Raw genomic sequence first — 72,089 nt, 5'->3', positions numbered from 1 at the left:
AACACCATCTACACCACTCCACTCTGCTCTACAACACTCTACGCCACTCCACTCAACACCCTTCCACTCTACTACTCTACTCCCTTCATGACACTCCACTCCACAACACTACGCTACTCCATTTTATTCCCCTCCATGCCAGTCAACTCTACTCTACACCACTCTACTCCACTTCATAAAACCCTACTCCACGACACTCCACTCTCCTTTACCCCACTAACTTTTAGCCATGCTGAAAAGCAGCTGCGTTGTACATGGCTAAAACATATTGACAAAGCTAATAGCTCCTGCGTAGTCGAGATCTATTGGCGTTGTCAGTGCTTGTTTATTTGTCGGAAGCAATAAGCATGAGCATAGGTAGCAAAGTGTGTTATGATGAATTCCCCAGACAGTATGATTTTGAGTACATTAACATCATATAGAAAAGGCTGAAGAAGGTCCTTTTGAGTTAAGTTAAGGATTAGTGGAAAACAGTTGAAAAATTCAAATTCCAGTAAAAGTGAAACATCACCACCTTTGTAGACGCTAGAGGTGGTTACTGTCAGAGAGCAGATATTCGTCAGATCTCTCCATAATTTGTCCTTGATTGCACACGGTCTTAAATGATCTACCCTCTTGAACAAATGAAGCCTGCTGTATCTTCACATCCATTATGTTTTGTAATTACTGCCATGCCCGTTATATGGAGTAAAGGCACTGTTCCTATTCGCTATACAGAGAGATTTCAGCTGGTCATTGTTTTTTTCCTCCCTGAACCCCCCTCGACCAGTGCATGTTTTACAATGTCAGGTGTGTTCAGCAAATGTCCACTAAGGGGAACTATTGAGCGGTGATGTCCTCCTCAACTGGATACTTGGCAAGTAGAATCCCATGTCCTGTTGTGAGCAAGAGCCACTTCTCCATATGGATGGATGTGTCTATATGTGGTACTTGAGGAACCGTGACCAGCAGACGGTACAAGGACAAGAAGTGCCAGGAAAGAGGAGTCTTCAGTTCCCATTGAAGGTGGAAGTGGAACAGTAGTTCCTATCCCTGGTCCTTACAGAAAAAGGCCTGCCCTCCTCTCTGCTCCTTCCTGCACTTTTTGCTGTCCAGGCTGATAAGGTCACCACTGCTGTCCTTCTGAATCTACCACTACCACAAAGATATTGACCTCACTCGCCCGGTTTGGTGGTGTGCTTGCCCTTACCACCTCAATGTATGACACCCTGCTCCACCCAAGCACCATATCCTACCAAGCAGGGCAGTGTCCGCCCTGCAAAGATTGAACACTGTTTTCGCTCGCCAAATCTGTAAGGGGTTCCCAGCCACATACAGTTGAATCTGTAAGGGGTTCCCAGCCACATTCGGTTGAATGTGTAAGGGCTTCCCAGCCACATTCGGTTGAATCTGTAAGGGCTTCCCAGCCACATTCGGTTGAATCTGTAAGGGGTTCTCAGCCACATTCGGTTGAATCCATTCGGTTGAATCTGTAAGGGCTTCCCAGCCACATTCGGTTGAATCTGTAAGGGGTTCTCAGCAACATTCGGTTGAATCTGTAAGGGCTTCCCAGCCACATTCGGTTGAATCTGTAAGGGGTTCTCAGCCACATTCGGTTGAATCTGTAAGGGGTTCTCAGCCACATTCGGTTGAATCTGTAAGGTTTCCAGCCACATTCAGTTGAAAAAAAAAAGCGGTTCTGTCGTTGAGCAAAGGGTCTACTGAAGAAATCAACCATTTATCACCCCCTTTATATGTAGGAGGGATTCACATTAAACTCAACTAGAAAATGAACTGTTTTATGCCCCCTCCAAGGCAGCGTCATGCACATGTTCATTACGTGTCATTTACATGGATTGTTCCTGTCGCCTGAAGCTTATGTATAAAGTGGTGTATTTCAGGCACTCATGCAGGAGATTGGCTCCAACGCAAGAAAGCTAGCAACAAAATTAGACATTTTCAAACACTTTTTGACCCTCAGGCCCACCAAAACATGCCTGATCTAAGATCTGTAGCCCCCAACTCGATTTTTTTCAGAAAAGGCTGGAAATGCTGTGTTTCGCCCCTCCTCCCCCGCTTCTCCCCCCTCGCTGTCTATTCTATTTGTAAAAACTGTTAACATTTTAGTAGAGCATCAGCCCGTTAAAGTACTCAATTAATATAAAAAAGCAGTGCAAAGGAAAATATTTAAATTGGCAAAAGTCCTTGGGAAATAACTGCATATAAGCCCCTCATTAGTCTGCCAAATGTAAACGTCAGATATCGTTTTGAAACCTTCCGTATCGTGCACTGTGAAATTACGATCAAACTCACCATGAAGACATCTCCCAAATTACTATGAAATGCGTCTAATTGTTGACGATTTCCTTCAGTTCCCAAATAAATCACGGCCAAAGCACCCGTGATCTTTCTCCCTGAGAGAACTGTAAACAGCACAAGGCCTTTTTAGGTCTCGGCTGGCGATAGCAGCGCGCATGCGCTGCTCTCGGCATTCGAGAGCTTCTTGGAATCAATACAGATTCCGAAGCTCTCGGAGGCAGAGTTGAAGCCCCGCCCATCTTTTTAATTGGATAGCGTCATCTTCCATGCAAAACGCTGGCTTCTGATTGTAAAGGAGGCTTCTTAGTCCCTCCTTGTTGCCGCCTTGTCTCCTTTTGGCCCCGCCCACCGGGATTGGATAGTTTACTGGCGGCGTGACACTCTCTCCTTCATTAGTCGGTACGCACTTTTTTCTTCACATTCGTCTTTGGCAATGTCAGCCGCGTGTTTATTTTCGCATCGCCCTTTCACTTAAAGTGAAAGCGCGATGCGAAAATAACCACGCAGCTGACTTTGCAGTACCGCGCTTGTTTTGAGTGTAGGACGAGGTCGAGTCACACTTTGGGATAGTATAGCACACTGATTGCTTTGTTGACAGTTTCGTAGCGCTGTACATAAAGCTGTTGCTCCCGCTGACCCTGCTCCTCCGCTTTCTTCCTGGTCTCCACCATATACATATATGCATGTCTCTAGGGCCTTGCTTTATTTGTTTGCAATTTTATATAGCGTGAACTCGACTCGAACGTATTGGAGTGCTTTACTTGACTTTCAGTTACATTAGACAAGGACGCATTTATTTTTCAGGCATAGGGACATTAAATGATTTCCTCAGATCAGGATGCAGAGAGTAGAACCTGCGACCACAGTTCCAAGGTAGACAGCGCTGGTCGTGACGCCACATCCCTCTCCAGTGCCTCTCTGGAGCAGCTATGACGTCAGGCCCATCCTTACCTCGCCCATCCCCAATTTTCATTGTGATGCAAACCCAGGTGAAAGAAACAACCATTTACGAGCCCAAAACTTGCAAAACTCAAAGCTGGGAGCCCCGTTGGTGTCCTCTTACAGCCCATGGAGGAGGGCGGGATGAGTGTAGGACGAGGTCGAGTCACACTTTGTGCTAGTATAGCCCACTGATTGCTTTGTTGACAGTCTCGTAGCGCTGTACATAAAGCTGTTGCTCCCGCTGACCCTGCTCCTCCCTGGTCTGCCAGTTCCACCATATACGTATATGCGTGTCTCGAGGTCCTTGCTTTATTTATTTGTAATTTTATATAGTGCAAACTCGACCAGAAGGTATTGGAGAGCTTTATGTGACTTTCAGTTGCATTGGACAAGGATGCATTTATTTTTCAGGCACAGGGAGATTAAATGATTTCCTCGGATCAGGACGCCGAGACTAGAACCTGCGACCACAGTTCAAAGGTAGACAACGCTGGCCGTGACGCCACATCCCTTTTCCCAGTGCCTCTCTGGAGCAGCTATGACGTCACTATACGTGTGACACCTTGAACTCGTTCTAATTTTAAGGCGACTGCGCTTTGCCTCCTGGGATATGTCGGTCCTGACTCGAAGTTATAACGCTCTTAGACACAAAAACTTTGAAACAGGCCTTCTCTGGGGCATCTCCCGAAACTACGGAAATTCCACCCCTCTCCCTCAGGAAACTGCTGTTGCTGATACTGTGACGGAAGCCTGGTTCCATAGTTTAAAAAATCTGCAGCTCTTTCCTATTCTGTTAAACTATTTTGCACTGTCCACACCGAATATATATATATATATATATATATATATATATATATATATATATATATATATATATATATATATATATATATATATACACACACATATATATATAGATATATATATATATATAGCAATTTCTGAACAGCGTCCCTGGTGTTCGCTGTAAAAACAAGCATTGAAAATGCAGTAGGTCTTTGATTAAGTTAAAGCCATTTGCTTTGCTAATGGTATTGTATAGCAAAGTAAATGGCTTTAACTTAATAAAAGGCGAGACCTATTGCATTTTCAATGCTTGTTTTCTCTGCAAAGTGCAGTCCAGGTTATTCAGGTGACAATAACAAACCCAGAGCCTCATCAACGTTCTTTGACGTCACACGTGACCCCATGCGCACTCATAGAAGGTTCGCTGAAAGGACATGGCAGTGGGGACTTGTGAAATACGCCATTTACAGGACACACAGCACGTTATTATGGAGGTTAATGGAGTGCATCATTTCACTGCCTGTAACCTGTTTAATTATTAGTTTGTGAGTTCTGTAAAGCGGCCTGTGCTACCTTTCTGACAGCGAGGTGACTTGCATGGGGCTTTGCTCCGCTGGCAGGAGGAAATCCATCTTCTGCGTAAGACCTCATTGCTGTTTTTTCCCACGCGTCATAAGGAAGGACACCCCGGGAGGAGTTCTATGCCTCCCTGGCCGCGCAGTATTTGTAGGGAACACTTCTCTCACCTTGGAGATGTGTTCAGGGTCTCTGTTCACTCATTGCTTTTCATCTCTCAACAGCCTTCGCCTTCCCCTGGGTGGAAGTGAAAGGACTGCTTCTGGGACCCCTATTAGCCTTGCCTATAGGCAGCTTTAGGTGTGTGTTGTTAAAGACATATTGTATGCAACACAATTATAGAACATAGAATGGATTTTGGGTCAGTTGCTTGCTCATGACTGAGTGGCTTTCTCTATCTAAGTCCTTGCCTCCCATTTGAGGGCTTTGTTCCACTATTCTTGTGTTTGTCACACCCCAAGAGCTTTTCTGTTTTTTGCCATGTTTCTGATTTGATGAGTGTATCCTTTCATTGCTGACATAGCACTTCGTTTTCATTTGTGTTCCTTTCATCCATTGTAGGTTATGTCTTTCCTCACCCACTACTCCTAACGCTCATTCACCCTCACATCCTTGAGCTCACTGTTCATGCTTTGCTGGCTCCCGTTTGTTGCTTCCTGCATCTCCTCTTCTGGCTTTGCTTTTTATTTCCATACATTTTTTTAATTGTAAAAATTGTTTGCAAGAGCTTGACATCGGCTAACTGTTTGCTTGCTCCTCCTTCCCCCCACGCTCATCCCCCTGCGCAAACCTTTTTTTTCAGTTTACATTTGAAGGTGGCAATGAGACATCTTGGAATGGTAAACTAAACGTTTAAAAAAAAAAATGTAAATGGCCGCTAACTCGACCCAACCCATGCACCTGTATGGCCATCTCACTTGTATTTTGAGAAAACACATTCCAAGATGGCACCCATTCATGTCCATGTGTGGTGTCGTGTTGGCAACATTTTGGATCTTTTTTTAATATTGGTTGGGCAATATGAACACAAAAAGCATTAGCAAAGCTAGTAGCCTGGCACTCACCTTTTAAAAGTGAGACCTTTTGGCTCCTGCGGTGCTTTTTTCCTCTGTAGTCATCAAATCTTAAGCAAGGGAAGGAAATGCTCATTTACTCCTCGGCTGCGCTTTGATGGATTAGTCTGCAGCTGCAAGGAGAGTTCTTTTTCTCAGTACCTTTAAAATCAATAAGCTTTCTTAGGCTGAATGGTCATTGGGAACTGAGCAGATCTCAGTCTGCATGTACATTTCCTCCTTGTCTTATCTCTGGGTGGGTCACCTCCAGGGCTCTAAGGGTTCAAATTCTAAGCATGTTATATTATTCACCTTTTTTGGTTGATTCTTCCCTTGATGTTTAGGTGAAAGTTTGATCCCCAAGCCCATTTACACCTGATGTCTCTCTTTGGTGGTCCATTCTTAGGTTTTGAATGGAACTCGCATGCTAATCCAACAACGCCGCTGGCTTGAGAGTAGGGTCTCCACTCCAGTTCCGTCTTCCCCTTTGTCTGAAGGGAGCATCTCTAGGGAAGAGCAGGAAGTCACACTCCAAGCAAACCTGGACCTCTCCTGCTCGGACCTCCTGTGTGGTTAAAAGAGGAGGTTAGCATCTATCCTTTCCATCTTGGACCGGGTTCAAGTTGGGGTCACACCTCTGGAAAACCCAGTGGTCCGTTGGGTCACTGTTCACTGACAGTGCACACAATACGGTCAGTGACAGATACTCTTAATTTACTCCTACGCATTACCTATCTTGTTTGTAATTAGCAGGACACTGAGGACATCTCAAAAAGTGTCTCTGGTGTGTGCCTTGAGTTCAACCTCTGTTTCCTTCCCTTTCTTTGCACACTAAGGGAATCCATCTGTAACGTGGAACACTGAGGGTCAGTCGTCCTCTGGCCAGTTCAGTATGGATGAATGGTCTCGAAGCTGAATACAGACTCGATCTCTGATAGTTGATCTGTCTCTCTCTGGAGCGGTCAGCTCTACGACTGTGAAGGGCAAGTCATTCCCTTTGCGCAGTTGAGCCCCTGGATTCAGTGGACAACCACGGTGCGCCCCCCGCACCCTCTCAGCCCTACCTTCTGTGATTCTCTAAAACACGGGCGCTATGTATCAATGACAGCACTCAAGTGATGGATATATTTGATCGTTTTTATTAATATATTTTATTCATATATGAAACTCCATTTGTAAACACCGAAAGCACTCAGGAACACTACTCTACTATAAAGCAAGAAAAAAGAAATAAAATGAAAAACCAGCAATATGAAATTTTTGTTGGATGTCATAAGGAAAAATATGCTCGAGTGAACATCTAACACTCTCCAGTTTACTGCCGCGCAGGCTTTTTACCGACTCGGCTGGCATCTTCATGCAAGAACTACTCAGAAGAGACTGTAGAGCAACAAAAGTTTGAAGTTTTTAAACTTTTCAAAGATGGACTCCGACAGGCAGCGGTAGCGGTTGCGAACTCGGTTCATTCTAACTAAGAATGCCCCATTAATATATAGAACACAGTGAGGATGTCACAAGATACTTCGCTGCTAAACATTGCAGGTTCATAAATGTGCCTCCCTAATCCAAGGCAGGATTGCTTTTGTTTTTAAATTCTTGTCTGGCATCTAGTTGTAAGATGATTTCCTCACTTATTATTTGGATTTATTTCCAATTCCCTACTCTCACCCACCTCCCCAAAACATAATTTCAACAAGCAATCTTATTTTCATATGTTTTAAAATTGGCAGGTCAGTGTCTAGATTCGGTCGTCGTCCCTCCCCCCCTCCCGTACCTAATGGCTGCCGCTGCGGGGGAGCAAGAGTAAGACCTCTGACCCTTGGTCGAAAGCATACTCTCTCCCCAGCAGCTCCGCGCATACCTCAACGCCCTTAAGCCTCGAGCCTCCCCCTGGGAGGTGTTCGAGACCCCTGCCTGCAAGTGCGCCTCCGTGTTCCTTTGCTTGTTGCCCCTGCCTGACTCCACCCCTTGGGGGCTCGTAAATTCTGGTATTGTCGTGTCGTGTAATTTTTCATTCCTGGTATTGTCTTATATTTTTTCATTCCTGCTACTGTCTTGTATTCTTTCATTTCCATACACTTGTGTGCCCATTTAGGGCCGTTTTCCCCACTTCCATCTCCCGCCGCTGCTGCCCCTGTGGCCCCGCCCCCCTGCCCGCTCCCTCCTCCCAGCTGCTCGTTCCTTCCCTACTTAATGGCGGCCGCTGCGCGGTCGTGCCGAAGGCGCATCTAAGGCAAGCCAGTCTGCGCCCGTCCGCGACCCAACTGCGGCCAGCGCCAGGAACCCTGGATCTACGACCCTCCAATCGCTACGACTCCGCCGCCCTCCTCACATTCAACCCCGGAAGACCCACAGACTGCCAACATGCCTCACCGAACAAAACCCACGGCCAGTTCTCCTGCCTCCGCTGCCGTGGACTTTCGACACCGACCCGACTCTCAACGCCACCAAAGCCAGTACCGAAGTCACCCTCAGATGCATCCTCCTCAACGTGCGCTCCGTACACACACACGCCATGGAAGTCTGGAACCTACTCAACTCTCTCTCCCCCGACATCGCCTTCTTCACCACCCGGGAGGAGGCCTCACCATTGCTCACAAGAACACCCTCCGCCTCACCACCTCCAGTGAAACCTTCCCCTCCGCTGAACACCTGCATTTCCAGATCCAGACCAGCCCGAAGACAACACTCCACGGAACACTCATCTACAGACCCCCCGGACACCCTTCGCCACGACCACCACGACTTCATCACACCCCATGCCATCGCATCAATGAACTACATACTCATTGGAGACCTCAACTTCCACCTCGACAACCCCAGCGACCCCAATTCCACCATCCTGCGGCTGCGTGACAACCTCGCCAACATCGGACTCAACCAACTCGCCACCACACCTACACACAGAGCAGGACACACCCTTGACCCCATCTTCGCTGCAGGCAACAGCGTTCACTTCAGCCACACAATGCAACACCATGGACGGGCCACCACTGCGTCCACTTCACCATCGACAAACCCAAGGCACCAAAACCAGCCCCTCGCCTGCCACGAAGAAACTGGAGAAAGGTCCCCGACGAGCAACTGAACTCCACCCTCTCCCGAGGCAACAACACCCATGCATCTGACGCAAACACCGCAGCCAGAGGACTCCACACGTGGATCTCCAACTGCACAGACGAGCTCGCCCAGCTATGCAACCCCGGCAAACAACGCCCCAGAAAAGCTGCCTGGTTCACCACCCATCTCCAAGAAGCCAGGCGCTCCTGCAGATGCCTGGAAAAGAACTGGAGGAACTCCAAGACAACCAATAACTACTCCACCTAGAAGGATGCCATGACGGACTACCACATCCTAATCAGAAAAACCGAAAGGAACTTCATCCACAACAAAATCCTCACCAACTCCACCATCTCCAAGGAACTCTTCGGTGTCATTCAGGAATTCACCAACCCACGCAGCGAAGCCACAGACATCACACCGTCCCAAGACCTCTGCGACAAGCTCGGAACCTACTTCCACCTCAAGATCAGAACTCTCTACGACAACTTCAGTGACCACCCACAAGACGCCTCAGCTAGCCCACCGCCTGCCCAAGAGATCAGCCAGCCCACCATCTCCAGCTGGACACGAATCACGACCGAGGACACCGCCGCGGCCATGAAAAGGCATCCACTCAGGAGCCCCCACCAACCCCTGCCCACCGCACATCTACCACAGAGCCGCAGGCACAATCGCACCCGAACTGCAACACACCATCAACACCACTTTCAAAACAGGCACCTTCCCAGACGACTGGAAACACGCAGAAGTCAGGCCACTGCTCAAGAAGCTCACGGCTGACCCCACCGACCTCAAAAACTACCGGCCCATCTCGCTCCTCCCCTTCGCAGCCAAAGTGGCAGAGAAAACAGTCAACAGGGAACTGACGCAATTCTTCGAAGAGCACGTCGTTCTTGACCTGTCCCAATCCGGATTCCGAACCAACCACAGCACCGAGACTGCCCTACTCGCTGCCACAGACGACATCCACACGCACCCTCCTGGACCAAGGCCACTCCGCAGCCCTCATCCTCCTCAACCTGTCTGCGGCCTTTGACACCGTCTCTCATCCCACACTGGTCGCCAGACTACACTACGCCGGCATACAAGGAACTGCCCTAGTCTGGATCCGGTCGTTCCTCACCGGAAGAAGCCAGAGGATCAGACTACTGCCTTTTCTCTCCGCCCCCACAGAAATCACCTGCGGAGTCCCAAAGGGGTCGTCTCTGAGCCCGACCCTCTTCAATATCTACATGGCCCCCTCGCAGACATTGTCCGACAACACAGCCTTAACATCGTATCCTACGCCGACAATACCCAGCTCATCCTCTCCCTCACCAAAGACCCCACCACCGCAAAACTCAACTTCCAGAGAGGAATGCAAGAAGTCGCAGTCTGGATGACCAACCCTTGCCTAAAACTCAACACCGAGAAGGCAGTAGTCCTCGTCCTTGGAACTACCCCTTCAGCATGGGACAACACCTGGTGGCCCACTGCTCTCGGAAGCCCTCCAACTCCCACAGACCACGCTAAAACCCTTGGCATCGTACTCGACTCATCCCTTGCCATGAACCGACAGGTCAACGCCGTCACCTCCAGCTGCTTCAATACCCTCCGCATCCTCCTCAAGACCTTCAAATGGATCCCCCCCCCGAATCGAGGAAAACAGTCACACATGCACTCATCACCAGCAGCCTGTACTTTGGCAACACACTCTACGCGAGCATCAACAAGTCCCTCCTCCGCAAACTCCAAACAATACAGAACACCGCAGCCAGACTCGTCCTCGGCATCCCCCGGCATGAACACAACAGCCAACACCTTCAGCGACTCCACTGGCTCCCCGTGGAGAAGAGAATCACCTTCAAAATCCTCACACAGGCATACAAATGCCTACACAACAATGGACCCAAATACCTCAATGACAGAATAAACTTCCATGTACCGAAAAGAAACCTGCGACCGTCCAACCTCGCTCTGGCGGAAGTCCCACGCTCCCACAGAGCCAGAGCAGGCGGAAGATCATTCTCTCACATCGCAGCCAAGACCTGGAACGAGCTACCAGCAGACATCAGACTCACCCCCTCCCTGAACACTTTCAGGAAAACTCTCAAGACCTGGCTCTTTGGCTGAACGGAGTTGTGCCCCCCCCAGCGCCTTGAGACCCTCACGGGTAAGTAGCGCGCTAATAATTCTCTTATTGATTGATTGAGTCATTGCTTGGACCTCTTTGATCGTCCCCTGGTTTTCCATGAGTCTGGCTTTAAGTTTTGGTGAGTTCATGTTTCTGTTGCTTAAAATGGCTTGCCTCAGATATTCATTCTCTCACCCTGACTGCAGTCTTGTAGCATCTTCTTGTGCTGGTGTCACCATGGATGTCCATTAGGGGTTGCAGTTGCTACTCTGCTTGGCCTCTTAGAAAAACAAAATCAAGTGATGGGTGGAATGCTTAATTTAATCCATCATTTTTCTCCCACTATGCCACTCCTGAAAGAGACCAGCCAAATGCAAATCCAACGTGGTCCTGCTACAATCGGAATAGTCCAGTCCAAGCAAACAGGCTGGGATCCCGCAACATAGGAGGAAGAACGTCAGTTTTTGGAGAATTAAGATATGCTGTCAGCGCAACAACATCTTTCACACTAAAGCAAGCTTGATGGTAATTCAGTCTTATGCAACGGACTTGCAGTCTGTGTTTTTAACAAGACTACACGAGTGCTTAATTAAGCTGGTGGTTTTCGATGCTCAGCACCGGCACTTAATCATCAACACCAGTGCTTTTCATGAGCATCAGTTAAGGACACATTCATTTATGGTAGGCACCGGGAAATTACTTGATTTGCCCAGAATCACAGGATGCTGAGCCAACGCCGAGACTCAAACCTGGTTCTCCAGCTCCAAAGTTACGGCTCTGGCCATTACGCCACATTTTCTCCCAACATGGTTAGTAGTTGCTTCTGTTTTAGGCAGCACTAACAGGAGAAATATGCTGGTGCAAGCTGCCTCTTGACGAGAGCCCCGTCATATTTTTTTTTACTAGTTAACCACTGGACCACACCCTATTACCACAATAAAATAGGTATGGGCAGTACATACAGGCGTACTTAGTCAGCAATGGATTGTGGCTTCAACACTATCGAGGTGACACAACCACTTCAAGAGCACCTCTGTCATCCATCTCGCCACATGGAAGTATGTGGCTGTGTCACTACACTAGGAGATGTAGGCACCGAAGGTAACCTTACCTTCTCTTAACTGGTGGCGTGACATCTGGTATGAAACATAGGTTGGTGCTTGATGACTGTCCATTGCCCAGTCACAGCCCTCTGTTCCTTCCATTCCTTTGTTACTGCTGGGAGCTCGGCCATCAGGGCCACAGATACAAGTCTACATATGGTCAGTCGCAGACTCGTGGTTGCCCCCATCTTGTGCTGTAGCACACTTCTAGATGAGTTCACACATTCATGCTCCTCTTCACAACCTTTTTGACACACTGTTCATCACATTCGTGTATCACTGTAATAATTGTATAGGAGCACTCTGGAAATAAACATGGGCCCTTCTGGCAACAATAAAATAATAATAATGGTAATGATAAATAGCCACAAAATGAAATGTCAGTCCTGCAGTGTTTTTGTTTTTGTACATAGTTTTATATAGCGCGAACTTGACCCGAATCGGGTATCAGAGCGCTTTACATAGCACCAGTGTTAATATCACATGCGCTGTACAAAGAGGGCTCTGCATGGTTGCTTTTTCTTTATATGAAGTTATCATGAGAGCCTCCAACAATTATCACTATTTGTTTTGAAGGTATTAATGAGGTCCCTTTTCTATCTACTGGAGCAAGTGTGACCCTCACTTACAAGAGACCACGGTGACCCCTTTATACTTTCTATGTCAGAACTGTCGAAACCATCCCTGATGAAATTATTATATCTACTAAGATTCTAAACCATGGTGGTAGTAGAGTCTGAGAAGCTGATCCAATTATCACATTCCTATTTAGGCTGGTGGTAGAGGAGACAGTAATAAAGCTATAAAACCAGAGTGACTTACCCCTACAACATTTTCATTTTTCATAGTTTCCCTTTACATATCCCAAATCACTAAAACCATCCTCGTCTACAGCATGCATTTCTATAAGAAGCCACAAACTGGGTAGGGCCACAGAAGGATTTTTCCTATTGCTAAATGGGGTCCCGATGATGAAGCATGCCACACTAGGAGAGCGGGGGTGCAAAATGTTGTCGAGTACAACTTTCCCAGCCAGTTTACAATGTGTTTCACTGACTACAATTACTTAACACTTAGGCATTCTGTTCTTTTTCATGAAGAAGCAAGCCTGGGACCCAAACCTGGGCATACACCTTGTACTTGCGGAGCCTAATTTAGCCAGCACATAAAGTAATGGATGGAATGCTTGAATTAACATCAGCTACCTTGGGTTGCATTCCATTCCACCATTTGTCTGTTGCATTAGAGACAAGGACCAGCACTATGTGAATCAGGCTTGCGCCTGACCCACGAGATGAAGAGGAATAGAAGCAACCCCAGACCGGTTTCAGCCTCGTTACACCACATCAGTAAGATGTAGCTTGTGGGACCCTCGTTCGGGCACCTCAGTAAAACCTGTGAACTGATCTGGAGGAAAGAAACTTACAAAGAGGAAAGTTGACCCGTGTCGACCCCAGAAGAGACAACAGTTATTCCCCGGTGAATAAATGATTTACTACACTGCTCTGTGGCTTTTCAAGGCTCTTTATACAATGCAGGGATTAGTTTCAAGTTCATGAACACAAAAATGATATACAGATGACATTGAGGCATCAAACAAATAGAGCAATGATGTTCTTTTTATTCCCTATCTCATTAAACACTGTAAAGCGCTCTGATACCTGCAAGGGTCATGTTCACGCTATATAAAACTCAATAAATAAATAGTGCGACTGTGTGCCCTGCTGCTGGTCGGGAAACGGTGGGTATTTCTCCAGGTCTTTCACTGTCCTTAAGTGCTCCTGTGAATTATTGATGGGTACAGAGTCACATTTGATAGCCTGCCATGCTCTGGTATTTCTCTGTCAACAAACAATCTGATTGAATTGACTAACTTGAAAAGTAACACAGACTAACTGGGCTTATCCTTCCAGTCATAGAGCAAGTCCAAAAAACATTGTATAAACAGTTTATCATTTTATGACAACTCAGCTGGACATTTTGTTTAAGATCATTAAGCGTGTGCCTCATGAGGTAGGGAGTTACAAGGGATGTGGCTCTTGATCCAAGCGAGTGCGGAAAGCAAGAGGTAGAAGGTACTCAAAAGGCACACAAGGCTGGAGTTTTATGTAATGTTAGTATTGGAGCCAGTAAATAAGAGACACATGAGACAATAGTGTTTGAAAGCCCAATGCTGGTGGAACAATCACTGCGTATCACTGCGCGTGGCACCCACGAGACGGCAGCGCTTAGAAGAACTTACCTTAGTGACGGTGAGTGAGGAGGCAGTGAGGCTTCAGTGCTTGGCAGTGCTGCTGAGTATGAAGCCACAAGACTGCAGCACTTAAAAGCACTTATGTCGCTATTAGTGACTGTGGAATTAATGCACCTACATGCTGAAAGATTGTAGTGCAGGGTCCGGGACATGAAGAAATGCCTCAAACACAGGGAATTGTCAGTCCGGAATCACAGTTGGTAGAATGAAGCAACCCTATACTACTAACCCCAGAATGCACTGATTTGTTAAGTGAAAGGCAAGTACTAGATATATGATGGACTGTTGACATTGGGTCACCTGCCACCTGGTCATTTTACTCCAAGTAACTGTTGAACAGACGTGGGCTGGGCTTGTTGTCAGTAAGCATAAAGTAATTGAGTTTGTAATATAACGAGAGGTAGAGGTATGCAGTAGTGGTTTGGTATAGGTTCCTATATTGTTTGTAGATCAGAATACAAGCATTTTAATTCTAAATCTATCTATCTATCTATCTATCTATCTATCTATCTATCTATCTATCTATCTATCTATCTATCTATCTATCTATCTATCTATCTATCTATCTATCTATCTATCTATCTATCTATCTATCTATCTATCTATCTATCTATCTATCTATCTATCTATCTATCCCCAAACACCCAGTGGGCTCACAGGAGGTGTACTCTCCACATGCTGGTTGGTATATGATATATCTCCTTCTATGGTGTCCTTCCATTGTATTGCAGAAGGAGCTCGTTTACTTCTGAAAAATATGCTCAACCATCACACATTTTTTTTTTTAGCTCATATGTACATTGTATAGAGAAAACGACCCTTTATTGTATTTTTACTGTACGCTTTGGTTTTAGGTCTGGCATGAGCCAATACCTTTTGATTTTAGAAAAATGCGTATAATATACTTCCAGATAGGGACTTTCAGCCAGCCCTTTTCATCCATTTGTCTGTTTTTGTGTCATTCACCTTTTTCTCCTGCCCACTACAGCATACTGCACAAGGCGGTGGGCCTGCCCTCTTAAGCCACTAGGTAACTTCACTTTAACAAGGAGCACATCTGCACAAACAGTAGTTCCGTTCATTGCCAGACTGCTATGGCAATGCGTGCTTTTTGAGACCAAAATATGTGTTTGTTTTTTTCCAATTTGTTTGTAATGTTGGTGGGGACCTGCACCTCCCACAACAATGCTTTATAAAACTTTTTAAAAAACCATGACAAAAAAAGCACTGAGAGCCAAAGAGATGTCAGACAGCAAGCTTTGCTACTACTTTTTAGGTCTTGCCTGGCTATCGCGTAAGCGATTGCTCAGCGAGACTTATGTTGGGGCTTCAGAAAATGCTCCCAAAGGCTTCCCAGGCGGATCGGGTGGCGGTTACATGCACAACCACGCGCATTCCATTTTCCACCAGCTACTTCCTGCGCGTGCGCCGCCTCACGCATTCAGAGAGATTTAGTAGGGGGCACAAGACCTTAGGAATGCGGTTTATGGCCAGTGCATGTGAGACATTCAAGCGCGAAGCTGGCATCTGGCATCGGACTTGAAAGCAGCAGACTGCTTTCGCCAGCTCACGCTCGGCCTCACTTCCTGCATCCCCTCTTGCAAAAAGTAACTTTCGTTATAACTCACACCCCATATGCTCGTTCCCTCCCACCCTTCCTTTGATGTCCGCTTTTCTTGTTGTTTACAAACCACGCCACACACTGCTGCACGCCACACACTGCTGCACGCCGCACACTGCTGCACGCCACACACTGCTGCACGCCACACACTGCTGCATGCCACACACTGCTGCACGCCACACACTGCTGCACGCCACACACTGCTGCGCACACTGCTGCATTATACACTGCTGCATTACACACTGCTGCATGCCGCACACTGCTGCACGCCACACACTGCTGCATGCCTCACACTGCTATACGAAACACTGCTGCACGCCTCACACTGCTGCACGCCTCACACTGCTGCACGCCACACACTGCTGCACGCCACACACTGCTGCACGCCTCACTGCAGCACGCCTCACACTGCTGCACGCCACACACTGCTGCACGCCACACACTGCTGCACGCCCCACAATGCTACACGAAACACTGCTGCACGCCTCACACTGCTACACGCCTCACACTGCTGCACGCCTCACACTGCTGCACGCCGCACTCTGCTGCACGCCACACACTGCTGCACGCCACACACTGCTGCACGCCACACACTGCTGCACACCACACACTGCTGCACACCACACACTGCTGCACGCTGCGCAATGCTACACGAAACACTGCTGCACGCCACACACTGCTGCACGCCGCACACTGCTGCACACTGCTGCATTACTCACTGCTGCATGCTGCAGGACACTGCTGCACACAGCACACGGCTGCAGGCCGCACACTGCTGCACGCCGCACACTGCTGCACGCCTCACACTGCTGCACGCCACACACTGCTGCACGCCGCACACTGCTGCACGCCGCACACTGCTGCACGCCGCACACTGCTGCACTCCACACACTGCTTTTATGCAAGTTTATGCTACTGACATTGTAAATGACAATGCCTTTTATTTGTTTTAAAACCAAAACATAAATAAAAGGCATTGTAATTTTACAATGCCAATAGCTCAAACTCTTATAAATGCGAGACCTATTGCATTGCAAATGCTTGTTCTAATATGTATTTGTCAGTGCTCGAGTGTGCCTGACCTTATAATGTGGCCTAATTGTTTTCACACATTTGGATAACCCGACCTTACAAATCCCTTGCCCACACATTAGATCCCAGTTTCATCCCAGCTCTTCCATTTTTGTTACTGTGGCTCTACTGCTGCCACGTACTGCCTATTCTTTCAGTTCGTCAGGTAGGCCCTGTGATGCCGTTTCATTGTCCTCCCTTCCAGGCACTTGTGTACAAATCACAGGGATCCACCCAGCAGCTTTTCTCCAGCTCATGCCCATAACTCTCCGGCTTCTGATCACTCCGGTTTCTCCTGTCACTCTGACCTATGCTTGACTGCTCCATCATTACCACCACTAACATTGGTACCACCTTTAGCATTACCAGCATCATATTTATCACTATGACTATTACCACAATCAAATTACTACTATTACCACCACCGCTATTACCATTGCCACTACCACCATTACAACTGTCATTAACGCCACCATTGCCATTAGCATCACTATTACCAGCACCACCATTACAACGTCACTATTACCAGAACCACTATTAATGTCACCACCATTACTACCACCTCCACATCATGCCAGTGACACCAATGCCAATAGCATTACCACAGACACTACCAGCACATTATCACCACCAACCCCTCTATCAGTAACGCCACCATGCTTGACAATACCTTTACCCCGTTACAAATGCCACCACTGTTGCTACCACCACTAGCCATCACCTCAACTGTTATACCACTGTTACCATTACCACCAACGTCATTGTTACCACTGCCACATTCACCAGCTACATTATCACAGTTACCATTGCCCCACCATCATTACCGCTAACACCATCAACATTTATCTCCACCATTACCAGAAGCACCGTGATTACCATCATTATTGCCACTAATACTACTACCACTATCATTATTACCACCACCATTATGATCACCAGCTATTCCACCATTACCATCATAGTACCACCCCACCGCCATGACTATCGTCCCAAGGATTACCAACACCACTGTCACCAAAACGAATGGGTCTGGCTTTAATGATCTAACGTGTGCAAAATTAGGGATGAACAGATGCTGTTTGCTTGTGTTAGCTCGCTAAAACCAGGCCTGTTGGTTTTACCAGTGCACGTTTTGTTAGTAATAAAACTTACCTATAGTTGTCGATGAAAACAGACACTCCTGGATGGTTAATCCAGATGTCAAGGCCGGACCGGCCGTAGCAGGCATCAGGCATTTTCCCGGGTGGCTGAAAGGATGAGGGCTGGTTTTGCAACAGTAGGGGCCATTTGTTTGTTACTGGCGGCCGGTTTTGCAGCGGTTGCAGAAGCAGCAGTGCTTCACACTTGCAACCCCCCTTCCCTCCTGGGACTGGTCCTTCAAGCTTGCCAGGTCTGCTTTGGGTTCCTAGTTAGGCCCCACCTGACGTTAACCTACCTGAGGTTCAGGATCAGGGAATCTAGAGAGAAGGGGCAGATGAGGAAGAAACGAGGAAGCCCATTATTTCCTGGTTTACAGCACACCTGCCTTCTGACAGAAGCATAAACGTATTAAATATGATCAGCAAAGCTAAAGACCACCTGGGAATCGCTATATAGTTGTAAATTAGGCAGTCTCCCACTCTTATTTTAGTTTCAGAACTAAAATCTTCAGACTAAAATACACAGAGCCTGTGTGGCTTGGAATCATTTTCATCTTAGTAAACACATTTCTGTGTAGCTAAAAGTGGTATGTTTAAGGAGAGCACCTAGCAAGGAAGCACCCAAGCCTGAAGGAAATGTCCAATGTGAGGGAAAAGGTATAAGCAAATTACAATGGGTACAATTACTTTAAAGGTTTTCTTTCAAATCCTTGGATGTAAAACTGTACTTGTCCAATGAAACATTTTCTGGAATGCATCACAAATAGGTGCAATTGATGTGAAAAATCATCACTGGTAATAAACAAGGGAACCCTCAACATTAAGCATAATGGTATAGAACACCAAATAATCAAACACACTATTGTTCATTCCTTAATTTTTTATTGCATTATAGTTTTTAAAGCATGTTATGAAGTGCATCAAATAGTCACTCCTTTCCCGTGAGATACAAACAATTAGGCATAAAAGTGTGCTGCATATTTGAAAACCTATAGTAATTTGATGTGTATTTATTATGCACACAGTGTTGTTTGTACCTCGTTTTACTGGAAAATATATCCAGTCCCATTAAAGTCAAGGTGTTCTATAGTTGTGGCGCTTCCGCTGATGAAGTGGCATTATTACACATTGGGTTGCCTTGGTGCTTGGCCCTAGCCGGTTGGCCCAATACATAATTACAAAATGAATGTTTTATGCAGTGCCTGAGAGGTGCAGGTTGTCAAGCATGAGGCCATTCCTGGTTCTTTTCTCCAGGTTATCAGGCACATGGGTCATCCTAACCTGTGTACCTTGTTTGGCCTCAAAGAAACTGCTCAGATTGAGATTTTGAACTTCAGGGGGCTGAATTATTGGGTTATTGCCTTTCCCCTTCAGCCAATAAATCTGTATCTGGAATCTTAATCTACCGCCCGCCTGGTCTGGCTACTAACTTTTTGTCCTGTTAGGTGATTGTCTATCCAGATACATGCTAAAGTTTTTGGGCAATTTGAACATTTATTTGGACAAGTCAGAGGATCACCATGCCTCCTTTCTCCTAGACACAACGTCTGCTTGATACCTGAGCAATGTGTGGACAAACCCACCCACTCTGCAGGTCATCTGCTTGAGCCAATCTTTTCTAATGTTTGTATCAAGGATGCAGAGGTACTGAGTAGCACCTGGTCAGATCTCTCCAGTGTACTTTTCTTGGATACTAGAGAAAGGCCCCAGATGCAGAGGACTTAATTATTCACTCCCGCACCATAATTGGGCCAAGGTTAAGACAGAAGAAATTACAACTCTTCGGAATAACCGTGTTCTAGTGTTCTCTGGCAGCATTGAACTAGATGTACTGGCAGTTAATGCTTGGTTAGGTTACATGGCTGGCTAGATGGCACCCATTGGATCAGGGTCTGGAGGTCAGAGAAACCCATCAGCTCCATGGTTTGATGAGGTTAAATCCATGCAGCAGAATTGTAAAAGGCTTGAAAGAGCGTGGCATAAATTCAATCTGCATGGGGACAAAGAGCGCTATAAAAAGGAACTGTGCAATTATCACCAAGGTATAAATAAGTCCAAGCGAAGTACCTTGCTTATGAAATTATTAGGTCCAACAACAAACTTAGAGGTTTTTAAAATTACCAAGAAGTTAGTCAACCCATCTGTGCTCTCCAAAACTTTGTTCTCAACTCTCAAATTTTTTGGAGAACAGGATTCTGGGCATTGTTGGGTCCTTAAAGGCAACGGGCACAATTAACAGTAATGACTGTCATGGGTTAGATGACCTAAAGGTATCTACTGCTATTAGTATTAATGAGTTCAATCGGTCTGGAGATCTGCCTTTGACAGCTCTTTCGTTTCATTTGTTCTCTGTAATGGAGTTTGCTTCCATTTCGCTGGAGGATTTAGAGCAAGCCCTTAGAGCCTGTAAGTCCAGTTCCCCTGATGAAACCTGCCCCCCCCCCCCAGACATTGTGGCTGCTAATGCGAGGCTATTTATCCCCCCATGAATGCGCTGATAAACAACTCTTTGTGCCAGGCCATTGTTCCTCTGCTTAAAAACCCTCAGCAGACAAGACTGTCCCGGCCAATTACAGGCCGTTCTCTTTACTGCCTGCAGCTTCTAAGATTCTCGAAAAATCAGTCAGCTTCCAACTTTTGAGTTATCTTAAGGGTAATCAGTAGCTGCATCCTTCGACATCTGGCTTCTGCCCGGGATACACCACTGAAGCTGCTCTGGTAGAGGTCTCAAATGTTATTAACATGGCTGTGGGAAGAAAGTGGCCCTGCTGCTACTGGACTTCTCGGTAGCGTTTGATATGGTTTCCCATCCTATTCTGTTACAACTCTTGCAGAACTTTTGGATAGGTGGGACCACCCTGGCTTGGCTGTGTTCCTTTCTATTGAACAGATGTCAGTCGGTGTGGATGAAGCCATTTGTGTCTGACTCTAAATTCATTGAGTATAGGGTTCCTTAGGGCTCTGCCTTCAGCCCGACATTGTTCAATGTCTGTATATCTCCCTTGGCAACCCTGGTGGAATCCTTTGGAGAGCAGGTAATCTGTTACGCTAATAACACGCAGATTGTTCTAACTTGGGACGGGAACCTCTCTAGTGCCCAAAGTGGATTTGAAGCGTGTCTGTCAGTGGTATTCCAGTGGATGTGCCAGAACAACCTCCTGTGCAATACAAGTAAAACAGAGGTACTTGTTTTGCATCCCCACCCCTTTGTGGGGCGATGAGGTTTGGCCTAGTTCTGCGCCATCTCCTCCTTCCCCCACTATAGTGGTTAAGAACCTTGGACGTGAAATTTGACAACAATCTGTCCTTCAAATCACAGGTGGAGAACGTAGTTGAGACTTGCTTTGGACTGCTCCGGTTCTTGAGGAAGTTTCCGTTCCTTCTTCCAGCTACTGCCAGAAGATGGTAGTCCATGCCTTGTAAAAATCTCGGCTGGACTATGCCAATGCACAGTACTGGGGTCTCCTGCGATATCTACTTAAGAGACTCCAGTTGGTGCATAATTCTGCAGCCTGGCTCCTGCTAAACATTCAGAGGATTACCTCAGTTCAATTTCATTTTAAGGAGTTGCACTGGCTTTGGATCTGGGCAAGAGTGAAGTTTAAGGCATTGGTGTTAGCCCTAAATATCTAACTTAGCAACTTCCTCACTATCATTTATCTAGAACTTTACCGTCTGCTGATGCACTGCTGGCAGTAATGCCTAAGACGAAGAGAAAGAAATAGGTAGATACCTCCTTTTCTGTGCTAGCTGTCACTAGCTGGAATGCTCAATCGCTGAACCTCTGTGACACTAAGGATACAAGCTCCTTTAAGCGTAACCTGAAAACCTGGCTTTTTAATGATGCTTTTTAGATTATATCCCCTTCTGGCAGGAGCAGCAGTTATCGAACCTGCAGCGCTGGGAGACACTTGGAGTAGACGCACGATTTGATTTGATAGTACCCTAGTCCCACCAATAGTTTGGTGAATCTGTGTCCTGTACTTTGTACTTGTCACATCTCCAAGACCTGTGTGCATGAGGAGGCTGTAAGGAAGGCGAATCATATGTTTAAGGGGACAGAGCAAAACAGGGAGTAAGAAGCACAGAAAAGAAGAAATTAGAGCAAACAATGGGCGTAAAATAGAAGAGGGGGAGCGAAAGTGTTTGAATGAATCGTAGGACATGAACTGAGATACAAAAAGGGGCAGAAAGGGATTAAAAAGGAAGACAATGTCATCTTATAGAATACACACAGGCTGGCAGGATAAAGGGGACAGAGCTAGACAAAAAGAACGGAAAATAAAAGAGTAAGAGATGAGAAGAAAGAGAGAACTTTGCCAAAATATAAAAGTAAAAGAGATGAACTGAGAATGGAAAGAAAAATACTTTACCATATGCCTTAGTCCTGTGTGTAATTTTCAGAACACTGCTTTAAGTACTTGGGAAATAATTCAGTGGGCTTATAAACCAACTTTAGAAAGCCTTATGTAGCTTGCTGATCACAGATGCTTATACCAATCAGCCGTGCTTAATTCGTGCCAGTGATTGCAGGTGGTGCCCACGAGCACTCTTTTTTGGGACTGGGACTCATTTTTAGGTCTCGCCTAGGATAGTGCATGTGCTGTCTCATGCAAGACCTTTTGTAACCTTATACCCTTAGAGGCCCATTGCTTGCCATTGTTTGGCTTCATTGTCACTCTTATTTGCTTTCTTCTTATTCATCAGATTTTCTTATTCATCAGCTTTCGTAGCCTTGTATTTTTCTTTCCCCTGGAGCATGGACACATTACTGCCAACAATGTGCATAAGCTCACATTACCTGAGCCGGCAAACAGGCAACTGATGATCACAACTAACTCCTATTCATTTTCTCTACCACAAAGAAAATTGAGTGAATTCGCTGAATGGTTTTTGCTTGGGCACACAAGATTAATCCCAATAGTCAACAATTACCAAGAATACTGAATTAACAGCTGACCTTGTATTATGGTGTAGTGTGCTTCCTGGTGTAAAGAGCTTCAATGCCTCATCAGGGGTAGTAAGAGATATATAAATTCTATTACAATTACTGACTCGCTCCACTGTTTTCAGGCGCTACTTTTTTCTTTCTGTTTAAGCACTCAGTGAAGGTCTCTGTGTTTTCCAGCTGTCTCCCTTGTTTGCTTCTCCCCCTCTATATTACTCCTCTGTTCCAGTCCCACCCACCTTCTGTTGTCTGTAGGCTGGCTCAATCCCTCCCTCCCTCCCACCCTCCATTGTCCCTTGTGCACTGCTTCCCCAGCCCCTCGGGGGCTGGAAACGCTCCCCTGCTGCTTTTGTTACTGGGGGTTGATATTGAAGCACAGCTGAAAAACTGGCCCCCAGTAACAAAACCGGCCCCCGCTGCTGAAAATCCGGCCCCCACCTTTCCAGCCTCCTGGGGAAATGCCTGATGCCCGGTATGGCCAGTCTGGCCCTGGCTCCAACCCTAATCCATTGTCCATGTGCTTGCCCCAGCCCTTGCCACCCACCCTCCATTGCCCATGTGCTTGCCCCAGCCCCTAACGCCCAAACTCCATTTCCCATGTGCTTGCCTCAGACCCTCCTGCCCACCTTCATTGTCTGTGTGTTTGTCCCAGTCCTTCTCGCACACCCTCCATTGTCTGTGTGCTCCTCTTTCCCCTCTCGTCTGTCCTGTCCCCCCACCAGCGTTCTTCTCTAACATGTTCGCTCTCACCAGTGTTGCATCACCCCCAACGCATTCAAACAGGGAGTGGCTTGCGGGGAGAACAATGCAACATGGAGGAAGAGAAGGATGGAGGGCAGATGAGAAGGGATGGGCAAGCATGTAGCTCAAAATAATATTTAAGAAAGCACTATGAAGCGGCCAGTGCTAACATGTTTTTTTAAAATTAATTGTAGCCATGCTGGACAGCAGCCGCGCTGCTTTACACCATGGCTAACCATCATTCCTGAAGCGTATAGCTGTCATAACGAGTCTTATTGGCTTTTTTTTTTTACAGAGTTTTATATAGCACGAACTTGACCCGAATCTGGTATCAGAGCGCTTTACATAGCACCAATTACATTACATGAGGACACATTCATTTTTGTTAGGCACGGGGTGATTTAGTGATTTGCCCAGAATCACAGGATGTTCAGCGTCATTGCCGAGACTCGAACCCAGTTCCCCAGATTTGAGGTCGACCGCCCTGGCCGTGCCAATGTTTGTTAAATAATAGACTTTATCACAGAACAAGATAGAGAGACGCAGCAAAGGGGGAAAGAAGGAAGAAGGCAAAGTAAGACAAGCATTTGCAATGCAATAGGTCTCGCATTTGTCAGAGTTAGAGCTATTGACGTTGTAAATGACACTGTCTTTTATCTATGTATTTTGGTTTGGACTGTAGTGGATGTATAAACAGATACACAGCTGCAGCACTACCTAGAGGACTTAGAATGAGGAACTACCAATGGGACCAGAGAAGCAGCTGTAGCACTCTCTAGAGGAGTAAGAACGAGGAATTACCACTGGGACCAGAGAACTTGCTAGCAGCACTGCTAGAGGACTAAGAATGAAGAATTATCAGTGGGAACAGAGATGCAGCTGCAGCACTGCCTAGGGGACTGAGATTGGGGAATTACCATTGGGAACTGAAACACAGCTTCAGCACAGCCTATAGGATTTCAAATGAAGGAGTTACCGACGCATAAGTGGAGACAGAGTGCCAGACAAGAAGTCCTCTCTCCGACACTAGACACCGATTGCAGTAGGCACAGTCTGTTCAAGTTACTCTGTTGCTTGCTTCTTCCGCTTTCTCTTTCCATGTCACCTTCTGTCAAAACCCTGTGCCCTTAATAGCTTAATTGGCTAAGGCACTACTTGCAGAACTTGTATCACAGTAGTGCTTCTGCAACATAGGCTGTAACCCTCCGAGCTATCTGCATAAAATGCACATCTGTGCAGCGCCTGCTACAAGCTGTGCTTCGCAGCAGGTACAATAGCCTTCTATTTCGTTTTGTAATTAGTCAAAGCTGTGATTAGGCAACTTACAAATCTCTCTTGAAAGAGCATTGAAGCCCAGAGTTATCACCTCTCTCAATCAAATCAATCTTTATTCGACTATTTGTGAGATAATCATAAAAGCACATTAAAAACAATTAAAAGATGACATATTAAAAGTACATTCACTCGGAGAACTGGATGAACAACAACATATATGAGCTAATCGATATATTCTCAGAATTAAAACCACCGACTTTAAAAACGTGGATACAGATAAAATTACAAGTTGTTCCCCAAGAGATTGCATGACCATAAATGCAAGGCGACATTGACGCACACCTAATGATCTAAGGACGGGGAGTATCCATCTTTTCCTCTGTACTTGATAGAATTAACAGAAAAATAAAACATGCATAGTGGTCTGAACTGATATCTCGTCACATGGACATCTATTTAGCTGTTTAGACCACTCATTTCTGACTGGGAATCTTAGTGATCTGTGAATAATGCCCAACCTAAAACGAGTGAGCAAAAATCTATCATAATCAGAGGTAACCAATTTTAAATAGGGCTGCATCTTAGGAGAAATCAGGGTGTGTTGATGGGCAAGAACTGTAATTTTGGTAATCTCTAAATTAAATCTAAAATTTTCACAAAGTGGAGATAACTATGTTTAAAGATTTTCCTGTTTACGTTGATCAAGGTGGAGGTGTTATCAAAATATTCCTGGTGACCCATTTTACACAAAAAATCTCTAACATATTTCAGCCAACCTATGTGGAGAGCCCAATCCAGCCCTCAGCAATCGCTGATCATTTGGCGATTTAAAATGGTCTTCTCTGAAGTCCAAATACGGTACCAGAGAAGAATTGGTTGACTGCAGATAACATCCGTTATATATGGTAGACCAAGTTCCATGTGACAATTAAAAGTAGACACACTCTCCGGGACGGCCAGCAAAAATATGAGAAATCTATTTTCCGCCGTCTGGAGAGCGGTCACATCAGCATAACCCTAAATGCCTGCCCCATAGGTTGCGATGGCAACGCATTTGGCTTTATAAATTTGCCAGGGCCTTTAAAAATAACAATTTCCTTAACTGAACGGCCTGGGACCATGTGCTAGTATGATCGAATAAGACCCCCAGATAGGAGAAGGTATTAGAGCATTCTAAGCCGTTCTTCTCTAGGAAGAACGTGCAGGTATTCTTACTCCCTGCTCCACATTTTAAAATAAAAGTTTTGAAGGTATTAACTGAAAGGCCCAAGTTTGACATAAAATTAGTAAAACTAGAAATAACTTTCTGTAGGCTAATCGGGATACGGGCCATGAGGACAGCATCATCTGCATACATATGCGCAGGGAGTGAGTGCTTCCCTACCAATGGAAGGTCCTGGCACTCATCAGTCAAAACCTTTCCTAAGTTGTTAATATACAATGTAAATAAGAAAGGTGCCAGGACTCAATCTTGTCTCACTTCTCTTCCAAAGGTAAAGGAATCAGTGTAACCACCCCCTGCCCGGTAGCGAACCCTGGCCCTAATGTAGAATTGTCTCATAAAAGAGATAAGAGTGGAATCCACTCCCATAATTTCCAAGATCAGCCAGAGTTTATCGTGGATGACGCAGTCAAAGGCCGCAGTTAAGTCTACGAATGCCAAATAAAGGGTACCCCCTTTGGCCTTAGTATATTTGCCAATTGTAAGGTCCAAATTAAAAAATTGATCTACAGTTCCAAGACCTTTGCAAGAGCCATATTGGATGTCACTAATTATTTGATGGTCGTCTGCCCAGTCCTGTAGATGGGCTAAAAGAACTCTCCCAATTATTTTAACTATTGAGTCCAATAACGATTTTGGCCTGTAACATACCGGGTTGTGTCTATCCCCTTTTTTTAAAATGGGGACCAAGATTGAGTCGCTCCAAGTTGAGAGAAAACCAAAAGAACTACATGCATTAATTACATGAGTTAGAATGGGTTCCCAGAACTCAATGTTATACTTAAAAAGGTCCACGGGTATGCCATCTGGCCTGGGTCCCTTACTCAATGTTATCGCCTCCATGATTTCACTTAATTCAAATTGGAGGTGCGAATGGGAATTTATAAACTGGGGTTCTTCCCTGTCCCCTGCCTGATCATAACTAATTGGATCAGAATGAGATTTATTGTATAACTTGGAAAAATGCTCAACCCAGTCACCCCTCGTTATTGCTATTTCTATAGTTGCCCTCTCTGAATCTACTAAGAAGGGGGCATTGACCGTGTTCCAGAAAGCTGAGGAATCTCTCAGTTCTGACGCTTCACACAAGGAATTCCAAGAGTCCTCCTTTAGGAGTTTTTTATTTGATGCAAGTGTACGGCGATACTCCCTTCTAGCCTCTTTTATCTCTTGCTGGTTTTTAACAGTTCTATGGAGGGCGAGTTTAAGAGTTGAGTGAGCTTTTGAGCAACGGGAATCAAACCAGCCCCTCTTTTGTGGGAGTTTGTTTCTTGATTTTATATAAAGAGCATTGCTGACAAACTCTATTTTGGAATAACCCTCTACGATGTCTTTCGGGGGGGTTGCCACTACCAAGGCACATGTTAATAGCATCACTGCAAGTTGTGATAACCTTGGTCATAAACACATCTGGGTCAAGTTTCTTCCAACGCAGAGCATAGCCATTTTGTCTAGCCAGGGTAATGTCTGCCACGGGAGGGATGGTAGATACAGACCTGTTGACCGCCTTATGGTTAACCTTAACATTTATGCTCTGTGGAAAATGATCGCTAAGGGAGATATCATGGGTATGAAACTACACTAGTCTGGAAGCATGTCTTGCTGATATTAAAATAAAATCTATTAGAGAAAACGACCCTCGACCGCTAAAGGTCGGACTAAAAGGGATCGACGGGCTACATAGATTATTTGCAAATCCCAGGTCTTCTGTAAAAATTATTTCATTTGTCATATCTCCCTGGGTAGAATGGTTAAAATGAGGAAAGCTTGGGTCTTTGTCGTACTCAAAACCACAAACCCTGTTATCCTCCTGGTGACATAAGGTGATGTTAAAATCTCCCCCATAAATGATGAACAAGATCTTTGAGGTAGCTGACTGTAACCTGTTAATATGCAAATTTACAACCCTCAACAAACCAAATAGTTCTTCATGTGGCGCATTATTATAAAGATGAACTATTACAATGCCTGTTGATTTATCCACGTCGGCCATCAGAATTTGGACATAGCAATTAAGCACCAAAGTTGCAGTTATCCCGAAGTTTAAACTGTTTGGGAGACATAAGTACACAACCCCCCCATGGCTGTTCCATGGGTTGATGCAACTGTATGAAATGTTTAAAAGCCATTAATGTGGATGGGGTCAATCAACCAGGTCTCTTGTAAGCAAAATACTTCAAAACCCATAACAAACTCTGACCACAAAGGGTTCATAAACTTGACCTTTAGGCCCGGCAATATTCCAAAACATAATGTGACAGCAAATATCCCTCTTAAATCCCTTGGCAACCTGGGTACAATTTCCAAGGGGAGAAACAGTAGGGACCACGGGAGTGGTGTTTGAACTGGCGGTTAAAAGGCGGACAGGGGGAGTAGCTGCAGGCAGAGTGTTACACCTAACCTTAGATCCTGCCATCTCTAACGGAAAATAATTACTGTGCCCCTGATAACCTATTGGGCTGGGGTCTAGTGCTAGTGGGATGCTGACAGAGGCTTTAACACAGCCCATCTCCCTAGTTCCAGGTACGGGAGTGCCCGAATTTATAAAGGTTCTCCCATTTGACACAGCCTCTCCTAGGGGGGTGATAGAGCGTCAATCCACCTGATCTAAACGGGGTAAAAAAGGTCAAAATGGTTGTGGACTGGGACATTGTACATAGGGGAAGGAATCAGTCGGTGTCCCCCATTAAAAGAATTTAAACAGTTGGGGCGAGGCAGTTGGTAGAAAAACCCCAGAGGCATCACATTAATCTCACGATTTGAAAAGAAGTGGTTACCTGCCCTCGTCAGTATGTTATGTACCAGATGTGGGGATTTAAAGGTCAGAATCACACAATTCCCTGGTAATGACTTCTGGCCTTTCCCTAGCCAACTAACTCGTCTGTCCATTTTAAAAATTTTAAAAGAGACTATCTAATGACCCGATTTTAGAACCCAACCAGGACAGTGATTTATTCCTGAGTTCCTCCCATGATTTTACTGCCCCAGCCAATAAAACAGGAACATTAGCTAGAATGACCGTGTACGGGGTCACAGCTGGGGGTAGATCCAACACTATTGTGGACGAGTCAGCTACATGATTATAGCTCCGGGCAAATGTGGAGGGCATAGAGGATTTAGAAGTCCCCTGAAGAATAGGAGCTTGATGGCCTATCTTATAGTCGTTGCTTCTGGCCTTTGGTAGGGGTAAGGAGGCCTTAGCTACAGTAGTTGGGATACTGTTGGAAAGTCCACCAGCTAGAGCCACTGGAGGAAGGGATGGGACAGGAAGTAATTCTATACGATCTCTGCTCCCGTTTCGCCCCAATGAAACGGGCTGGTTTCTGGAGATGGTCGCCCCACTCTGAGACATATTGTTGGCACCAAGATCAATATGCTTACTCCTACAGTAAGCTGCATTAGATACTTCAAGGTCAGAGGGCTGTTGGGTACCAGGGCGATTCATTAGAATCTCTTCAATAGCGCTCACTCTACTAGATAGGTTAGTCAAGGTTTCTCTCAAATAGAGATCTAATGAGTCGAGCTTGTTATTTAATAGCACAAAGTTGCTGGGGGGATTAGGTCTAGGGCCAATGGTCGCATTACCCTTGCGTCCTTGCTTCATAACCGGCACCGGCTTGCCATTAGTTACTATTTTTCTGCACGTTAAACAAGGGGTTGGACTATTCTCGGTTACTGCTGCCTCTGGGGACATGGGAAGAATATTAATCGTATTTCTTAAGCGCTTAGTTGGGGGCTGGGAGTTGCTATCTAACTCGCTGACGAAAATATGGTCAGAGAGATTCAGGACACAACCATTAGTAATTACGCCACTCCTCGAGGTACTAATACTGGCCGTGGTAAGGGCGAGAGTGCCTGATTCCTCGTTACCTGTGGGTAGGGTGACCAGATTCTCAAAACAAAAAACGGGGACAGGTCATAGACATAGAAGTAGGACTATGGTTTGCAGTAACCATCGACATAAAAGTAGGACTATTTTACAGCTGTCATAGACATAGATAAAGGACTACAATTACAGCTCCCTCCACAGACCGAGATGAAGCATTACAGACAACAAATCCACGGTCTTTTATTGGCAACCCTCTCCTTCACACAGCAGCATTAGTACTTTTTATTACATTTACACTTTTAAGGACTATAGCATATATTTGCCAAAAATCAATAAAACATCACAGGCTAGCAAACGCCAGATTTAATAGCTTTATCAATGCTCGTTTCTATAGCTGCACGTCAGCACCACATAAAGTACAACTCACCAATGTTGCTTAGGACAGAAAAGCATAGGAGGTAAACTGCGGAATGCTAAATTGCCAAATGGCAGCCATGGACCAATGTACAAAAAAAACCTTCTCTCCAGGTATTACTGCCTTAGGGTCTTAAGGGTGGCAAAGGTTGGCCGACCACACTGTCCTCCCACATTTGCGTAGTTACTGCTGAGATGTCATGTTACCTTACTGGGGTATGTATAGTGCACTCTAGCCATTGGTATCATCTCATAGTGCAATAGTGTGAAGACCAGAGCAAAAAGCTCGAGCAGTGCTGCTCGCCTCTCCCACAGGCGTTAACCCTGCTCCTTGTCCTTTCCAGCTAAACAGTTTGCCGTGATCTGAAAGGTCAGTCAAAAGGTCAAGTCATAGCTTTGATATGGAGAACACAAAGCATGCATCAATTGGTTATGAATAAAACATGCAATGAGCAATGCATTAATCCTTGCACGGTATGCATAAGGGCTACTGAAAAGTTTGTATGACTATGAATACAAGCTACAGGATGAAGAAATATTGTTTTATCCAAAGAAGAAACTTTGGCTGGCACGATGACGTAGGTGGCGCTGCGTGTAAAATGTCTCTCTTCAAAGGATTTCCCTTCTTGCTACAGCGCTCACCTCAGTGACGACACATGCCGTAAACAGTGCAAAGAGAGCATGCGCACGCAGGCTCAACCGGAACAATGAAAAACAGGGACATTTCTGTGTTTAACGGGGACACTGTTTGAAAACAGGGACATTTGAGTCACTTGGAGAAAAGTGTCGGGACACGGGGACACTTCCCCAAAAACGGGGACCGTCCTGGGAAAATGGGGACGTCTGGTCACCCTACCTGTGGGGGGACCTAAGACCGAACTGGATCTTTCTGTATTTATGGCCTCCTCCACCAAAGTAATCGCCCCCATAGCCCCAGTAAGGTAAGTTAAAAGGGACTGGCGTCCCCACCCCTCCTTAAGAGTTTTTTTAGGGCCACACGCAGTTTTTCTTTTCCCCATCTTGAAGCAACGCCACAGGATAAACTCAATGAACGATACAAACGATAACATTAGAGGAAATAAATAAAATAAGATAAAAACCGACAATACTGGACAATGTTACGGGCTCACCAAGTTCATGTACTAATGCTCCTTTGTAATATAATCAGGAGAGTCCACAGGGGTAGAGTCCTCACGCCCCGCGCGCGTCCCGCACTCTGGGACCTGCTCTGGTGATTTCTAGGAGTCCTGCCCACCTCCACGGACTCCCGCTAAAGTGCTGAGTGCTCACTCACCCGGCAGGGCTCAGGTCAGTTTCCTCGCGTTGCAGAGAGGTCTCCCGCGCTGCGGAACCTGCTCTGGTGATTTGTGGGAGTCCTGCCCACCTCCAGGGACTCCCGTTAAAGTGCTGAGTGCTCGCTCACCCAGCAGGGCTCAAGTCAGTTTCCTCGCATTGCAGAGAGGTCTCCCCTCTCTCTTATGCCACAGAACGCACTGATCTCAGTGACGCTGCCTGCTCATGCCCAGCCAATAACGAATGAGAGCCCTGCCTGGTTTTCAGGCTTGGCTGACTGAGGGCCTATAATGAGGCATAGGGCCGCTCCAGCCCTCCTCAGAAAAAGGAAATAAACATCTTACCATCAGTATCACGCGCCCCACCATCTCCTTCCACTTCTTGCCATCTCTTTAGTATTCAAATAACCATCACGTGACTGCCTGTCATGGCGCGGGATGAAGTTAAATACTCAGTGAGCCTGTAAATCATTTGCCATTGCCTTTTCTTTCTCCCGAGATAAGCACTGCACTGAAGTCTAAGACTTCTACGGTTTGGACTCGCTTGACTGGACAGGTCACAAAGCTTAAAACAGTCTGACAAACAGACTGATTTCTGTGGTTTATTTTGAGAATATTGAAGTTTGCGTGGTAACACACTGGTCGTTCACATAGCTGGGTGAGTGAGCGTTCACTGCTGATATCTCTCTCTCTCTCTCGTTCTCTCTGCCTGTGTTCCTGGTGTGTATGCTGGTAGGAAGTGGCAAGGAGTTGCATGATTGTCCGCTGCCGCCTTTCATCCTTCTCATTCCGATAAGTTGGTTAATGCATATACAATACGGGAAAGCTAAGTATGCACTCTGACGCTTAGGGGCTGGAACACTGTGTGGGCTGCCTGAAATTAAATTCCTTTTGAAGCTAGATGACAATCAGAGGATGAGCGGAGGAGTCTGCGACCCAAGGGTGGTGGAGACACTGCTAAACATAGTGTATGTGGGTCCATGGGGTTACACGCAGGCAAATTACCAGGCCGAGGAGCTGCTGGGGGGGGGGGGGGCACGCTGGGGCACTGGCACACATTGTAGAGTCCTGTCCCAATATTCAGCATTTTTATAGGGAGTGTGTTTCAGTCACTGAGATTATACGGTCACTTAAGGAAGATGCTGGGGGGATGGGGGAGAGCAGTTGTGAGACCGGCCTCACGGCGTTGCCCTCCCCATCACCCAGCCAACCTGCAACCACCCTCAAGACACGACATCTCCGACTCCGGCCGCCCCAGCCACCCCCGATCCGCGGGCCGGCCAGAGGCCTGACAGACTCAACACCCTACCACGCATGTCCAACCGAGGGAGCGGGAACCCTCGAGCCAGATCCAGAGGCGCCAGCCCAGTCACACCTCGGGTCGCCTTCCCCGAGAGGACTTGATCGGCCACCAGGCCCCTGGGGAGCAGGCGCCTCCCCTGCCGAGCGTCTGGGGTCCCTCCCAGACCCACCTGAAAAGACCAAAGAAGTGAGCGGCAGGAAATCCCGCCGAACCCCCTCCGTCACCCCAGTCCCCCCTCTGCGAGCACTCCGGACTTCAAAGAACCAGCGGAGTATAACAAGGGGTGCCGGAGAAACGAGTGCAGAGAAGACCTGGAACCATCCGAGCCTGCAGACGCTGTCGCGGCTCCTGAATGCTGAAGTTACCTGGGCCTGCTGAGTGACTCGCGGCCTCTTGCTATTGAACCATCTGAGCCCTGTGGACGAGGTCGCGGCTCCCGAACACTGAACCACCTAGGCCTGCTGAGTGACTCGCGGCCCCCAGCTATTGAACCATCTAGGCCTGCTGAGTGACTCGCGGCCCCCAGCTATCGAACCATCTGAGCCTGCTGACGGAATCGCGGCTCCCGAACTCCGACCACCTGTGCCTGCTGAGAGACTCGCGGCGCTCCCCCTTGAGGACGACTCGGTAAGAGATCGCCCAGAGACACGACACCCTCCAGCTCGAGGATTGTGAGCTTTCCGCAGGGTATTTCGCAGAGACACTATCTTGAAAGACTGTCCCGCTACCCCCATTCCCCCCGACCGATTTGTGGTACGTTGTGCCACTGCTGTACTGCTTGCATCTTGGATCATAAAGATCCCTTGAAATCATCGATAAAAGAACCTATCGTCCTACAAAGAACACGTGTGGTGTCACTCTGTTCGTAGTGTATCTCAGGGTGTGCGCGCCTGGTTCGGCCTACTTGGGAGAGGTGGGTCAAAGGGGTGGGCAGGACGTGTATCGAACCCCCCTCCGGCGAACGCCTTTCCAACATTTGGTGGCAGACGACGGGATCCGAGCCGACACCGAAAGAGAGCGTGCAGTGAACGACTGACGCACTACCAAACAGAGATGGAAGGAGAAACCTCCCTGGGTGCCGCAGGTACCGAAATAAGCTCACCGTTCCGAGAGGATCAATTGGACTATTACACGCATAGAGAATTAAAACAGTTTTGCAAAGACCTTGGCATCGCTACCACCGGACTAAGCACAAAGGAAGACTTCCAGAAAGTACTGAAAACCTGGGTCGAGACGGGGGCGCCCCCGACCCAAACGGAAGGAGACTCTACCCATGAACCACCAAGCATCCCGGCGAGAAACAACGGGCCAGAGGGGAACCTGTCCCCCGAGGAACTAGCGGACCGAGAGAGAAGCCGCAACCACGAACTTGAACTGGCAAAACTAAAAATCGAGGGAGAAATAAAACTGGCAGAGAAGAAGTTGGCCGTCGAGCAGTTACGGCTACAAGGGGAACTCGAAGAGAAGAGACTCCAAAGGGAGCACAACGAAAAGAAACTCCAGCTAGAACATGAACGCGGCCTGAAGGAGATTGAGTGGCGGGCTAGAAACGAAAAGTCACAGCCACCCGGGAATCCACCGTCCGCTCCCACCGGGGAAACCAAAGTTCACATCCCCAAGGATGTGGTAAAGGAGTATTACAAGAACGATGATATCCAGCAGTGGTTTAAGGCCTACGAAGTCGCCATGACCTCTCACCGAGTCCCGCAGAAGGATTGGGGGGCTGGCCTATGGGGCCGGTTCTTAAGCGAAGGAAGAGACACTCTGCTAGACTTGCCCTCCACGGTCATGAACTCCTACAGCCACATGAAGGAAGCCCTCGTGGGCCGGTACGGACTCACCCCCGAAATGTACCGACAACGGTTCCGAGATTGCAAGAAGATACCGGGCACCACGTGGGTAGAATACGTGAACTTTTACAGCCGAGCCTTGGACGGGTGGATCAAGGGCAGCAAGGTCTCCACCTTCGAAGAACTGTTCGATCTGATTGCCTGGGAACATTTAGCGGCCAATTGCTTTATAGAACTGCGCCAGCATCTCCTGGACAGTAAACTCACCGACCCTCGGAAGCTGGCCGCTGAGGCTGATCGTTGGGTGAACACCCGGGCCACCCGGGGCCCCGTGGGGGACTACGGCCGCCACAGTCAAGGCCCCCCCGCCAGAGGGGCGGAGGGAACCACGGCCGACCAAGAGACTTCCCCGGGGGGTCCTCAACCAGCCCCCCCAGCAGCCCACCAGCGGCGGGTTCGGCACCGTCCCCAGCAAGCACCGGAGCCCCAGGACGACCAGGTCCACGAGCTAGGATCACCTGCTTCCGCTGCCAACAGCCCGGACACTACGCCAATGACCCACAGTGTCCCCAGTATCAGCGAACCACAACGACCAACCCCACGGCCCGGCAGATGGCCTCCGTGGCTCTGGCGGAAGAGATGGAAGACTCCGAGGAATGGGAACCGGCGGCCATGGCCCTGGTCTCCCTTGGTGATCGAGAAATGGTCCCCGGGACACCCTTGCCCGCCAACACAGAAAAATACCGACAGCAGGTGACCATCAACGGCCACCGAGTCGAGGGCCTTCGCGACACCGGGGCGAGTGTCACCGCGGTCCACCGCAGCCTAATTTCAGAAGACCAGATCCTAACCGGGGCCCTCTGTCCGGTCGTATCCTCCGACAATTCTGAGAGCCTCTGCCAGATGGCGCTGGTGCCCTTCGAGTGGGGAGGGGTCTCCGGAGAACTGAAGGTAGCGGTCCGGACATCGCAGCCCGTAGACTGCCTCCTGGGCAACGACCTGGAGAGTTCCCCGTGGGGGCAAGTAGAACGAAGAGCCCACCTGGAGACGATGGGCCTACCAGAATGGGTCAGCGCCACCACGCGCTCCATGACCGCACGATTGCCTCTCTCCGAGGGCGGTGAAGCCCTCTTACCGAACACTATCCCCGAGAGCCGGGACACCCTACCAGAAGCAGACAACCCTCCTTCAGAGGGAGAAGAAGACACTAACCCGGGGGAAGGACCGGAACCTTCCGCCCCAGAGGCCCTGACGGAGCTCGAAGAACTGCCCGAGATGGCCCAGTGGCGCTGTGAGGGGGGGCCCTCCCGTGAAGAGTTCTGCCAGGAACAGGCCACCTGCCCCTCCCTCGGGGGACTTAGACAACAAGCCGAAGCCCAGGCCGCCGGTGACCGAACCGGAACCCATTGGATCTATTGGGACAATGGCCTCTTATACAGCGAGCAAAAGTCCGCCGAGCTAGGCGCAGCACGGGTACTGGTGGTACCTCTGCGGTTCCGGAGCCTCCTCCTGGGCCTGGCCCACGATGTACCCTTGGCAGGACACTTAGGCCAAGACAAGACATATCAGCGATTGGTTACCCACTTCTATTGGCCCAAGATGCGAGCGAATGTAGAAGTACATTGCAAATCCTGCCTCACGTGCCAGGGCAGTGGGAAGAGTGGCGGAAAACGCAAAGCTCCTTTACAACCGTTCCCCGTTGTGAGTACCCCGTTCGAGCGGGTCGGCATCGACATCGTGGGACCCCTGGATCCGAAGACCGCCCAGGGCCACAGATTCATCCTTGTCCTGGGGGACCATGCCACCCGCTACCCCGAGGCCATCCCCCTCCGCACCGTGACGGCTCCCGTGGTGGGCCGGGCTCTCATGGGGATCTTCTCCCGTGTCGGATTTCCCCGCGAGGTTGTGAGTGATCGCGGCACTAACTTTATATCCCGCTACATGAAGTCCCTGTGGCAGCAGTGCGGAGTCACGTATAAGTTCACGACCCCCTACCACCCCCAGGGCAACGGCCTAGTGGAACGCTTCAACCGAACCCTGAAGGGAATGATCCTGGGCCTCGAAGAGCCCCTGCGCCGGAAATGGGACGTCCTCCTCCCTTGCCTCCTGTTCGCATACCGAGAAGTCCCCCAAAAGTCACTGGGGTTCAGCCCCTTCGAACTGCTGTACGGACATCCCGTCCGAGGGCCCCTGAGCCTGGTCAAAGAGGGCTGGGAGACAAGCCCCCGGGGGACACCCCCTGATGTGTTCCGCTACATCCTGGCGCTCCGCAACCAGACGAGGAAGTTCAGAGAACTCGCAGAGGCTAACCTCGAGGCCAGCCAAGAAGAAATGAAGCGCTGGTATGACCAGAACGCAACCCTGGTCGAGTTCCAGCCGGGCCAGCAGGTTTGGGTCATGGCCCCGGTGAAACCCTGCGCCCTACAAGACAAATGGACTGGTCCCTTCAAGGTGGTCGAGCGGAAGAGCCAGGTCACGTATCTGGTCGACGTACAGTCCCCACGGAACCCCCTCCGGGTCCTCCACGTGAACCGTCTCAAGCCCCACTTTGTGAGGACGGAATTAAGTTTGCTACTGGCCACCGATGATGGGGCGGAAGAAGACACCGAACCCCTGCCCGACCCCCTGTGCGCTAAAGACCTGGATGGTTCCGTGGAGGGAGTGAGACTTTCGACCACCCTCACTCCCCAGCAGTCCGACGACTGCCGCCAGCTGCTCCGACAATTCGCAGACCTCTTCTCCCTCATTCCAAGAGTCACCGACTGGTGTATCCACGACGTGGACACCGGCGACAGCCCGCCTGTGAGACACCGAGCCTACCGGGTGCCTGACCGGGTCCGCACCTGCATCAAGACCGAGGTACAGAAGATGCTCACCCTGGGAGTAATCGAACCCTCCGACAGCCCCTGGGCCAGCCCGGTGGTTCTGGTCCCAAAGGCGGCTTTCCCAGGGGTCGCCCCCGAACTAAGATTCTGTGTGGACTATCGGGGGCTCAATGCGGTCACCCGAGCAGACGCTCACCCTATTCCCCGCGCCGACGAGCTCATCGACCGCCTGGGGGCTGCCCGGTTCCTCAGCACTTTCGACCTGACCTGCGGATACTGGCAGATTGCTCTCACGGAGGGAGCGAAAGAACGCTCTGCCTTCTCCACGCCAGATGGCCAATACCGCTTCAGTGTCATTCCGTTCGGGATGAAAAACGCCCCAGCCACGTTCCAGCGGTTGGTGAACAAGGTCCTGGCCGGACACGAGGAGTTCAGGGCAGCGTACCTTGACGACATCGCCGTATTCAGCTCTCAATGGCACGAGCATCTCCAGCACCTCCGACAAGTACTAATGGCCCTGCGCCAAGCAGGCCTAACAGTGAAAGCCAGCAAATGCCAGCTCGGGCAAGGCTCCGTGGTCTACCTGGGGCATCAGGTGGGCAGCGGCCAGGTCGCCCCCCTCCAGCCGAAGATCGACACCATCAAGTCCTGGGAGCCCCCCACCACGCAGACGGAGGTCCGGGCCTTCCTGGGCCTTACGGGGTACTACCGGAGGTTCATTAAAAATTATGGTAGTATCGCGGGGCCCCTCACGGAGTTGACCTCCAAAAAGCTCCTGAAGAAGGTGCAGTGGACCACCCCGTGCCAGCAGGCGTTCGACGCCTTGAAAACCGCCATGTGCACCGCCCCCGTACTCAAGGCCCCCGACTACTCCCAAGAGTTTGTGGTCCAGACCGACGCATCCGAACACGGCATCGGGGCCGTGCTCTCGCAGTTCGACGACAAGGGCATTGATCAGCCCATAGCCTTCATCAGCCGAAGGCTGCTGCCGCGAGAGCAGCGTTGGAGTACTATAGAGCGAGAGACCTTTGCCGTAGTCTGGGCCCTCAAGAAACTACGGCCCTACTTGTTCGGAACCCATTTCTGAGTACAGACGGACCACCGGCCCTTGCGGTGGCTAATGCAGATGAGGGGGGAGAACCCCAAGCTACTACGATGGTCCATCTCTCTCCAAGGGATGGATTTCACTGTCGAACATCGCCCCGGGACGGATCATGCCAACGCCGACGGCCTGTCCCGGTTCTTCCGCTTCGGCGAGGAGAACCCCCCAGTGGATGGGTAGTTCTCCACGCCTTTCAGCTGGGGGGGACGCGTGTGAGACCGGCCTCACGGCGTTGCCCTCCCCATCACCCAGCCAACCTGCAACCACCCTCAAGACACAACATCTCCGACTCCGGCCGCCCCAGCCACCCCCGATCCGCGGGCCGGCCAGAGGCCTGACAGACTCAACACCCTACCACGCATGTCCAACCGAGGGAGCGGGAACCCTCGAGCCAGACCCAGAGGCGCCAGCCCAGTCACACCTCGGGTCGCCTTCCCCGAGAGGACTTGATCGGCCACCAGGCCCCTGGGGAGCAGGCGCCTCCCCTGCCGAGCGTCTGGGGTCCCTCCCAGACCCACCTGAAAAGACCAAAGAAGTGAGCGGCAGGAAATCCCGCCAAACCCCCTCCGTCACCCCAGTCCCCCCTCTGCGAGCACTCCGGACTTCAAAGAACCAGCGGAGTATAACAAGGGGTGCCGGAGAAACGAGTGCAGAGAAGACCTGGAACCATCCGAGCCTGCAGACGCTGTCGCGGCTCCTGAATGCTGAAGTTACCTGGGCCTGCTGAGTGACTCGCGGCCTCTTGCTATTGAACCATCTGAGCCCTGCGGACGAGGTCGCGGCTCCCGAACACTGAACCACCTAGGCCTGCTGAGTGACTCGCGGCCCCCAGCTATTGAACCATCTAGGCCTGCTGAGTGACTCGCGGCCCCCAGCTATCGAACCATCTGAGCCTGCTGACGGAATCGCGGCTCCCGAACTCCGACCACCTGTGCCTGCTGAGAGACTCGCGGCGCTCCCCCTTGAGGACGACTCGGTAAGAGATCGCCCAGAGACACGACACCCTCCAGCTCGAGGATTGTGAGCTTTCCGCAGGGTATTTCGCAGAGACACTATCTTGAAAGACTGTCCCGCTACCCCCATTCCCCCCGACCGATTTGTGGTACGTTGTGCCACTGCTGTACTGCTTGCATCTTGGATCATAAAGATCCCTTGAAATCATCGATAAAAGAACCTATCGTCCTACAAAGAACACGTGTGGTGTCACTCTGTTCGTAGTGTATCTCAGGGTGTGCGCGCCTGGTTCGGCCTACTTGGGAGAGGTGGGTCAAAGGGGTGGGCAGGACGTGTATCGAACCCCCCTCCGGCGAACGCCTTTCCAACAGCAGTCAATATGTTTTATTCTATAATTGTTCACCGGAAAGCCAATTAAGAACATTGAAAGAAAGCAGTATACGATAACCTTATAACCTTATAACCTAAAATGATAATACTAAGAGAGAAATCCGCAAAGCTAAAACATGAGCTTTATCACCAAAAACTAGCAACCTAAGAGAACATCGGTAGCTGTATATTCTAAAATGGAGCAAAACTTAAGTATGTGACCACCAAAAATTTAACACTCAAAGAAAATTCGGGATACGGAGATGAAAAGACTAAAAGGACACTTGGCGCTATGCTAGTGATTACCAAAGTGAATAACGGACAAAATAAATAAAGGAAGCGATGTGGTCCGTCGAGAAGGAGACAGGATGAAATGCTGAGCGCTGGCAGCGCTGCGCAGGAGCTCTCACCTGCACTGGGTGCTGGGGCCAAGCCCGCACCGAGCTCCTCCAGGGATCCTTGCAGCAGGTACACCAGGAGCAGCATCATTCTGGACATCGTGGAACAGAGAGATAGAGGGACCGGCTTGTAGGATGCAGTCTGCGATCCGACTCTCTTCTGGGAGCAACTTTCACCCGCGGTATCTGACTGGTCAGTTCCCTCAGTTACGTGTGAATCTGGCCCCAGTACAGTTTGACACTTTCGAGTCACACTTCGGTACTGTCCTTTGAAACTCCCAGATGCCAGTGGTAATTCAGGTTCCCGTACCGACGAGAAGGAACTCGGTACCACAAACCACTGGCAACCGGAGATCCAGCACTGTGCGCTCCAGTACCGTATGCAGCCTGCCATGTGTGCCGTGTCAGGATGATGGATGTGCTAGGGGAGCGGTGTGCAGTGTGGCAACGCCGCAGCTGTCCGGCGGAGGCCCGCTTTAATCACCAGAACTCCCCATAAAAGAAGATTGGCACGCATGCCGGCCACAGGCGAAGGGTAACATGCAGCGTTTTGGATGTAAAAGCTGCGTTTTCAGAAGTGTCCTTCGCTCATTAAAGAAAACAAAGATGGCGTTGGGCTGTCCAGATGGGCCGGCAGAAAAGTGGAAGCGCGCCATGTGCGCGTTGTGCTGAAACGCCGCCGCGAGCCGTACACGTGCACATCGCCTTTTCGGGCGCGTGCACAGCTCCTATCCTCCTTTGGAAGCAAAATCGTCAACAATAGTCTCGCCAAAGCGAGCAACGCATGCGTTGCGTCGCTAGGCGAGACATAAAAAACGATGTTGGAGAGAGAAAGCAGTGACGAAAAGGACGGTATGACATTGCATGGTGGGACAAGGAAAGTATACTGGTGGAATAAAGAGGCAGAGGTGAAATAAATACTAGAAACCCTTGCTATTCGGCAACTTTGACATTCGGCAGAAGTGCTGGAAGGTTTTTAGAAACATTAGGGCCCTGGCACATATCATTGTACGAGGTAAGCAATGCCAAGCAGAAGCCTCAGTAGGTAAATGCAGCTGCTGGGAAGATTGAGTGTCACAAATTGAGCACAGCTTCCTGTCACAGTGAGTTAGACCAATCAGCCAAGGAACACACCGCAGAGATCTGTTGGTAACCAGTATATCACGGGTTCTAGCAAAATAGCTCCCACCCTGAAAATCACAGACAATCATCCTGTGACTGAGGAATCAAACTAAGGGTCACACATTTTGCATTTGTGTTTAAATGCTAGCAGTCGACACTTAACACATCAAAAGCACGTGTAAATATCAGTTCAATGTGTATGGGGAACTAATGTGTCTATGCAGTGGCCTGTTGGTGAAAGTTCCACAAAATAGTCGGGGCTTAAGTGAGCCAGGTCCCGGTGGTGCTGAGCACCAGCAGTTTCAAAAAGGGGGCATTGAAATGGATCCCTATAGGGCTCTGTTTTTAAGCCCTCACCTTTTTATGACATGTCCCGGCAATACAGACTGAGTGAGGACAGGCCTAACAAATATGGCTCACACATCACTATGCGAGTTACTCTCAACACGTTGATCATGAAACTGGAATCTCAAAAGTAACCAGAAGAGGAGGGCCCGGGATGTTACTATATAAGCATCCCGGTTTGCTGTGCCTCCTTTCTGTGCTCGATTCGAGCAATGTGGGCGGAGTGATTTTGGAGCCTCCTGCTGTGATGGCCTTTACTTTGATGCTGGATGTGGTGTGGTTTGAAACCGGACCGGAACCATCCCCTGGACAGACACCCAGGGCTTTAAGTGGGCCGGGTCTCACCGTGCTGAGCACCGGCAGTTTTCAGGTCTCGCCTGATACCAGCGCATGCGCTGGTCTGGCGAGACTTATTGAGAGGGCTCCAAAAAGTGCTACCAGGCCAGCCTAGAGCTACAGTGCATGTGCGCGGGCGCGCCGCGCTTTACAGCGATTACTTTCGGTTACGCAACTGCATGGCCGCTTTGATGTTTGATCGTGATCGCGATCACTTTCACTTTCGCCGCCGCTTTGCATAGCCAATAGGTCTCGCTTTTGGGATCTTATAAGTATTTAGTTATGCAACTGTTGCATGGCTAAACACTTATAAGGTCCCAAAGGCGAGACCTATTGGCTATGCCAATGCTTGTTTAAAGGGGCCTCGAAACGGGTCTCTATTGGGCTCTGCTTTGTGCCCTCGCACAGGCGGTCCGTTTTTTTTCGGACTGCAGTGACAGCAGGCACATGTGCGCGTGCTCACACTGCTCACTTCTCACTAGTGGAGAAGGTACGGCATGACGTCATGCCAGGTGAGCGTTCTAGGGGAAGGGAAATCCTTTAAAGAGAGTCCTTTTCTCTCTGGATTTCCCTTCTCCTTTTGAAACTCAGGAGAAGCAACATCCTTGTGGTGTCACCAGGGTGTTAAGTAGAAGCTTTTTCAATAATATGCACAAGCCATAGTTGCTGCCTATTTATCTCATGCAACTAACAACCATTGACAAAGCCAATAGTCCTGACTTGTAGGAATGATGTTAATTGTCATATCGTATATCTGGATGCAATGACAGAAACAGCAAAATACAAGTCGGGCGCACACTATGCTAAGCGCAGACTTTTTTGTTTACGTATTTTTAAGCCTCGCCCTTAATTGCATTGGCCACGCCCCTTTGTGACACCCCCAAGTTTTTTCATCCCACTTAAAGCCCTGCAGACACCTCATCAGAATAAGGTGAATCGCGAGTAGCACTTGGCTGGGACTTTTCTAATTTATGTAGGTGCAGCACTACTACAATGAGAATATTGTTGGCCAACACAAATGAATCATGTGCAATAGCAACTGCCAAATTTCTAAGTTGGATGTGGATAATTCATGAAAAAATGTTAAAGACCCCAGTGCCCATCGAACCTAGTGATTAGCGAAAATAGTAAGTTGATGTTTAAAATGGTTACGCAAATGTCATTGGTTGTCGACAAGTAATGGCTATAGTAAACTTCTGTCCGGCATAATCATGGTCATAGCTATAGAATTTTATTCCTATTCTAGTGCTGTAAATATTGCTGTATATTTGACTATTTCCTTGCACATATTTTTATGGCCATTGGCTGTTGCATACTTTCTTTTCTCCTTTTTATCTCTTTTTTAATTGGACAAGGCATGTCTAAAGAAAGGGGTGCAGCCTTTATGAATGTGAAAGCGCCGCATAGGCACTAGTAGATAAACAAATATTTGCAATGCAATAGGTCTCACATTTGCGAGAGTTTAAGCTATTGCATTGCCAATAGCTTAAACTCTTATTAATGCGAGACCTATTGCATTGCAAATGCTTGTTTTAATGCACTTCGAAGACTGCGCTGACCCCACACCTCCAACAACTGTCTCCAGCCTTAGTGCCCCACTTTTTTCATTCACATCCATAGGCTGTAGTGCTGGCGGTGCAGCTCTGTGTAAGTGGAAATGAGTTGGTGTGCGCGTGGGTCATTCCGCAGACTAATTGCCAAGTGGTGACGGAGCATCCAACTTTGTCCCTCATTATTGGGTCCGTGTAGTTCCCGATTTGGGCGAAAACACTGTTTCTGTTAGAATTGTGTATAACAAGTTATGTCGGAATACCGCATCCTGAAAATTCAAGGGGGAGGGAAATGGGCAGAAAAATTGGGAGGACGGAAGTATCCGGCACGGTATGCCCGAAGGAAATACCCTTTTCTTGGGGGGCTTTCGAGATTTAACTTGTAACCCCGTCGTATCAATCTATCAATAAGGTGGTTTATAGAGCGCGACTACTCACCCGTAAGGTTCTCAAGGTGCTGCGTATCGGTCCTTGCGCACGAACTGAACCTGTAAACTGTATAAAACTCATTAATAAACACGAGTTAATAATTAATAGTACGAGTAATTGAATTAGTATGGAAAAGAGTCACAAATATTACTTTTTTGGTGGGAAGAATGGACTTCTGTGTGTGGGAAAAGTCAGTAGCGTAGCAAGGTCAGGTGGTACCCAGTGCGGAAAATTTCTTGTCACCTCCGGCTTAATTTACAAATACAAACAAATAGCATGCATCATAATGTTTACGTTACTTACCAAACTCAATATCATAGAGAAGAGGATGCTCACAATGAATCAATGAACTAACAAAATATAACAAAAATAAATTCAGCAAAGCACCTATAAGTTTCAGTAATAATGCACAATTAAGCAACAGAATGAAGTGGGGTGACTAACCGGCACGGCAGCAGATGGGATTGGTTGCAGGTTGAGTGATGATAAGTCACCGGTTGTTTAGTCTCGCTCAAGTAGCAGAGACAGACTTCGGCAGAAAGAAACACCCTTCCTTATCCATACGCTCTCCACTACACAGCGTCGAGTTCAGCTGCGTTTTGTTGCGTTTGTTGACTGCACTAAAAAGTTTCAATACGTATTATGTTGACTTGTTGAGGTTAATTAATTTTCAGACGAAGGTATCAAACTAGTTTTAAATAGTATATATATATATATATATTATTTTTTAAGTGTCGTGAGCCCCCTAAAAAATGTTTTATTTTAAAAGCTCATATTTTGCCATTTTGTCACCCCCCTCAGTGATGACACCCGGGGGCCCGCACCCCCCATCCTACACAACTGGGAAAAGGTATACCAGCCACGTTTTGCAGGTCCATGCCTGGCTAGTCATGTCTGTCTTGGTTATTTTCTTAAAATACTGAGACGTGTGCTGTTTTAATACCAGGATAAACAAGCCCGAGAGTGCACATAAAAAAATCTGGGCTGGGGCAGGTAGCCACGCTTGGGAAGAAAGTTGGCAGAGTTGTAGATTTTCCTATACTATCTATATGCATTGACTGACCTTCCGACAAAATGAAGGCGTAAATTCAGATTGGTGTGAGAAGAAAGCTTCGAACGTTTGTAGTTTTCGCTTAAATGGCCATTGAACCTTGGTGCATGGGTGGGAACGTGGTAATCTATGAGCACTTTAGATGTACACCCACCACACTCCATATTTTAGGTCAACTGCGCGCGCCCCGGGGTCAGCACCGCCCCGGCCGAGGGATAGCGGCGCGCGCGCGGGTGGGGAGGGGGGCGGTTTATGGCGAGTAGTTAGGCGTCCTCTAATCCCGCAAGAAGTCAAAGAAGAGCCCGTAGCCTCCAGCTGCTGTCACTGAGGAATTTCCTCATTACTTAAGCAAAAGGTTGGATGGAAGTTTTATGTGCTTTTTACACTGAGACACAAAAGATTTCTCATTAAAGGCAAGAGTTTGTCTGTGGCTTAATTTACTTAGCAATTGGCTACAGACGGGACGCGGTCTCTCTTTCAGGCCAAACTGCTTTACAGAACATCGCTCGCGGCAGATTTATGGCTGTAATGATTTTGTGATTCGAGCGGGGGAGGTGGGAGACTGGTGCGGAGAAACGACATTTCTTTGTGTATGTTTCAGTTGCAGTTGGTTCGCGGTTGCAATGCATTGTTCTGAAGCGCACAAGGCCGCGAGCTGACGGCCAACTATCTCCCTATCTCTCTCAACCATGGAATACATTGGCCGACGGGGGTGGCTTTCCACGGAAAAGGGTGACGTATTTACTGCACCAAGTGAATACATCAACCCCGGGCGCACCATTTTCCAGATGTGGTAAATATCTCTGATTCTGAGTTTTCGTCAGGAAAAAGTAAAAAATTGTAGCCAGGACCTAAATCCGCGTTTCTCCCCGATAAAACAGCCGGCATTTGCCTTGAGAAAATTGTGGGTAGTGCAGTGTTTACAGCACAACTCAAACTTTCGATTCCTACACAATAATGGGTTTGTGTAGTGACTGGAATGTAATAGGCCACTTGTAATCACTTAAGAACGAAGTGATTGTCAATAAATCTCCGCCACTGCCTGCATTCGGGCTGTATTCCATTCCATATTTTTTTTTTGCAGATTTATATAGCGCAAACTCCGCCCGAAGGTATTGGAGTGCTGTACATGAGCACCAGTTACGTTTACGCAAGGACACATTCATTGTTTGATAGGCACGGGGAGATTAAGTGATTTGCCAAGAATCACAGGATGTTGAGCCAAGGCTCGAACCTGGTTCCCCAGCTCCAAAGTCAGCAGCTCTGGCCGTAAGGCCACAACCTCTCCCCAACTCTTTGTCTACTGTGCCACTCTGGATGGAGACCAGCCATTTGCAGATCTGTCTTAGTCCTACTACAGTAGAAACTTCCTGCCCCAGTTGCCAGCCCTCCTCCAGATGGGGATCTCAAGCAACCTCACACTAGTTTTGGCCTACTTGATTCGGTCAGTGAGGTGTAGCTTGAGTCTTGTTGCACCGTGGATTACTGGTGTTCTCATTCAGAGGGAACCTAGGGGCATATGTATCAACATCACCATTTGCGATTCTCAAATAGCGATTTTTAAAGAATCGCTATTTGAGAATTGCAAAACGGGATGTATTTAAAAAATTGCAAACTTTTTGCGATTTCTTAAAATTCCTTAATTGCGATTAGCAAATTGCGAAATCGCAATTAAGGAATACCTGCCCATTCATTTCTATGGGCCAGGAGACCCATAGGAATGAATGGGAAGTAATTCTCAAATAGCGAATCGCAATTTGCTAATCGCTATTTGAGAATAATTTCAAAGGTGCAAGGGTGTCATGATGACACCCTGATGCACCCCTGAAATCAGCATGTGTGTGAATATGGCGCACATACATGCCCTAAGGGCATGTATGAGCGTCACGTGGCACTTTGCAAAATTCAAAAAAGTGCATTTTGAAAGGAAATCGCAAATTACCACCAACTGGAAGTTGGTGGTAATTTGCGATTTCTTAAGGATAATTCGCACAACTTGGGTGCTTTTTACATATCATTTAAGAAATCGCTATTTGCGATTTCTTAAATGCTTACGCATAATTAAGAAATCGCTAAATTAGCAATTCCTTAATTTTGCGATGGGATTTGGCTCATACATCCCGATTACCGATTTTTTAATCGCAAACGCTGTTATTTTGCGAATCGCAGCGTTTGCGATTAAAAAATCGTTTGATACATATGCCCCCTAGTCTGGACTACTACTACTGGCGCAGGACCAACGCCGATTCGCATATGACTGGATCCTGTCTGAGGTTACGTTGTGGTAAAAAAACACGGTGGACTGGAATTTGTCTCAAATAAATGCCAGTGGCTGATATTAATTCAAGCATCCAACTCATCACTTTTTGTTTCCCCCACTTGCAATCAAGTACTAATTGTCTAAATATAGTATTCAGCTGGCAGGTGACCCATGGCTTGTGGAGTACCTTCAGTGAGTCCAGGCATTTTACGTAAAAGCACTTTGTATTCTGGGACTTTGTAACTCAAAATTTATATTGCCCAAAGAAAAATGCAAACACCAGAATGCAGTGTGCTGTTGATTAAAAGCTAGGACTGTCTGAAGGTGACACACATGCCATGGGATGAAAGTCGATGGACAAAGTGGTGTCTCCTGTGAGTTGCAGTGTCATCTGCAGCATGTTAAGTACTTGTGGAAGTGCGGACAGTGTGGTTTGCACTCTTGTACCTTCTTGTTTCGCTTTTAGATTGGCTTTATTTAAAGCATGGTTACCATTTGTTGCTAAGAAGGTAAAGAAGCTGATAAGTCAGGCTACTCTTGAGTGATCTGTAAATTTATGGTGGCGGTACGCACATCATCATTTTGGACTATGTTGCCCATGGACAATGCTATCCTTGGGCCCAGAGTCCTTTGCAGTCTCTGGACACCTGTGGATCTCCATTGTTTTTTTGGGGGTTGGTCCCTCGAAAAATGCCACTGTGAGGCAACGCTATTTCAGCATAAATATGGATTTGCGACACAATCCATCACCTGTTGCATAATTTGCAGATTAATTTACGAGAGTTAACTGATCACTTTTCACTGTCGATTGATTCCTGTAACGTTCTATTTAAAGAGGTGACAATTTTCCCCAGGTATTGTAAACATCCGTAGTTGATGGGCTGAAAAGGATCTGCTCTGTAACAAGAAACAATAACCTGAATTACTTTAAAAGTATTTATGATAGAGTGGATGAAATGATTCCTTTTCATGCTCATGTCACAGACATTTTTCAGAAACCTGCAGTTATTTTAGCAGACACTCAGACATTAAGTCAATCACAGACGTGTTGCACCTCTTTTTGAGCTCCCATATTTTGAATAGTAAAGTACCTCCAAGTGAGACACATGCATAATGGATATGGCATGTATAATACTGTTCTCCAGTATTTGGGGTGTCTTTCATAGATTCACATGCTTGAATATTCCCCGTCGTCGAAGTGGGAGTCCCACGGTATATATAAAAAGCAATAAGTATCATGTATATATACATATACACATACCTAACCACATAAGAGTATATACATACCCAAATAAACATATATATATAGTTCAAATAACATATCAAGTTAAAAATACCATAGGATAGCATTGAGACATAGGAAAGCATTGAGAAAAAGAATCACTTTGCTAACATATCACTGTCACTTTATAGTCCAAACTGCAGCCAATCAGGCGCTAGCACCCTCTAGAACCTTCTCCTCAGAGGCTCAGGCCCTCAGATTTTCTACCGCACGTCGTGTGAAGGGAGTCTCCCTGAGCTCTGCTCAGTTCTTCATCTGGTTTGAGGTTTTTTATCTCTCATCATGTCTGCAAGTAAGAAATCTCTTTTCCGTCCTTGTTCATCTTGCGGAAAGTCAAGACTTTTCTCTGAGGATCCCCATGAGAAATGTATTTATTGTCTGTATCCTGATCATAAGGTGGCCAACTGTAAGATCTGCAGAACTTTCTCTCAAAAAACATTGAAAGATAGAGAAGGTCGCCTTTTGATATGGCTTCAAAAACTAAAGGACACAGACAACCCCCTTTCTGAGGTGGAAAGTGTAGCCTCTGTCAAAACAGGAGTCTCCTCAAAGCGTGGAAGTGTCCAGGACTTGCCATCCCCTTTTCTGAAAAAGAAGAGACTTCACCTTGAGGAAGTGTCTACAGGCAAAGTCTCTGTCTCCACGTCTGCGCCCCCGAGACGTAGCTCTCAGGCGTCTTTGACTCCGTCAGCACATGTTTCCAGTCAGAAACTTTCAAAACCGTCGACGGGCCCGTCGACGGCCCCTCCGTCGACGAGATCGGCTACTTCATCAGCCTCGTCGACGACGGTGACGACGGTATCGAGCAGATATCCTTCGTCGACGACAATGACTTCGTCGACGTCTTCTCCGTCGACGGTGGTATGTGTGTCTCTTAGAACCGTCTCGTCGACGATACCACTCACTTCTTCGTCGACGACTGGGAAGCTGGCGCTTCCGTCGACGTCTACAACTCCGTCGACGACGGATAAGAAGAAGAAGAGGAAATCTTCCTCGTCGACGACAGCCCCGTCGACGACAGCCCCGTCGACGACAGCCCCGTCGACGACAGCCCCGTCGACGACAGCCCCGTCGACGACAGCCCCGTCGACGACAGCCTCGTCGACGAAATCCTCGTCGACGAAATCCTCGACGACAGCCACACCGTCGACGAAAGTCACCCCGTCGACGGCAGTCACCCCGGCGACGACAGTCCCGTCGACGGTAGTTCCGTCGACGATTGCTTCGTCGACGGTCGCCTCGACGACGGTAGAGTCAAATTTTGTGACAATGCCATTGGTGCCAATGTCAACCCCAGCAACGGGGTCTGAGGACAGCTGCTTGATGGTACGTCGTAAGGCCATGATAGACCCAGTTATGTTACCACCTGGACCACGGCCACCTCGTCAACTATTTCCCTCAGGGGATGAGGACGATTCGGATGAGGGCGATCAGTCTCTTTTTCGGGATGCTCATAGTCCTTCGGAGCTCCATATAAAGTGCCAAGAGTCTGAGGAGGATGATTATTATGAACAGGAAGAAGAACAAGATCCCTCTGCTCCGGTTCCTATGATGCAGCTTCCTGTGCAGCTTGTTTCCAACCTTCAATATATGTTGGAAGACTATAATCGTCGTTTTCCAGCGTCCCCTCAAAATACTCCACGTGAAGCGCCATCTGAGGTTCCACCTCATCCTATCTTGCCAACAATACCCATGCCCACAACACCTGCACTGCCTTCCAATGCAGAAGATGATAATATGGACAATCCGGATACGGAAGAGGGCGAACTCCCAGAGGACGATTCTATGGCGGACTGGGATGATTACCAAATCAATTCGCCCGCATCACCGCCAAGGTCACCAGTCAACTCGCCACCTGTCGACATAACAGGGTTCCATCAGCTGATGGAGAGAGCAGCACAACGCTTTCACCTTCCCATGGTGGTTAGGGAAGAGGACTGTTTCTTATATGACTTCAAATCCCAGCCTCAGAAACAAGTACGAGCGGTGCCAATCATAGACTTCATATGGAATGAAGGCTTAAAATTAATGAAGACACCTAATTCTATCCCGGCGGTGCTCCCACGCCTGGAGAAAAAATATAAAGCTCCGGATTCTTCCCCAGCCTGCTTGGTGTCTCAACCTAAGCCGGACTCAGTGATCACACAAGCGGCACAGCGCCGCTCCAAGAACCCATCATCTCCAATGTCGGCGCCTCCGGACCGCGACGGCCGCCGCCTGGATGCCATAGGCAAGAAGTTTTCAACCATGGCGTCAACAACGGTACGAGCTGCAAATTCCTTGGCTATCCTCGGCCGTTATGATAGACAGATGTGGTCGGACATGGCTGCATTGGTCAAGCTTATACCGGAGGATTCAAGAGCGGAAGCTCAGAAGATCCTACAAGAGGGAGAGAGGGCGTCATCCGAGATCATTGACTGCTCTGTTGACATCGCATCCACCGGTTTTCGCCAATTGGCGGGAGCAGCCGTCCTAAGAAGACAGGGCTGGCTTCGATCAACCTCTTTTCGGCAAGAGGTCCAGGCTAAGATTTTGGACATGCCATATGACGGGGAGTCATTATTCGGCCAGCATGTAGAAGATGCCTTGCAGACCATTAAAAAGGATACGGATACGGCTCGTTCCCTCGGCACTCTACAGTTTAAGAAGCAGCCCTTTCGAGGTGCGCGCGGCCGCGGCACCTCTTCATCATCATCCTTTCGTGGCTCCTCGTCCCAATACCGCTCGTACAATCAAGGGCAACAGCGGTACTATTCACAACCGCAGCAGTCCTACAGACAGCAAACTAACAAGTCATACAGAGGAAAGTCGAATTATAGAGGAAATTCAACCAAGAAGCAGTGACTCTGTACGGAAAGAACTTCCTTTTCCCAGTTGTCCTCAAGTTCTTGTTGGAGGAAAAATCTCCCAGTTCTTTTCAACCTGGTCATTAATCACTTCGGACCGCTGGGTCCTGGATATTATTTCAAGGGGCCACGCCCTAGAGTTTGTGAAGGTTCCTCCACGCACACCTCCATCCGGGCCACCACCCGCCCATCTAAGAGAGCTTTTCAAACAAATCCAAATAATGTTGAACAAGGGTGCCATCGAAGTGGTTCCGAAATATCAGAGGGGGTTGGGATTCTATTCCCGTTTTTTCCTCATACTAAAGAAATCAGGGGAATGGCGTCCCATCCTCGATCTCAGATTGCTCAACAAATTTCTCAAGACTCAGTCCTTTCGGATGCTCACATTGAAGGACATCCTCCAATTCTTTGCTCAACAGGACTACATGACAACGATCGATCTGCAGGACGCATATTTCCATGTGCCCATTCTGCCACGTCACAGGAAATACCTGCGGTTTCGAGTGGGCCACAGGGACTACCAATTCAAAGTCCTACCCTTCGGACTCTGCTCAGCCCCGCGGGTCTTTACAAAATTCCTGGCCCCGGTGGTGGCTCACTTACGACAAGAGGGTATTCAGATATACCCCTACCTGGACGATTGCCTCATCAAAGCTCAATCCTCCCACCAGGCGGCCCTCGATACCCAGCGCTGTCTCGATCTGTTCCAGTCCCTGGGGTTGTCGGTCAATGTACAGAAATCTCAACTCGCACCGACTACGTGCAAGACTTTTCTCGGCGCTTGTATCAATACGAGCACAGCCATGGCCTTCGCTTCAGCAGAGCGTCAAGAACGGATTCTACAGCTTGCGAGCTCCATCGCAGCAAAGCAGTCAGTTTCAGTCCGCATATTAAAATCCTTTCTGGGAATGGCGTCCTCATGCATCGCTTTGATCCCTCTCTGCAGACTAAAAAGTCGCATCATCCAAGAGGAGTTAGACAACCAGTGGCGCCAGGTTTCAGGCTCCTTCAACGATCAGGTCGTGGTGTCGCCCCGCATGGCTCAAGCGCTGCATTGGTGGACTCGTCCTGCCAACATCGCAGCAGGAACATCCTTTCTGTCGTCAACCCCAGATCTCGTCCTTACCACGGACGCATCCATGGAGGGTTGGGGCGCACACTTTCAAGATCTATCCGTCAAGGGCCTATGGACAGCGGCTCAACGTTGCTGGCACATCAACAGACTGGAACTGATGGCCATTTTCTTGGCGTTGAAATCCTTCCGCCTACAATTCCAAGGGAGGTCAGTCCTCATTCAGACGGACAACACCACGTGCATGCACTACCTGAACAAACAGGGCGGGACAAGATCTCCCCTGCTCTCCCGTCTGGCGCAGAGGATTTGGAGTTGGGCCATACTCCATCAGATGACGTTACAGGCAATTCATCTGCCCGGCATTTCCAATACTCTGGCGGATGCACTCAGTCGGTCAGCATCATCAACCCACGAGTGGGAGTTACATCAACCGACGCTGGAATTTGTCTTCAACCTTTGGGGTCACCCGACAATCGACCTCTTCGCAACCCCGCAGAATGCAAAATGCCAGACCTACGCAAGCTGGTTTCCCCACCAAGGGTCGTGCGGAAATGCCCTTTCGATCAATTGGTACGGGATATTTGCGTACGCTTTTCCGCCGATTCCGTTGATCCCGCGAGTGCTGCGGAAGATGAGACAACAACCGTGCCATGTTCTTCTAATAGCTCCACGCTGGCCTCGGCAAGCATGGTTTTCGGAGTTGCTTCTCCTATCCCAACGCGAGCCCATCCTTCTCCACCTGAAGCCGGATCTCTTGACAATGAACGATGGTCGGATATGCCATCCGAATCCCAGATCTCTCAGCTTGTCGGCTTGGAACCTGAGCACCTTGAATTTGCTCATTTGAACATTCCTCCAGCCTGCAGGGAGGTGTTAGCGAAGGCAAGAGCTCCATCCACAGTGAAAACGTATAAACTCAAATGGAAGCGATTTTGTCTTTGGTGTGCTTCCGCCCACATTCATCCTGTGCACGCTCCCCCAGAACACATTCTGCCGTTCTTCCTACAACTAGCGCAGTCTGGATTATCGCACTCTACCTTAAAGGTTTTTCTAGCGGCAATATCTCGCTTCCGACAAGACGGATCGTCCTCTCTCTATTCATCCAGAGTCATGCAACAATTTTTCAAGGGTCTCTTCCGCATGTTCCCGCCCATTCGGCGTCCTCCACCCACGTGGCGCCTGAACATCGTGCTGGCTCAACTCATGAAGGCGCCCTTCGAACCCATCCACTCTGCGGATGTCAAATTTCTTACTTGGAAGGTGGCCCTCCTCCTTGCTCTGACCTCTTCCCGCAGAGTCAGTGACATTCACGCTTTTACTATAAAGCCACCGTTCCTTCAATTCAGATCGGATTGTGTCATCCTCCGCACTAATCCGGTTTTTATACCTAAAGTGCCATCCGATTTCCATCTTAACGAACCAGTGCTCTTAAAGACTTTTTTCCCGCACCCACAAACCCCGGCGGAGCAAAGCTTACACTCTCTGGACTTGAAGAGATGTCTAAAATTCTACATTAGCAGGACTCAGTCCTTTCGCAAATCTGACCAGCTGTTTGTGGCCTACGGGCATGCTTGCAAAGGACAATCTGTCACCAAACCTACTATTGCCCGTTGGGTTTCATCAGCAATCTCTTTTTGCCATCAAAAGGCTGGTAAGCCTCTGTCTTCTGGAGTGAGAGCCCATTCAACGAGGGCTATGTCATCTTCCACTGCCCTGTTCGCTGGTGTGCCCATCCATCAAATATGCCGGGCAGCTACGTGGTCCAGCAGGCACACGTTTACGAAGCACTACTGTCTGGAATCCATTAACGAAGCAGACACGGCTGTGGGACAGGCAGTTCTACGAAATCTGTTTAAATAAGGTGAGCCTCTGCTACTTCCCTCCTCCTGGGGTATTATTATTATTATTATTATTGCGCTTTAAATACATTGTTTGTATTATATGCAATATCAATACGGCTTGGTCAGCCGAATACTGTTTACTGCTTACTATTCTATTCAAGCATGTGAATCTATGAAAGACACCCCAAATACTGGAGAAGAACAAATGTTACTTACCTGTAAACTGTGGTTCTCCAGTATTGGTGTCTTTCATAGATTCACATGCGACCCACCCTCCTCCCCTCAGAGGCTCTCTTCTCCTCTTTCGGCTCTATGGTCACTCTCGTGCTCGAAAATCTGAGGGCCTGAGCCTCTGAGGAGAAGGTTCTAGAGGGTGCTAGCGCCTGATTGGCTGCAGTTTGGACTATAAAGTGACAGTGATATGTTAGCAAAGTGATTCTTTTTCTCAATGCTTTCCTATGTCTCAATGCTATCCTATGGTATTTTTAACTTGATATGTTATTTGAACTATATATATATGTTTATTTGGGTATGTATATACTCTTATGTGGTTAGGTATGTGTATATGTATATATACATGATACTTATTGCTTTTTATATATACCGTGGGACTCCCACTTCGACGACGGGGAATATTCAAGCATGTGAATCTATGAAAGACACCAATACTGGAGAACCACAGTTTACAGGTAAGTAACATTTGTTCTTCTGCACAATCTTATTGCAGTGGGAAGACTTGTTGCATCATTTTCTCACTGCCTCCCAATAGCTTGGTGGAGGAAACAAGGTCACCATCTACTGTATGGGCGAATTCACACGACGGATCTAGCCTCAGCCTAGCTGAGTCAAGCACTCTGCAGCGTGGGAGCCAAACACTGTAGAGTGACCTCACTCTTTGCACGATGTGAAGCAAGTGGACCAAAACACACACTAGGCATGGACTCAAAGAATGGAGGCAAGTTGTCACAGCTAACTATCCATCAGGATATATTTTTCGAACACCTCCTGCACAGAGCAAATGCTTACACTAAAGCAAAACATACCACCTCCTTTGCTTTGGTAATATGTATTTATCCTAATGAAGCAGTATATACAGTCACTATGGGCTTTACTATAAAGATACTCACAGCAAAAATAGTCCACCTTTTGTTGTTATTGTAGATATTTTCACCAACAATAGCACTTTGTTACTTGGAAGATTCTCCGAAAGTACAGATGAACGCTACTACGTTAGAAGCTTATTTTAATTAATGTTGGGTTTGGAAGCACTCACATCATTGACTCTAAACAGGGCTACTGGTATTATGCAGCAGCAGCGTTTTCCGTATAATAATGAATTTGCCACATAATCCGCTATCTGCTGCATAATCTGAAAATGTTACCAAAAGAAATGTTCCTCGCTCAGTCGGCTCAGAAGTTACTAAAAACACGCTGACATGTGTTGCAGCACATGGAAGACCCTTTGCAAAGGTTCATTGGTCACCTTTCACTTGCTTATTGCCGTGTTTCTGTGTTATATTAGTACTACTGAGGTGAAACTTTTGCCCAGACAGTGTTGACCTGTGTAAAAATCTCAAAATAAGTAATGCTGTCAGAAAATGTTTTGCATTACGCCACATAATTAGCTTTTTCTTGCCACATGTTTAATCAGCCCTGTGCATACTTTTGCCCTTCCATGTTGCATAGTTCCTTCCAGTAGGCTAGACTATAGATCAATAATCATGGGACTATCACAACCATCAGGCCCATAGACAAATTGAAAGAAACTATCAAACATTAAAACAAAGGTGTTTGTCTTTGTAATGCGCAGTTGGAGTACTATGGTGTTACTAGTTACAAACTGTGGTAATCCCGTTTATTATTATTGTATTATTTCTATAGCAGCTACTTCCCGTATGTGGGGCTCTGAAGTGCTTTCCTACGTGGGTAGCACGCTGCATTGTGTAGGCTGTGTAGTTCCATGGGTGTTACCTTTGTTGTGATCCTATGTGTGAAGTGTTTCCAAGTTGTGCATGTAGGCCACGAAGGTGTGATTATCCCGGTATGGGATGTAACACTTCACAGTTTTGATATGTTTTATGGAATTTTCTGCAGGATACAGCCCAGGAATACATTTTTTAGACCCTCTAGCACTAAAGACTTAGTCTATATGTCAGTATGAGACAGAGAATCCGGTGGACTGCAACCTCCCGCAACTCACTAAACATTACATGAGGAAGGTGACTATTAGGTAATGATCAGTCCTGTGAGACTCACAGGAGTAATTAAAGGGACCCAAACCCTTTTTCATCATTAGTAGACACCATAAAAAATTCACACCAGGAATAAATTTGTATATTTGATTAAAATAAAAAATCTGTCCTAGAGCACACCCTATCAATAGTTGTTAATATGCGTATAAACAGTATAGTGGCTATGATGTTTGTCAAGCAGAACACAATTACTGTACTTTAAAATTTCTTTACATTAATATTCCCCTGGCCAACTAAACAAATTTTGGCCCTAAAAAGGGCCTACCTGAGGTACATAGATGGTCTTGCTCCCGCACCCGCATACCTTGCGTGAGCAATAAACGTAGTGTCCAATTAGGAGACACCTGTTGTTCCTGTCTCTCTGCCCCAGCAACTATGTTGCCTGTCCTCAGGCAGGCACATAAACCTGACAAAAGACTTGATATGCATTGTCTGTAGCCTTCAGCAAGGAAAGATGTTTGCTGCTACTGCATGACCCGCAGCCTGGAGTCTCTGGATTGAAGTCCCCCCCCTAGCTAACAGTGCATCCGCGCAGCTTGTATACTCTGCCTTGAGCATTGCTAAATAATACAAAATAATCAATCAATATAGAATCCACTCTGTCCACCTATGTTCCTTGAAATATTGTTTACAGTTTAGAAACAATACATTAGAAATGAGTATATCAAATTATATGAAACCGTGTTGTCTATTTAAGAATTCCAATCAGATAATCAAGATATTAGGCTATGCCAGAACAACATTTCAAGCATTATATTTGAGCAAAATTGAATTAACGCATTGCCACTAAAACAAATGTTTTAACAAAATTGGTAATGATGTATTTGTATGTGAAAGCATTCATCTGAATAAATGAACACGTATAATGCAAAAAGGGAGACCCCTAAATAAAGAATATATCAAGATTATATCATTGTGATGTAAGAAGTAGTGTGAGTAAAGGGTACACAATTTATGGTTTCAGTAAGCTGGCTTGGCCCACCTCTGCAGGTCACGTTATGGTATTTCTTATGATTATAGCCCACTAAGCTGGTTACCCCTCTGGGCTGCCCTTTCTGGGATTTTTTAATATCCTGAGCAGGTATTGGATGGAGATAGAGGTGGTCGGGAGATCTGCTTGGATGGACTTTGTTCAAATCACCCCTTATTGACGGTCATTGTGAAATGTCAAGAAGTGGTTGTAATTTGCGTATGATAAAACTGGGGGCGCTGAAGTATAGGCTGTAGGCATACAAGCTTGGAGATTACAATTGTGAGGATGAATTGTATATTTTATCAATATTCAATGTATGGGAAGATGAGTTACAGTGGTTTCATTTTGTAGAAGATGCTTTTGGTGACCTCATTGAAATGTGATATCAAAAATAGATCTGAATCCATGGTAATCCCCAGGTTGGTGTTTGTACCATTGTCCACAGGTCATGATCGCTGCCTTTAGGTGGTCACACATCATCCATGCATTTAGGTAGCCCTGGGTGAAACTTAAAATGCGCGGGCGTAATTCGTGTAATGTCGATAGTTTCATGGTTCGTTTGTTACGCAAAATTTCTGAAACAAGGCTATAATGCCACTTTGCGTAATTATGCAGCATTCTCAGTAAAAAAATTACTACAAATGCCCATTCACTGTAAAAATATACTGCAAACAAGTAGGAACAACAGAATGTGAGTGGTTGTTTGCAACACTTTGGTTTTTTTTGCACTTTTTAAAATGTGTCCTCATTTCAAAAAGTGATGCATGAACACTAAAATATGGCACAAAATGATGGATTTGCATTTTGTGTAATTATGTGTAATCTTGCCAAATTGTTGTATAATTAAAAGATAGCAAATGATGAAAATTTCACACCCCAAATGTAAGGCACAGAGTCAGTGGTCTTCCTGTAGAAGTCTTCTGGGTCATCCACTTTTAGAATGATTTGTGCATTATATGCATAGTTGTAACAGGTGAGGTTGTACAATCTAATCGGATATGGTAAGGGGTTAGGTAGATGTTGCGTAAGAGAGGAAATATGATAGACTCCTGAGGGATGCCACAATTTTGGGTGTGAGGGACTGATGTGAAAGGTGGTAGGTACACCAAGCTTTGTCTTAATGTCATGTCATTAAAAATACTTTTGGCCAAGTACAGATGTTATTTTAGAACAACAGCACTAATAAACATATATTCCCACATTTATTACTACTGTCAAAAGGTCAGATTTAATTTTATTGCTAACTTGCAGTGAGTGAATCTGACATGAGTCAACCAATGCTTACTACCTCAAAGATTGCATGTCACAATTTGCAGCGGGAAACAATTCTGGTACTAGAAATAATTTTTATGTGACTTTACCTCACTGCACACATTTAACCCCTGGTTTTGGTGAAATAACTTTTTAAAAAGGTCTAACCAGCGATGGTAGTAAATACCATGGGCCGTATTATGCATTTTCATTGTTTCCGCCGGGCGCACCTATTAAAAGGTGTGCCTGGCATAAACAATGAACGTGCGCACTAATACTGTGAATGCGCTGCCCCAGGACAGCTGCGAATTTGCGCTGCCACTAGGACAGCGCGAATTTGCGCTGCCACTAGGACAGCGCATTCATGTGAAAACACAGTGCGGCTGCTTGATTAGAGATCCCCTTGCAGTGACTGCACCCGCCTGCAAGAGGATTTCTGGGGGATCCATAGGATCCTCTTTCCCTCCTCCAGAGGGCTGCGGTCAGGGGACGTCACCCTTTAGGTGGCACACTGCGAGTGCGCCCCCTGAGAGCTTCTTTGCCTCTGCGCCCACGCCGATAATACAGCGTGGGCGCAGAGGCAAAAGAGTTTCCTCATTTGCAAATAGGGTAACGCCCCCTGAAATTTGCGCTGGCGCTTTAAGGTTGTCAGCCCTATCGGAATTACAGAAGGGGACGCACAAGTGTCTGCACCCCCTTCTGTAATACCAATGTACCCCAGGGGCACGCAAAGAGTGTGCAAACACCCGTTGCGCCGCCAGGGCACCTACTGTATTACGGCCCCAGAAGTGCATCTGCAGATATATTTTATTTAATAATTCTGATCTCTGCCTTGAGGATGAATCACATTTTATGTAATTATGATCATCGTTAAGGGTGTTTCCAGGGTTTTCCCTTTTCTCTGAATGTAATGTTTCTGTATTAAGGGAGCTTTGGCATCAGTTTCAAAAGGATTCACACGTTATCTACAGGATGATAGGTAGGTGTGTCTAAAACTCTCACGGTCTGTGATAGGATGATATTAATATATGTGACATATAACGGTTAATTTGTGCCAATGATCCGGACCGGCATTTTTTTTGGGGTACGAGGACTTTTTGATCCCTCCCAACAGCAAAAGTCCACAGTCTGCCCACACCAAAAGAATTCAAATATATGGTGCAATACTCTGCCTCACAAGGGGAGAGAGTCAGTTCGAGATGGCCTTTGCTCAGATAGTGCACTGGGCGAAACAAAATTTGGCAGCCTCTCCCCCTTGTCATCTTTAATTGTCAGTGTGTTGGGAAAATAGGAGGGGAAGGTGAGAATGAACAGGAGAAAGGAGAAAAACAGACTTCAGAACAGTGTTTACTGCACTTTCTTTAGAGCCAGGTTGGAGGGAGTCCACAGCAGGCTCTAAAAGTCAGCGCCTCAGGCATGGGCCCAGCTCACCCATGCTAAAAGCCAACCCTGGAGACAGTGATGTGATTGCCCTTATTTCAGTAGCGAAGGTTTGCTTTGCAAATCGTCCCACCCACTGCTATACTTCCGGCTGATGAGGAGAGATGTGTGGTGGGGCCCTGAACCAGAGCCCCACTCGTACTGCCTGGTTGCTGTCCTGCAAATGGATGTCCCTACCACCACAGCTAGGCCACTGGACTCCAAAATGCCTTGTAATGCATCACCCAAGACCGACCAACAGCACAGGACAAAGGAGCTAGGAGCTATTGCATCTGCTTTCGTCTCATGTTGATGAATAGAGGATCACACAGAGATGGTACTTACCCACTCCAGTGTGCTGAAGCTCCCTGACCAACCCACCATATGCATTCAAAGTAAAGCCTGCTGCATCTCTTCCTCATATGTGATTAATGGAACCGCACCAACAGCTATTCTGTTGAGGGTTTAAAGTTGCAGGCCCTGGAATATTCCCCTAACAACAGGGTGCACCAGACCTGACGGACAGAAGAGCTGACTTCTTACCAACCTTTCTTGCCACCTAACGGCTACACAACCATTACCTTACCCTCAAATGACAAAAGAGTCTGATTAAAAAATACTGGGCAACATAAGTAAAAGCATCCAACAGGAAAATCAACAACAAGGCACATGCAACTGTGCCTTCCAAAAATTAACTTTGCCAGCATCTTAGGGGGCTTAGCACCACTGAACACACTCATTCCAGTATGGAATTGATCCTTCATAGACATAGTACTGCATTCTTTCTCTGGTTCAGTTGCCCAGGAAACAAAATAGCTTGAAAGTATCACATTCAAGTGAACATGCTCCAGCACCACTGCAGACAGCACTGATGCTTTATCCGTTTTGATAACTTTATTTCGGTCAGAGACCATAAAAGCACAGATAAAATATATACATACAAGATAAAATACATAAATAGTTGAGAACCTTAGTTAAAAATGTATTAAACAATAAGTTACCAAGGGCCATATGTAGGAAGCCCAATACCGGTCGGTAACGGCCGATATTCGGTAAAAATCCCGTTACCGACCGGTATTCAGGCTTTTGGTATGTAGGGGGGACATTTCAGGATTCGGTAATTTACCGAATCGGTAAAATTACCTAATCGGTAATTTTACCGATTCAGTAAATACCGAATTCTGAAATGAGATGTAGGGGTAGTGTGTGGGTGTTGTGTGGATTCGTTATTTACCACCAACTAAAAGTTGGTGGTAAATGACGAATGTCTTAGAAAAAGCATTTTTTGGCCCTTAGAAGTGTGCAATGTGGCAGACATACATGCCCTTAGGGCATGTATGTGTGCCACATGTGCACACATGCAGGAATCAGGGGTGCAACAGGGTGTCACTGTGACACCCTGCCACCCTTGATTGTGCTCCCCCCATTACCGAATCGGTATTTACCGATTCGGTAATGGTAACTGGCTTCCCATTGATTCCTATGGGCCTCCTGGCCCATAGGAATCAATGGGAAGCCAGTTACCATTACCGAATCGGTAAATACCGATTCTTAATTACCGACCAATTCCGAATCGGTAATTTTTACCGACTGATTACCTACATAGCATTTACCACTTCATAAATACTGAATCTGTAAAATTCGGTATTTATGAAGTGGTAAATGTTAGGCTACCTACATAAGGCCCCAAATGAGGGATGACAATCATTGCAATTAATCACAATTTAACACAATTAATCAAAGTGGACCTTCTACGCCACATACCATATAGAAAACGAGAGACAGAGAACACAATGGGAGGTGAAGTATCATATCTTAAAATTCTACAGGCTTAAGCGCATTGTTTTAGGCCCAGATTTCTACACAATGGTGCCAACCAGGATCTTCGTATTGCACTATAGGCAGGGCAGAGGAATAAAACATGGACCATATCTTCTTTGCTGTTGTTACAAGCTGGGCAGATTCCCTCTTCTCGTCCAGCCCATTTGCAAGTCAATGCCCCAATCGGCAGACAGCCATGTCTTAATTGTGTGTATAATTTTCTTGCCATGGGAGGTTGTATTAAATCCAGAAATTCCTCCCTCCTGGGCACAAGTTTTACCTGCAGACATTCTATAGACACCCTACCCATAGTTGACGAACAGTACAGCAAACTTAAATTATACTGTCTCAGGGAGGCCAGCAGCTCAGTTCTCCGCACCGCTGGACAACTCTCCTCTGGGGTCTCCCATAATTGGGGCAAACCTATTTGGTATGCAACAGCTTTTATGTGGGATAACCAGGGTATATTTTTGCTCTTCAACCGCCCCCAAACTGCAGAAAACTCAGCTCTATAATCATCAAGCTCAGGTACTGTCCAGAGCCTTCTCCAGTACAGGAGAGGTCGAGCCGCTAACAGTTCTGAAATGGGCTCTAGGCCTAGATCTAGTCTCAAAGGTATGAGCGGGGTACTCTGGGGGAGACCTATCAAATTCCTCATAAATGCCTGCTCAACCCCAAGAAGGCTTGATGTACGCGTATGGCCCCAGAGTTTTGCACCATACATTACAGCAGGTCTGGCTTGGGCGCCATAAATTTCAAGCACTGGGGGGACTGGCTTGAATTGGGTTGTGTTCTGAAACTTGCCAATACCCCCTACGATCTGTGAAAGCCTCAGGGCAGATTTGGCTACCTGGGGGCCCCAACAGAAATCTTCAGTCAGGGTGACGCCCAGGTATACAAAAGTTCTCACCCTTTCAAGCAGGGTGCCATTTAGCACAGGGCTAGGGCGGGTGCGTTTCGGGGGACCAAAGATCATGAACTTCGTCTTCTCTAAATTAATCTTGAGTCCCCACGAGGCGCAGAATGATACAAAACCATCCAGGACCCGTTGGATGCCTTTTGATGTTCGAGACAACAATAAAGTATCGTCTGCGAACATCAGAGCAGGCACCCGACCTAACGCCAACCAAGGGGCATCACTATCCCTAACGCTATCTAGTTCACCCACCAGGCCATTTATGTACAGACTAAAGAGCGTAGGGGCCAGGGCGCAGCCCTGGCGTACGCCTCTGGTTACGGGGAAGCGGGCTGATAATTCCCCGTTCCTCCCACACCTGACCTGGGCATAGTTCCCTACATGGAAACGCTTCAGGACGTCCAATAGATAGGGCGGGAGGTCTAGTTCTTTCAAGACCCTCCATAAACTCTCCCTGGGCACAAGATCGAAGGCGGCCCGCAGGTCAACGAAGACCAGGTAGAGGCTGCCACCCTCAACACTTACAGTCTTCCAGAAAAGGACCTGCAGCCTAAAGAGTTGGTCCAGGGTCGAGATCTCAGATCTAAAGCCGGCCTGAAGGGTGGTCATTACTTCGTGCTCATCCGCCCACCCAAGTATTCTATCCAGGAGAATCCGGCCCATTAGTTTGTGGGTGGTATCCAAGAGACTAATCGGCCTATAATTTTTTTAACACACTAAAGGGCAGCCCTTTTTAAAAATGGGGACGATCTCAGCCCCCGCCCAGGTGTCTGGTAGCTTGGCTCCCAAGAGAACCGCATTGAACAATACGGCCAGGTACGGTGCCCAGATTTTTGGCTGGGAACGAAAGAGGTCACCTGGTACCCTATCAAGGCCTGGTGCTTTATTAGGGAGCTGCCTAGTAATCGCGGATTCTACTTCCTTAACTGAGATACTCTCAACGCTTCCAGGAGCCACCCTCGCCCCGGTATCCCACTGGCCTGTCTGGTATCCCAAGTCCAAGGCCCCCCGCAGTCGACACTCGTGCGGGAGGTCTAGGGCTGGGGAAGTGCAAAGAGGATCATCTAGCTCTAATATCATGGTCCTATCTAAGTATTCAGGGGTGTCAGCCAGAGGACTAGTGTAGAGTGCAGCAAAATGCGCCTCCCACACTGAGGGATCAATATTTGGTAAAAGAGTCTCCCCTCCGTCTCTCGCAACAAAATTTACTAATGCCCAGAATAATTTGGCATCCTTTGTCACGAGGGCACCCCTCAGTTCTTCCCACCTGGCTTCTTCCCACTCTCTCTTGCCCCTAGACAGCTCCTTTTTATACATCAGTCTAGTACCCCTAATATTCACTTTATCTTTCGATTTGATTGCCGCAAGAAGCTCCTTTTTTAATTTCCTGCAGGCATCATCAAACCAGGGGTGCGTTTTCGGCACGCGCCTCTTAGTTGGCTTTATCACAGCAGCTACGCAATGCAGTTTGGCATGTGCCTTTTTCTACAGACTTCAGCCGCTCTACAGTTGCAGAACCTTAATTCCCAGAACTGAAGCTCCAAAAGGAATGAGAGAACACATGGCACAATGCCCCTTCAGACAGTTTTGGCCTGTGGAAAAGTCTAGTAAGTGGTGTTAAATCCAGTATGACAAAGATGTTTAACCACCCAAAGCCTTGTTGGCATACTCAAGAAGAAGGTGCATATCCAAGCATCTAGAAGAAAGAAGAGAAGGTGTCACTTGCCGGCTAAAAAGAAGATCTCACCAGTGAAAAGAAACACCCTGCCACAATCTCTGATCAGGTTTTATTACAGCTGAATATCACCAACATAACTGATTCATACCACTGACTGTACACATTCCTCAATCCATGATAGGCAGGCCACTGACAAACAGCGCCTAGGAAAAAGGTGATCCATAAGTAAGCCACACACATGTTCAACAGAGTCTCTCCCCATGGCAACCACCCAGAGACCTCCAGTGGCAGGTTTGCCAACCATGCCAAAGAGTCACAAGCACCTTGCACAGACTGGAGATGTTCAGAACCTGAGACTCTCGGATCCTGTGAGATACAAAGTCCATCTGGTTACTGTCACAGAAACCATAGATGCACCATTGAAGAACATCTGTGAACCTGTGGGCATGTCGTTGACAATTGTAAGAAAGTTATATCACCCAACTGGTAACACCAGCTTGCTGTTTTTTTTCTTTACAAGTGGATCACCACTACCATTTCTAGAGCATCTTACAACCTCAGACCATCTGTATCTCACTGAAGGCAAAAAGCATCTGCTGACCAGTGACAATCTGCTCACCACTACAGCGTCCTAGCTCAGTCTTCAGCAGGCATTGTCCATGATGCATCTGTCCCAAAGTGTTCCATGAGCGACTAGCGGTGGCTTCTCGGCAATCCTGCAGTGAACCACACATTACACACATGCAAGCCCAGCACAGCATACACAGAATCCTGTGGTGACTCATCCATAGTGCTTCCTCATGAGAGAGATGGGCTCATCACTGGTGTACTGAAGGATGAAGAGTCAAAGAGAGCCCAAAGGAAAAGGCAAGCTTTGCAACGAACTCCAGATTACTCTAGCAACACCCTCCGGGCACACTTTGAAATTTGGACTCTAACCACAAACTGTCCCAACCGTCTGCAAAGTTGACCAACTCTGTTTTCTGGATATGATCCTGCCATGTATGCAACAAAAAACGTCCTGGACTTATCTTTTTGAGTATTCATGCTGTGGATATTCATCAGAGATTAAATTATGAACTTGAGCAACAACATCCAGTTGCAACCAGCATCAATTGTCCAGGTCTATGCCCCTGTCAACCAGATTGGCTCTGAGACCGTTAGACACATGCCCTGTTTTATTTTATCCTGTTGGACTCTTTGACCTCTTGGGTTTTGGGAGAAATGTTGTGTCTCGAGAATATGTCACTGTGCAGCCCACTCTCCTAAAATGGTTGTCCCTACATTTACACACATCCCTCACACAAGCCAACAGTGAGGTGACCCTTCTAATAAAACAGAGTTGGACGATCATGCCTTCATTCCAATTATCCAAGGGTCCTTGTTGGCCTTTACCAAAATTGGGGCCTGAGAGTATCACCGTGTTATGTCTGAATTTGCAAAGAACAACTAGAGCTGGACGACTAATCACAAATGTTGATGCACACGCTCAATATCAATATACAATATAACAATAGTTTTGACAACACAATAATCAGTTGGGCTTCTGATCTTCTCTTTATTTTCAAAATCTTCCACTCCCTAGGTGAGTCCAAATTACAACCTCATGCAATGGAATTTCAAACTGTGCTTGCAACAAGCGTTTACCTAAATCCAAGTGTTCAGTGATCACACATAGGCATGTGCTCTTTAACTGACATAGTTACTTCAAGTTCAATTAATATCCATTGAATACCAAAGAGTTTTGTATGCCTTCAATACTCTTTACATTTGATTATATGGTGCCTAATAGCCAAGTCTCTGGGGTTATTATTGTATCACCCAAGTGTATGACATGCTACATAATTTACCCATGACGGGTTAATCGGTACCTTCAACTTTGGGTAGGTCGATTATCTGAAATTCAAATCGTAAAACAATACGTGAAGCACATGAGGCATAGGTTTCTCAATACGCTTGGTTATCAGTACTCATCCTGAATCAGGACTATCTTACCTCACATGAATCTTCATTCTTAGTTAACTCTGTTGCGGCTCATAGTAATCCAAATACGAATATTTTTTTGGTAATGACTATGACCCTCTTAAGGAGACATTTGGCACCTATTATTGGAGTGTTAAGTGAATGGAGGCACCATGGCTTCAGGGAAGAGTTGCTGTTTTCTCACGTAATCAAGCGGAAAACTTGACGGACCGTCACAGCATCCAGACCTTTACAGTATAAAGGTTTCTCTTACATCTCTAACTATTACACTTCTTACATCTCTTCTTACAGATCTCTAAACAAACCTAAAGACCTCTACAAAATTGTAAAATCACACCCAGCCCTCCACTACCTCCCATATAGAAAATTCAACTGAAAATGCAGCAAAAATGTAAAACATTTCACAGTCAAAATAATCCTCATCCGGAAAAGCCTAAAATCAGAAACTTCAAACTAGCACTCCTAACAAGAGGGAAGAACATGGGCTACATTTCTTTAAATAAATGAAAATAAATTAGCAAACAAAATAAACCATTTACCAGCAATACTCCTCAGAATGATTCCAAATGTTTAAGAAAATAAATTTCCCAAATGCTTCAAAGCTGTGACTTATGTCCACTATCCTGAATATAACAGAAGCAGGCCTAAACTCTTTGGTCAATTATAGACCAGCAGCTTATCTGCGTTGGCTTGGCAAAGCAATTGAAAAGTGTTTATCAAACCAACTCATTGCATTTATCCAACAGGAAAGCCTGCTTCAAGACCATCAATCAGGTTTCCCCAAATGTTGTACTATTGAATCTGCCACATTCAAAATTATAACCAACATCAAGTACATGTTTGACAGTGGTGAAGCATACATGCTGATACTGCTGGACTAGAGGGTGCAAGGTGGCATTTCAAAGGGTGCGACAAAGAGGGAAAGTATGTACAAAAATGCATAATAGCAAATCCGGCGAGACTTTTGTAGGGGTTGCGAACGTTACTCAAATAATTCCTAGGGGTGCGGGGCATAAAAAAAGTTGGGAACCCCTGTGCTAGACATAACGGCAGGCTTTTACACCATGATCGGGACCCTCAAATCTTACCTAGTTTTCTCAGGAATCTGCTTTGATGGTTTGCTCCATACCTAGAAAACAGTGAATGAGAGACTGTTACTCTAAAATCCTTCAAGTCCCTTTTTTGTACCACAAGGATCCATCCTGGCCGCATTCAACCCACATGTGGAACCACTTTGTGTGTTGCTAAAAAAACAAAACTCTGAGATGTTCATTGACCAATACGCAGATGGTACTCCACTATACTTGAAGCTCACTGAATTCAACAATGTCATCACTCAAACGTTTTATAACAAAAATCCAAATATGGTTGTCGGCAAAGTTTCTGAAACTAAATTCACAGAAAACAAAGTTCATATTACTCAGTGGAGATTTGACACATAATTAACATCAGTTGGCTAAATGGATTAAATTCTGATGGTCTCACAGCCCTTCTGAATGAAAAAGTGAAATCCTTCACATTCTGTATTGATCAAACCTTTCTGTGTACACTCATATTGAGTTTTCCGCCAAATTAGCCAAACCAGCATTCTGCTCCTTAAAATGCCTCATACTTTTTCTTAATAAATCAGACTTTTGCTTTGTTACTCAAGCAATTTTCAAAAATTGACTATCAAAATTCCTTTGTCATACGAGCTCCTAAGACATCTTTCACACATCTAATAGCCTTCCTTCATCTGAGACCTTATCTACCAACGATCTCCATGAAATTGGATCACATCTCTTCCATCTCGAAAAACCTCTCTGGGCTGCCAATGGAGGCAAGAATTACATTATATTTGTATGTCTGACATTTTAAGCCTTCATAATAGGACAAGCTGTTATTAACATAGTCATTTGAGGTGTGGATGTTGATGCCAATCCCTCGGTTTCCCCGTATCAATTCAACCTCTTGCACTAATTGAATAATGTTAATGAAGACCCGGACCATTGCAAATAGAGGGCTAGGAGAGAAAGAGAGAAACACACACTCCTACAGGCTGGTGTTAGGAAAACCTGGACTGGATTTCAAGAACATATCTCAAGGCCAAACTATGACCATCAAGGTCTCCACCTGTGGATGAGAGAATGCAGATTACCAAAGTTTTGATACAATAGGTTAGGAGTTATACTTAAAGATAACAGAGTTCAATACGTATCTGGCGCAAGCAGATGGGATACTATAACTAGCCTCCAGCGTACTGCAAGTTCCGCTCAGGAGCCAAAGATGACATGCCAATGCCACACTGGGATAGAGGAGGTCTGGACAAGGAAACAAACTGACAAGAGGATTCCAAAGCAGGTAACCACAAACAGCAGTTAAGGAAACCAGACGACCAAAGAGAACCAAACATGGAAGAAAACAAGGAAGGTGAAGAAGGGGAGCAAGCCAAGTGTGAACTGAAGTGAATAGCGAACAGTCACAACAAATTGCTGTTACCAGAGAAGGGAACAACATACAGATAAGGTCTAAAGACCTGGCTTGCCACTATTGACCGGGAAGTGTGCCTGATTGTGCTGGTCCTCTAGTTGCTGGGACTATGCATGAGAGTCCAGGACATGTAGTTTTACAGGTATGAACTAGTATTTTACTGTGTATTGTGTGCCATCTCTTCCAAGTTCACCGTTTTCTGTATTCTTACGTGTCTTGGGGTCTGACACAACTGCCCTACCTTCGCTCCCTTCTTCACATCTGGAATGGTCAAAAATTGCTAAAAGGCAAATTAGTGCTGCCACTGCAAAGACTCTTTTTTCATAACCCTTGTTGATGAGATGATTGTTTTAGTCTTCAATAGTTAATTGTACATAGTGATCCTCAGGTATGGTTATTATAATGTGAAGCACTCGAACGCCAAGGGTGTAAAGCATACATGATATAAAAATCTTACATAATTAAAATATATACACTTGGGAAGGGTAGAGGGGGAGATACAAGATGCTGTAGTATTCTAACTGAAAACCATCCATTTTGCAGCAGGTATGCAGCAGGTTTGCAAGACTCAACAACCAGGCAACCTGAGAATATAATGCTGCAATGGGGATAGCAAGCTCTTAAACTAATTAATTAGAGATGTGTGATGAACATTGTTTAGGGTTTACATTTTATTAATTTGACAAATATTCCCCATTGCTGAGCTATCCATTATTATGGTGATAATCCTCATGGAAATGCTCTGTATTCGTTTAGAGCATAATAAATGGTAGATATTATAAAAAAAGCAAGGTTTACGGAGGTTCAGGGTATTTTCCTCATGTATACTCTGTATGAGTTTCCCTGGTAGGTCTGTTGCAACATTCAAACAGTTCTATGAGTATTATCAATTAAAAATACCTGGATAGTAGGATTTTGTTTTCCTATTACCCCTATCCGGTATAGTTAAAATATGGGGAAATTGGGAACTTAAATTAGACAATGTGCCTAGGTTCCACAGGTCGACATATTTCTAGCCCTACCCCAAGCCATTTCCCTATATTTTACCTATACCGGGGTGATAGTAACACGTTTTTCCTACTATCCATGTATTTTTAATTCCTTTCCTCCCCACTCAGACCTCAACACTTCATCTACACATAGTACCAACTTTAAGTGCTCCCACATCTCCGTAGGTCATAGCAAGCCCCGTTCCACAGCAGGACAGGAAGGACCCGATGATGAAGCATTAAACCAAGGGGCAACCCTGGTGTGTGAGGGTTATTTAACCCCTTCGCCGCAGCGCTGGGGGGGTTCGGGGTCAGCGCAGCGCTGCCATGCTCGTGACGGAACCACTCCATCATGAGCCACGGGCGCGCTGTGCTCATGACGGAGTGGTTCCGTCACGACTCCGCCCACTTGCATTGATCGCCCGCACAGGCGGGGAATCAGTGCCGCGTGGGCGGAGCGGCCGCCAACGGCCGCAGCATGACGGAACCACTCCGTCATAAGCACACGGCGCCCGTGGCTCATGACGGAGTGGTTCCGTCATGAGCAGGGAACGGGTTAAGGAAAACACATTGTTTTCCCTAGAAAAACTTCAAAGTGGAAAGAAAAAGACCCTTCGTGTAACAGAGGGACTCTCTATGATTATTACATGGTTGTTTTGGAGGACAAGTTCTCCTGTACCTAATTTTTCCTCTTCCTCACCCTTTTTCTTTGAAGTAATTCTATAATAGCCACCATGACCATGGTGATACGGGGCCAGTGGGACAGGCCATGACCATCTTGCTGCTTTACTCCAATACCTGCTTGCCTCTGCAGTGTCCATTTGGTTTGCGTTCCACCCAAAGCAACCACTTATTTTTAGGGAAATACTTTGCATTCATGTTGTAATTGCTATTTAATTATCAAAGTAAATGTCCACTTCAAAGTAAGTCCATCAGTCCGTTGTTATGGTAACTTCTTTGCTTTATTCCAAACGTCATAGTTCCCCAAAAAATAATATCACAGCCAGTCTGACCAGAATACAGCCAACACGTGGTTCGTCTCGTGGATGATTTCCACCGACTTCATCACGGCTAATAAGTCATAGTCAGATTGGGTCTGCAGTGATTAATCATAGACGTTGAGATGTAATGAGGAGCACTCTCCTTACCGTCTAAAGATACCTGAACTGTCGACTGTTGGATTGAAAGATAATGAGAAATTAAGGGATTAAATACTGAGATATAGGTGCTTGTGGCAATCTATGTTTAAACACTGGAAACCCAATTTGACTATGACTCATTAGCCCTGATGAAGTCGGTGGAAATTATCCATGAGGCGAAACACGTGTTGGCTGTATTCTGTTCAGATTGGCTGTAATAATATCTATTTTGGAACTCTGACGTTTGGAATAAAGCAAAGAAGTTACCATAACAACGGACTGATGGATTTACTTTGAAGTGGACTTTTGCTCAGGATAAAACTTTGATTGTATAGTTATTTGGGGATTTCATCTCCAAACCTTGGATCGTTAGGTGGCCGTTCCACTTATCATTGGAGCAAATTTGGGGAATTTTGAGTGTAGTACATTGCAATGACAGATTTGGCCCTGCCACTTTCAGATTGTTGAACTGCTATATAATTAGAATGTGTTCTTTTTGCTTCCAATGGTGTTTTCTTCTAGAAGCTCAAAATGCCTAAACATTTTAGCCTCTAAGTTCCACACCAGTTGGTTATTAAGCTG

Source organism: Triturus cristatus, chromosome 4_1 (genome assembly GCF_964204655.1).
Source record: "Triturus cristatus chromosome 4_1, aTriCri1.1, whole genome shotgun sequence".
NCBI lineage: Eukaryota > Metazoa > Chordata > Amphibia > Caudata > Salamandridae > Triturus > Triturus cristatus.
The sequence above is the reverse complement of the archived record's forward strand: the minus strand, read 5'-3'. Positions refer to the sequence as shown.